The sequence below is a fragment of the Hoplias malabaricus genome, chromosome 2 (genome assembly GCF_029633855.1).
Source record: "Hoplias malabaricus isolate fHopMal1 chromosome 2, fHopMal1.hap1, whole genome shotgun sequence".
Lineage (NCBI taxonomy): Eukaryota > Metazoa > Chordata > Actinopteri > Characiformes > Erythrinidae > Hoplias > Hoplias malabaricus.
Window position 1 is genome coordinate 70,022,042 of NC_089801.1, and position 72,089 is coordinate 70,094,130.

General features: G+C 40.4%; 1 protein-coding gene across 1 annotated transcript; it reads right to left on the reverse strand.

Annotated features, from left to right (window-relative positions):
• Positions 1-10,684: 10,684 nt before the first annotated feature.
• prkx (protein kinase X-linked) lies at positions 10,685-50,409 on the reverse strand. Its single transcript, XM_066661319.1, has 8 exons — positions 49,691-50,409; positions 31,269-31,437; positions 29,732-29,995; positions 21,362-21,481; positions 16,195-16,290; positions 13,906-13,963; positions 12,693-12,770; positions 10,685-11,761 (listed from the first exon to the last, which is right to left on the reverse strand). Exons 1-8 carry the CDS (start codon positions 49,866-49,868, stop codon positions 11,636-11,638), a joined length of 1,089 nt encoding a protein of 362 aa, XP_066517416.1. The 5' UTR covers positions 49,869-50,409; the 3' UTR covers positions 10,685-11,635.
• Positions 50,410-72,089: the final 21,680 nt, after the last annotated feature.

The following is a 72,089-nucleotide window of genomic DNA, read 5'->3' on the forward strand; positions in this document are numbered from 1 at the left end:
TGGTTCAACAAATCAGACTTGTGTCCTTCAGGGAAGTGTTGATTGGCGATTCTCCACAGCCACTCGTGTTAGGTTAAGCCTTAACCTGATCGGGTTATCATCAGGGGAACGAGGGATTAAGGGAGGAGTCGAGGTAAAGAGAAAAAGCATGAAGTCAAAAAACATAGGAAGAATGAATGGAGACTGCTACACTTTAAAGACAACAGCTTTGCTTTTTCAGTGTTGATCCACCCTTAAAAATAAAAAATGCTATTTAAAAACATCGATTGAACGTCTCTATATATAAAAAAAATCAAATGTGGTTCTACCATGTCATTGCTCTCAAGACACCTATCTTTTTTCCACTGTGTACAATTAGTCTCCGCTGGAAATGTATGTCTCTGAATTAAGAAACCTCACTACATTTTGATCCTCAGCGAGCAGCTGCTGAAAAAGCTGACACGAGGGGACGTCATTTTCCATAGCGTATGACATTATGCCTAAAGCAGGTCCAAATCTGCTTTAAACAACTGCTGTTCTCTCTTATGAGGCAAGACACCAGGAGTTCCCCTCCAAAAGTAATTCAAGGTGGATTTCTTCTGGAAAAAAAAAGAATATATATATATTAATAAAGAAGCAGACTCTGCAGCTGCACTATTTTATGCTCTGGATTCAATAAATGCTCTATACAGCTGAGGACACGACTGGAGAAAGTAACTAGGCCAAAGCACTCCACCCTTTCATGCTTACTTCATAAAGAAGTGGATGACATTTTCCAAAAATGTCACACCAGTTCAGTGTATTCCATAATACCTTAAGAGCTCGAATGGGTTTGCAGTAATTTTGGTTCATTTCGCTGATGGGTGGAAGTGGTAGAGTAGCTTAAATCCACACTGTATTAGTGAACACTGACCTGGGGAAAAAAACATGTACAGCTCCCTGGGGAAGAGCAGTGGAAATATTTGAACATCCAGCGTCAGAACTAAACAGTGTTAGGTGCAGGGGTTCTCAAATATATATCTTAGACATTCACTTACCAACCTTTCAGGTGCTGAAGGTCCAGAGAGGTGCTAAACAGCTTTTGACAAATGCATGGTACCCACTCTATTTAGTAGGCGAATTTGGTAGCTGAACTGGGTAGTTTTTAGTGGTTCTAGGCGAGCTGAATACAGTAATCCCTTGCTACTTCGCGGGTTTTTTCAAGGCGGCTTATGGCCACTATATCGCGGATATTGAGGGAAAATCTAGGAAAACCGTGAAAGATGAATAGCCAAAATATTACATTAAATCCATTAAAATTTCATAAAATTCTTCTATATTTTTTGCTGTTATTAGCCCGTCGTCAGCAGAGTGCACACATCTTTATGATTTGGTTCCAAATCCTTTTCCTCTTCTTTTAATTCATTTATTATTCTATACGTTATTAATTTGAATAATGTAGTAGACCCTGTGCATCCTCTTGGTAGCAGATGGCCTGCATTATACTGCACATGTATTATTCATGTCCACATCGGAGTGAAATGTACTTACGCTAAATCACAGCTTAGGAATGACTCTATTAAAGAAACTGGTAGGATATCACATGTAGTTCCAGCTGAAAAACATTATAGAATGACTGTTTAATGCGAATGGTGGGTTGTTAACAGTAACAGGGAGGGTTTTAAAAGTCCAAATACTCGTTAAATACATAAAAAAAATATACTTCCTCTACTTCGCGGAAATTCGTTTTTCGCGGGTGGTCTTGGAACGCATCCCCAGCGAAAAACGAGGGATCACTGTACAGACAAACCATGACCTTTCAGGGCGCTGATTGGCCAGAGAGTCTATTCAGTCATGAGGAAATGCAGACGTCCAGCACAAACTAGGCCTTTGTAAAATCTGCAAATACAGCAGAGGTCACATTAGTCTTGATCAGACTCTATAAATTACGCGTGGTCTTTTAAAGAGGTACAAACACTCCTTGAGAAATCTGCACTGGCCTCAGTCCCAAAAAAACAGAAACAACATGCAAATAAACAAATGAATAAACAGTGCTTAAATGTCACTGCCATCGTTGTTGTGGTTTTAAAAGCCTGTTGTACCTATTAGAGACTGGTTTTGCAAGATTAGGGGTTATATTTCGGGGTGATGGTGGTGGGGGTGTTTCAGGGGGTGCTGTGACTGTGAAAAACTAACTAGGGACCTGGGACTACTCTCCACATTATTTAACCCATCCCTGGCAATAAAACCACACACATACATATCAAGTTGGAGCAGCAGCCAGCACATGAAGTAACTGGTGGCTAGGTGTCTTGCTGAAGGGCGCTTTAACAGACCGGAGTATAAATAGATCCTGTCACCTCAGAAATAAGCTTGAGCAGAATTAAAAGCAGTGCGCCCAAATGTTTAATTTCAGAAGGAGTGTGTTCCTCTGTGCTACAGTAACAGATTCCGTTCTTCTGTGGGGGCTTTACACTTCTGCAGCCAATTTTAAACTAAGAGCCTCCTCGGAGCTGACTGATTAGACCTGAAAACAAAGCAGCAAGGGATGTCTCTTTGGACTCAAATGAGTTCTGCTCCTTTTATGTGCAGTAACAGTAATGGGTTCTGTGGAGTGGAGTCATTTGCTTCTTCTCTGAGTGCAGGCGTGGTGGAGAGTGTGAGATCACAGGCCTCTTTGAAGACCTCACACCTTAAGCCTTTAAGTGCTTCGGAAAGAGCAGCAAACCTGCCATTTATATGGTGTAGACTAATAGAGCTGCTGTTTTTTCCCCTCATCAGCGATGTGTTTGTTGACCTCTGGAACCGTGACCCTCTTTGTAGTGGCTTCCAGAAGGCAAGGGGTTAATGGAAACGTGTGTGTTTGTGTGTGGACTTGTCTTAGGGCATTTAATTGCATTTGACTCGTGTCCCAATGACAAGGAAGGCAGCCATTAGAGGATTCGATCAAGAAAAAAAAACAAGCAGGAAGATGCCCTACTTCAAAATAAGGCTTACGTTTCTAAAGGGAGAAGGAGATCATATCTGCTTTGAAGATTAAAAGCTGTTCTTCATTCATCTGCAAATACACTTTTTCATAAGTTGATTTCCAAACAGCAGGAAACTGCAGCAGATACCGCTGACGTTGTAACATCTGTCAAAACGTCTCCGTCTCTTACATAAATGTCACCAGGATTCAATAAAACAGAGGCCAGATTCAAAATATACAGCTTCCCACAAGCTAGCCCTTGTAAAGTGATCAGAGATGCTCTCGTCTTCTGGGTCTAGACCTGCTTTGGGTTCCTAATCCAATCCAAGCTTCATTTTCAGCATAAGGAATGTAAAGACGTATTTAATATCAGCTTTTTCTTTATTTAGTCTTAACACAAAGCAGCCAATGTTCTCCAGAGTTCTCCGAACAACTAAAATTTATATTTTCCACATTTCCAGTCCCTAATGTCATAAAATGTTAGGACAATGTGCAAAGAAAAACAAGACAAAAGCAAAGTGAAACTAGGCAAGCCGAATTTAGCCGGACCCCCGTTATCACAGAGGTGTTTCTGGCGTTTCAAAAACAGGAAAACTCAAAATACATAGCCTTGTCAGTGGAAGGTCTGGAGAAGCTTTGGTGCTTCATATCAATGTCTTTGTTTATAATAATAACAAATAATATCAAACTATACAAATAGTTTATCTCAGTTGCTGACTGTGTGTGTACGATCATGGAAAGAAACCCTGTTATTTTCTGTTTATGAAAAGCTACAAAACTGAAGCAGTGTGTTGAGATGAACTTAAAGCAACTCATTTACCAGAAAACAATAAAATAACATTTTAATATTTAAGTTTTTGAACATTTCTAAAACCAAGTAATCTACGGTTGATAAGGAACAAGGCATCACTGGAACTAGAAATTTACTACTGACTTACATTTCTATAAGTGTCCGACTGATACAACGGTGCTGTAACTAATCCACAGCCTCGTTTATTTTGAGTAACACCTCGCTCTGGTGTTCTGGCTTCAATAATTATTGATTATAATAAAAGATTTAGTTTGTTTTTGTGTGAAGTTAAACAAAATGCTGTGCAGATGTAATTTACTCGTCAGAAAGTCAGTAGCGGTGAGATGCGTCCGTGTATTTGTGTCGTTATAAGGACAGACAAGATGACTTTCTGTTTGTTAAATGTAGAGTAGAAAACAAAAGGCTGTGTCACAGAAACATTCTCCAAACATAAAGAAGAGACTGTGATAAATATTACCTCAACAACGTTCAACACATTTCTGTTCGAGGCTCCAGTAAAACACTGAGCTGCTCACCGCGGTGGAAGGTGGACCTACAGCGCTGAAGCAGCCCGAGTGTGTCCCAGTTCAGCTCTCAACTCTCTGAACACTTGAACAAGCATTTGTGTAGGTCCCCAAAAGAGCACTTGTCCAGGGAAAAGAGGACCTCTGGTCACCGCCGAAAAAAAAAAAAACATATGTAAAATGTTGAAACTGAGAAATGCTATCGTCCCAAAAACGTTGGGGCACAGGCATTTTACCACTTGCATTGCCTCTTTTCATAACAACACACTGTAAGCATTTGGGAACAGAGGTAACCAGTGGCTGTAGTTTTGAAAGTTAAATGTTTTCCCATTCTTCATAACTTCTCCACTGTTTTCTGGAAATGGGGTTTGTAGCACTTTCTGCTTCTTTTCCTCATGATCCAAGTCATGCCAAAGATAATCAGTGATGTTGAGCTCTGGGTTAACTTCCTTCTTTCCTCAGTAAAAGCTTATTGATAGCACCACATCCTTTCAGACCCATGGCACTGAGTTGTGTTCTAACATTGTTTAAAGCAGAAGGATGGATGGACAGTTTTTTTTTTTTTTACATAGTTTACCTGATGGTGGTATAGAGGTAGTTCTGGGGGTCTACTAGGTCTCGCATTACTTTTTGGGAGTCCCCTCAGAGTCTCAAACAAAACTCTTGCAATACCCGTGCATTTAGGGCTTATGTATTAGCCCTGACCTGCTGAATGAGGCTGTCAGTCCTCTACTTCTATTATCACAATGAAAGCTAGTCTAGAACCTCCTGCCCTACTAGGTATAACTTACATCTCTTTAATTATATCTTCACATCATCTTCTAAACTCATTTGCAGGACTGCATTCACCCACCTCTAGAAAAGGTCTGAGATAACCATAGACCTTCATGTGATGATGCAGGAAAAGGTCAGAGGGACCATCATTCAGCAAACCTGGGTTAAAACATAAGCACTAAAGTTAACACTGGTAAAGGAGGGGCTTTGTTTGAGAGATGATTTGCAGCAGCTAAAACACCTACCTAAGCGTTCATACGTCACAGTGCCCTGGTTTATAACATTGTGTCGGAACATTGGACCAGGATCACACACACGGCCAAGCTCCAGCACCAACCTGCTCTTATGTCATGTAATAAGAAGTTCCATGCAACTTTGTGTACACAATATTTATGCTTTCCGGTCATGTGAGGGAAACAGCTTAAGACTGGGGCTTTAAAAATAGTCTGACAGAGCTACCTCACAGCTATTTATGATCATAGGGGAAACATTAGCTTCCAATTAGACCCTCACAGCTGTGTGTTTTTCTAACTGGCCTGAAGGCCATTACATTGTTTGAACAGTATCCTTTAAGCCCTGTGTGAGAGCAGGGACATGGAAAGGTTATGTTTGGAGACATGCAGGGGGTAATTCAAATTCTCAGAGTGCATGAAAAAGCACATTTAGGACTCCAAGCCTTGTGCCACACCAGTAGACAGGCTCATTGGTCCACAACTGCAGGAGGCCTGGGAGAATATACGCACTGCTAATTTGTTATTCACTCTTTAAAATCAAGGGGCCAAGGACTCTGGAGCTAAGCCATAGATCAGCAGTTCTCAAACAGTGTTGTGACCAACTACAATCAGAGGTGGTCCCCGTTTAGTCATTTAGCAGTTTATTAAATCTACCCCAGCCATAGCCAAGAAGTGGGGAAACAGGTAGCTGTGGATAAATTCTAATACCTTTTCATTTTTCTTTAAAGATGGCATTAAAGAAAACATTCATTCATTATCTGTAAGCGTTTATCCTGTTCAGGGTCACGGTGGGTCCGGAGCCTACCTGGAATTGTTGGGCGCATGGCAGGAACACACAGTCCTTCACACACTCACACCTATGGACACTTTTGAGTTGCCAATCCACCTACAAATGTGTTTTTGGACCATGGGAGGACACCAGCGCACCCGGACGAAACCCACGCAGACACAGGGAGAACACACCACACTCCTCACAGACAGTCACCCGGAGGAAACCCACGCAGACACAGGGAGAACACACCACACTCCTCACAGACAGTCACCCGGAGAAAACCCACACAGACACAGGGAGAACACACCACACTCCTCACAGACAGTCACCCGGAGGAAACCCACGCAGACACAGAGAACACACCACACTCCTCACAGACAGTCACCCGGAGGAAACCCACGCAGACACGGGGAACACACCACACTCCTCACCGACAGTCACCCGGAGGAAACCCACGCAGACACAGGGAGAACACACCACACTCCTCACAGACAGTCACCCGGAGGAAACCCACGCAGACACAGAGAACACACCACACTCCTCACAGACAGTCACCTGGAGGAAACCCACGCAGACACAGGGAGAACACACCAAACTCCTCACAGACAGTCACCCGGAGGAAACTCACGCAGACACAGGGAGAACACACCACACTCCTCACAGACAGTCACCCGGAGGAAACTCACGCAGACACAGGGAGAACACACCACACTCCTCACAGACAGTCACCCGGAGAAAACCCACACAGACACAGGGAGAACACACCACACTCCTCACAGACAGTCACCCGGAGGAAACCCACGCAGACACAGGGAGAACACACCACACTCCTCACAGACAGTCACCCGGAGGAAACCCACGCAGACACAGGGAGAACACACCACACTCCTCACAGACAGTCACCCGGAGAAAACCCACACAGACACAGGGAGAACACACCACACTCCTCACAGACAGTCACCCGGAGGAAACCCACGCAGACACAGAGAACACACCACACTCCTCACAGACAGTCACCCGGAGGAAACCCACGCAGACACAGGGGGAACACACCACACTCCTCACCGACAGTCACCCGGAGGAAACCCACGCAGACACAGGGAGAACACACCACACTCCTCACAGACAGTCACCCGGAGGAAACCCACGCAGACACAGAGAACACACCACACTCCTCACAGACAGTCACCTGGAGGAAACCCACGCAGACACAGGGAGAACACACCAAACTCCTCACAGACAGTCACCCGGAGGAAACTCACGCAGAACACACCACACTCCTCACAGACAGTCACCCGGAGGAAACTCACGCAGACACAGGGAGAACACACCACACTCCTCACAGACAAACAACCTCCAGGTCCCTGGAGCTGTGTGACTTCAACACTACTATATATATATATATATATATATATATATATATATATATATAAGCAATTTTGAAAAATGTCTATTGGTCCATTCATGATGAAATTTTCACACAAAGTGAAGGACAACTGCTGTGTTCACCTAAGGCAGTAAACCGAACGGGGATATTTAGACAGGGGAAACAATGCTGTGGTGCCTGGGCCTTGTGGTATGTTGACCAAAACCAGTGACAGACATTTCATTAAGACTACTTTTAAATTATATATAATATATATATGGGCGGCACGGTGGCGCAGCAGGTAGGTGTCGCAGTCACACAGCTCCAGGGGCCTGGAGGTTGTGGGTTCGATTCCCACTCCGGGTGACTGTCTGTGAGGAGTGTGGTGTGTTCTCCCTGTGTCTGCGTGGGTTTCCTCCAGGTGCTCCGGTTTCCTTCCACAGTCCAAAAAATACACGTTGGTAGGTGGATTGGCGACTCAAAACTGTCCGTAGGTGTGAGTGTGTAAGTGAATGTGTGTGTTGCCCTGTGAAGGACTGGCGCCCCCTCCAGGGTGTATTCCTGCCTTGCGCCCAGTGATTCCAGGTAGGCTCTGGACCCACCACGACCCTGAATTGGATAAGGGTTACAGATAATGAATGAATGATATATATATATATATATATATATATATATATATATATATATATATATATATATATATATATATATATATATATATATATATATATACACAATAATGCATCAATCTGCATGTAGAAGCTAGACAGCTTTCAAGATGTTCTTTATACTATGGTTTTCAAGGGAACAGAGAGTAGAACAAAAACAAAAACAAACAGAAAATAATTAGAATTATTTGAACAAGTAGATTCAGTTCCAGCCAGTCTAGACAACCCCATAGATAAAAACTCAGAAACCTTATCTCTGAAAGTTGCCCTGATACTTCAGGAGCCTCTTAAACAACCCTGATTCAGTGCTTTGAGGGGTGTTGACTGGATGCCAGTATGCTGACAGAAATGCCCTCAGATACCTCAGATCATGTCAGCAAGGCGGATCTCATTCATGTAGAATCTTGTTGCCCCAATAGAAACTACCTCTTTACTGTAATATCTGGCACACGTGGATTATCTAACAGATCCATGGCGTTGAAAACAAGCCCACAGCTATTTCCACATGAAATTTTTTTTTTTTTTCCTGTGTTTTGATCTCTGGTAACAGCAGGTAATACTGCACTCACACCACTAGTTTCCAAAGAAGGCAGCTGAAGAAACATACTGAGAACAGAATCATTAAAATATTATCAATAAACGGATTATCAAAGAATTATCTGAATATTTATCAAAAAATGAATAGAAAATTTCCTATGTTTGACATTATTCAAGTTCATAGAACCTTCTCAGTTTTCACTGTAGCAAAAGGACAAAGTAAAATACACTTTTTTGAACAGGCAAAGTGTACATTTAAAAAACAAAAAACAAAATACAAAATACACACACAAAACACAGTGTCACACTTTAAAAACCTGACCCACACACATTGATAACTGCGGAAATGACACACATTGTTTGTAGCAGCCTTCACACTAGAAATTCCTACTTTGCCAGGTTGTGTTGCCTTGAGATATAAGTGTGACCAAGGCTGGATCTGCAGATATTCAACAGAAAATAACTGGTGTAGTTAGCAAGCTAGCTAACTCCCTAACCATGAACAGTACAACAGAGACGTAAACATAATTATACCAGATAATTATATACAAAAACACACATCGAGTTACACTCCCACTGCATGTCTTACAGTTTCTCTTTTGGGTTTAAAGCCAATGGTTGCTCTGCTGCTGTGTCCGAAAAATGTGCCCAATTCACTATTTTGGGATTCCACCATTTTGTAGCTCAATAGTGCACTCAAACAATCCCACAATGTGTAGAGTATGACGTGCACAGTACTGTGGATATTAGTGGATAGCGTATACCCATAACCCACTGCGAATTATAGTTTCCGAAATCTTTCACTACTCTCCTGAATTCAACTTTACTATAATAGTGCACTGCATAGTGAGTACTGTAGATAATAGTGAAAAGGGAGCCACTTTGGACAAAACATCAGAATATATCCTCGTATCTCAACGAATAAAAAAAAAAAAAACAGACCATTTCTCGATTGCTCAGTTCAGTGTGCGATATGTTTTTCCCCCACAATGTGAAAAATGTAAACATTGCGTTTTCACATCATGCTACAAAATGGAAAAAAAAAACAGCAATGGAGATAAAATTTAAGTCTGACAGCAACACTTGTAATAGTCAGTACTGTTGTATAATGGGTCTCACAAAACGTAGCACTACACACTAATGTGAACAATGAATGTCATTCAATAATGGTTAGTTATTCATAGTGTAATGTACTGGCTGTAAAATTTAATTGGCTAAATATTGTAATATTGGGCCTTTTAAGAAAAAAAAGCTGAAGTTTAAAAGTTCTTTGACACATCTACTTTAGAATTTACCTTTTAAGAAGCTGAGGTTGGTACGTTTCATTAGTATAAACTATGCCATGCAATAGGTCAATAGAGATCTCCATATTCGTATGGGAACTTAAGTTAAGACACTGACAGCACATAAATAACGAGAAAAAAATTGCATATCTTTGAGTTATTATAGCTATGAAAATCAACCAAAAAAACATTAATTTAACACGTAGTAGAAGCATCAGCAGACGTGATAGCCTGCCATTCATCCTTTTGAAGTATTTTGATTAATCTAATATATGTTAATCTTGTTTTTGTTTTTCAGAGTAACACTGACTGTAGAGTCCTCATTGTAACTTCAAAAAGAACAGTCTAAATCAGACACATCGTGTTTCTATTCCACTGTAAAACTCATTTAAAATTTCACTTTAACCAGCAAAATTAGCCAACACTATTTACACTAGCTATTATTTACATTTTTCCATTGTATGGGGAGATGAAGTATCAAACATTAATTAATTCATTGTCTTTAACTGCTTATCCAGTTCAGGTTTGCGGTGGGTCCGGAGCTTGCCCGGAATCACTGGGCACAAGGCGGGAACACTCCCAGGAGGGCGCGCCAGTCCTTCACAGGGTAAGTATCAAACAGTTTTTTATTTTATTCCTGAATTAACTAGTTTAGGCTTCATAGAGTGGGTCCACCATACGGGGGCTGCCATGTTAAAAACTTAGAATCAGAATCTCCAATCCAGTAGGTGTCAGTATAATTGCAGTTTCATAATGCGAAGAAGAACTGAAGAAAATGACTGATTGCTCCTTTAAGAAGACAATTTACACATCCTAATATAAGGCCACCTTAGGCGAGTGCTGAAAGTTAGTTGACGTGCATGCACTGGAGGCTGAGCAGAAAGTATTTACAGAAGGAGATGACGAGGATTTCATGACTGCATGTTTAGAAAGCCTAAGGGTGCAGTAAACCTCAAAGTAAACAAGGCATGAGTTTAAGATTCCATGCTAAAACATGTTTAGGTCAAATATTTCTTCAAGCACCATGTAAAACTCTTTTATGGACCAGTAGTTTAGAAGCAGACACAAGTTTGGTACATTTGGTACAGGTACTTCTACCAAGCATTCTCTGTCATGTGGTTCCCTGACCATAGTCATACAGAGCCTTTAATGAACAATTGCAGACGTGTACTGAAGGTAACATTTAAAATGTAATGCTTTGGGACATTTGGAAATGTTCTTTTTGAGACACTGAAGGCATCTATGACTACATGACTCATCATCAACACACACACATCATACTCCATGTCTCAGCATTCCATAAAACTTAGACATCCTGCTACCGGCTTGAAGTGTGCTCTTAGCTTTGTAACAACACAAAAAAACCTTGTGGGCACCAAAGAACAGAAATCCACTTTTTTGTTTTGAGGTAATCAAAGATGTTCTCTTTATCCAGCAGAAGGAATCATTAAAACAACCGTGTTATTGCAGATATGCATGTTACTAAACAACAAAAGTCATTTTTGGTGCAGGATTCATTTCATTGCATAAGAGAAGTAGGCCCCGAGAAACAGAAGTAAAGGGAATGGAGTGTTCTTCTCTTTGCATTTGATCTTCATCATGATGCTTTTCCTGTCAAACATGATGCCAAACCTTTCTTCACAACATCTCTGTCCAAATGTGAGATAAGGGCAGGCTCAGACTGACCTCCATTGAGGAACGAATAGATGCCCTTCTCCAACGGCCAACACTTACTTACATTTTCCCATTTAAAAAAAACCTTTCAGAAGTTCTTGAAAATCTCCAGGTCTTTTGGAGGAACTGGAGCGTCTTTCTTCCATTCGTCTTCAGGGTAAGCGTCAAAGTTTGAAGTGTCACCTTCGTGAGATACTTTAGGAACTATGGGTGGCTTTGAGAAGAAAAAGAAATAAAAAACTGAGCAAAACATTACAACATTAAAGAGAGACAATATTGTTGAAGTCTTTACATATGGTTTCTATAATTATGGTTCCACACAGACTACCACAGAGCTCTGGAAGTGACAGTATCAGGGCCAATGTCCTGGGACTATAAAGATAAAAGGAAAAGCAACTGCAAATATAGCCAATAAATAACTTGATAATGTCTGTTAGTTTGTTGAGTTCAATATAGTTTTATACGAGATATATTTTCCCCCTTAGGGCTATAAATTAATATAAGTGATTTGCTGATGATGAACCCCCTTCAGATGGTAGGTGCATTTTATTTTTAGTTGCTAGTGAATGCAAACAGAAGCTAGATAGCTGGAATTAGTATTAGGAAGCCAATATTGTACTGTGTTAAACTCATAACTGTTCAAATCATCAGCAGTGCAGTTAGAACTGAGAGAATTCTATGAGTACCTAAGGATAGCTTTGGTGTATTGATGAGTGCATTGATAGTTTAATGACTAAGCTGACAGCCAAGATTTGTCAACACTGCGGGATCATCATAACTGTACAATGAATGATGAATAATAGTGTGAGAACAATGCTAAATGAAAACAATTCATATTTGTGAATTCTGTCAATCCTGTGAGACTGAGGGATACAATACACTGCATTAAAACATTACTCACCATTAAAATACGCCCCCTTTAATGGCTACAGTATACTGTTTACACTAAAGTTTTTTGGAGTCTTTGAGATAATACACATATGCTTGTTTGGACATTTTAAATTAGTTTAGACCTCTGATTAATTTATTAGTTTTTAAACTAATCCATGACAGCCTTAATATGTTTCTATGAATACGTAAAGTTGTATCTTGAGGTAAAGTCAAAAAGTTTAAGAGTTGTAAAGTCAAAATTGGGCCATCTTTACCTTTAGTCTTCTACTCGGAACTGCCTCCCAATCTATAGACCTGAACCACCTGTGCTTTTTGACATCGTCTGCTCCATTCTACAAGAATTAAGAAGGAAAAACAAACAAAAAAAAATACTGATTTTAACAACCAAGACGACTGACTTGACTGGAATTAAAATGTGGAATATGGAATCAATAAAAGAACATACCTAGCCACTTTTCACGCTAAATCGCGCTTTCTATCCACACGGGATCATACCCAATGAAAAAGTGATATTAATCGAGAGCACATGGAATTAAGCAAGATTTCAGAACGCGGAGTGAAATTGTGAACAATGAGAGTAAATTTCTTCAGCATGCTCTTTCATCTCAACGGTGTCACCCTAAGCCAAATAGTGAGAAAGGACATGCAGGCAGACGGCCATGGCAGAAAAGGAAAACCTGCATGTCATTAAATCCAGAGGAACTTCCACGACACCTTCTTTGTTTCAGGTTATTTAAAAGAAAAGGAAGAAATAGGAAAAGGCTTTGGCAGCAACACACAAACTTTCCTCCACCATATTTTGATTTGCTCCATGGCTACAGTGCAGTTAGAGGGGAAAAATACAGAGCTGCATGAAAATCCACACTTGCTGTGAATCATCCACCAGTTTATCACCGTATCTACAACTAACTGGACAATTTGATGCCCAAGAATGGTTTGTGACATTACATAAACAGCAATCAGGCCTGCTGCTGCCATCCTGTAGAAGTCTTATTTGTGAAAAATCCACTATTAAGTTGACATATTGAAACAGCTATTCAACCATGGCTGGAACATTGAAAAACTGGCATGTGCTAGCATTGCTAACTACTATTCTACTTTCTGACCCGAGAGATAGAAGCCCAAACATCGGGAGAGACTTTTCAAATTATTTACTGCTCTTTCCATAGATGTGTCCACTCTGATAATTAAGAGGAGCTTTCCTTAGCAGCTGAACCAGGATAACATTTCTTTCCAGGCATTCCTGTTTGAAAGAATTCCAAGCTTTTAAGAGCTCAGGCTATAGTGATAATGACATGTTCCTTATTATAGCAGCAGATCAGCTTATTTTATTGATAATGCTAAATACATCTGCGTATTTAATATGGCAATATATCGCACACAATCAGATCTTATAAGGATCTTGAATGACCATTCTTGTGTGGGTTTAACTGAGTTCAAAACTTTATTGACTGTAAAATAACACACCTTCATGTTACCAAGTCTTCTTGCCCGGTCAACCACCAGAAATTTCTTAATGAGATCCCTTAATGGACAAAGACAGAGAAGAATGACATTTATCAATACATTTAAAAGTCATGGTAATGCTAACCTTTCAAGTACAATGCAGTGTATGAGGTTTTTAAATATAGTAATAAAAACCATTTCAAAATGTAATAATATATTTATGCATCCATTTTCCTTGGGTACCATTTGGGGGACTTAAATATAATGACTATTTAATACTCTATTAAACTATATTTTTTATAAAATGACTATATTAGTAGTAGTATTATTATTGAAGGACAAGAATATGCTCATATAATTTATGTACAAAAACCACATGGAATTTAAGTGAACCTCAGGGCACAAATAAAACAGACAAATGTATAATACTGTCCCTTAATGAATTTTTTAATACATATTAATGAATGAAGTACACATTTCCACCGACTGTTAGCACCATAGAGGGGCAGCACTTAGCTACTTATGTTCCTGATTTATTGCTGCCTTCACTATATTCAATTGCGGGTATTCCCATTCTTTGCTATAGATTGAATTCAAAGGGTAACCATGTGTAACTTAGTCTCTGTGCACCGCCAACTTGCCTATTAGCATGTTGACTGTGTTAATGCAGCCTCATATTTCCTTTGCTTATTATATTGTCAGGCTAATGTGTGCAGAGCCTCAGGGGCTCAAATTTGCAGTGACCTGAGCTTGCACTCTCCCTAGCCTCCACACATGGAACTGCTGAGTGGATGCAAACCAGTTCCTCTGACGTAGCTTGCTCATCTGTCTGATATTAACAGAAATAAATTATATTTTCTGTGACTTTGATTGACACAGCTGTTCAAAATACATAAACAAAAATATTCTTGTTTAATATCTGTTAATGTCCCTTGAAGAAAATGTTTTTGCTTCATTGCATCATGGCAGATCATCAGTCGTTTTGCACTTTAAACATAAGATAAACTCTTTTAGGCTTTGGGTAAGAATCAGTCGCAAAATTGCTTCAAATATCTCCGCCATGTGCTGGTGTTTCAGTGATGTCTCAAAGACCCCCTCTGGTCAAATCACAACCCATGAAATAATGCAGACCGGGATGGTGCTGTGCACTAGTAAGTTGTTGTAGATTCTGCAACAGCCGTGACGCTTTTCAGCATCAGACGACAGCTTTATGGCCTGACTCCATATCAAAACCTTAGGTCTTTTATTTTCTTGGCACTTCACTCATCACGCAGCTCACCTCCTCACCCGTATGAGCAAAATATTGTACATGACTGTCTTTTACAGCTCTCCATAAATCTCTAAATTCCAAAGCAGGTTTTTTTCAGAAAGAAGATCATAAGTATTACCCTGACAGGAAAATGGATCTCTTCCTGGCTTTATCTATTTTCCTTCCACGTGATAAATGTCTTAAAGAAGTTTAAAGCCAAAAGATAAAAACAATAATAATAATAAAATTGCACATCTTACTCAAACTAGATTGGATCAGTCAATACTTGTTTCGTGTTTGAAGGCTTCTTTCTACCCGCCTCCAAAATTACATAGTGCCGTTTCTGCAGTGCTGAGCTCAGACTACCAATGACAGAGGCTCAATTCTCCCTATTACAGGTCAAAATACTACTTAGGGTAAGGTAAAACATGCTCCGGTTGCTGGTCAGCTAGATTAGTAGCTCTAGTGCAAAACTAACAACGCAAAATTTGAATGTCAAATATGTCTCGACTGCTTAATAATATTTGGAATTATTTATGAAAATCTGATTTACTGGACTAAACTACTCTTTTAGGAATGTCAATAACTCCAAAGGATGTGTGCTACGAACTGATAGGTCTGATGTATGTTGTTGTCAGTAGATGGTTGGCCTGTGCTGTGCTCTATGTGGGTCAGAGGGATTGTGGTTGTTAGGAAAAGAGGGAGTAATCAACTGCATTCCTCCACTCCGCAGCTGTCTCTGGCCTGAGCTAATGGGTTCACATCAGCAAGGGCCAGTTTGTATTGTGTGTGGATGTTAACCTACTTATCCATGGACTGCAGAACAATTAGAAGTGTATGGGTAAGAAAAAAAAAGCAAGCCCCCAACAAGCATGCAATAGCACAGTGGTCAAAGGTAGCACTGTGTACTAACGTCTTTCAATAACTATCAATTACCAAAACTAAGAGAACTGGAGTGCAGATTGAGTAATAGACTTGTGTACTTTCTAAGCATACGCTTAGCTGAGAGCTTGTCATTAAGGTTAATTAATTTGTCATTGCCTGCTTTGGCTCAAGCTTACTTTGCGTAGAAATCCAGATGCCGTGGAAAATCCAGCTTTCCTGCCAGGATTTTCTGATAGATGCCAAACGGATTGTCGTCAAAAAATGGTGGGTACCTAGCAAAAAAAAAAAAAAGGAGGGGGGGGGGGGCACACACCATTATTAAAAGTAAAGCAATAACTTCTTAAAACTCAGTAAAATATATGTGAGCTAAGCAGTGTATTTAGAGGCAGGAACACAGAAGCACACAAAGTGGAAGAAAAGAGTCTTAACAAAAGTTATAAATAATAAATTAAATCCTTTATTTTTGGTGTATTTACTGGGATTGAAGGAGGATTAGTAATCATTACGTCAAAGACAAAAAGAGCAGGAAGGAAACACAATGAGGACTAATGTGGAGACACTGGTCTTATTGGCAGGGCCACTGATTTTAATACATTAGTGCAAAATGGTGAACATTTAACAGATGAGGTATCTCCAGTTGCTCAGTTACAGAATGCTTCGTCCAAATAATAAGAAACACTGGTGCCTGAATTCTGCTGGAGTGCTGTAGCCAAAAAAGCACTGCGCTCTCTCTCTCTCTCTGTGTGTGAGAAGTAGAAGTTACTCCCAGAAAAGCCATTTCTTTTTCTCACTAACGGACAAAACGAACAGAAACAGCAGAAGGAGGTGGATAGGAGCAAGAATGGGGTTTAATTTGTCTCTCAATGTTGAAAGTTTTCAGTAAAAAAGCTGAAGGGGGCAAATAATGGACTGTCACCTTGTTCGAAGTGTGTTCCTGATTTGCCACCAATGGCTCCAGGTTCTAAGTAGGTTCCGAAATCACAGTGACCCTCATTATAATGAAGTGGTTATATAAAACGAGTGGCTGAATGAATGAATGAATGAATACAATAATTAATTTATACACAAAATCCATTAGAAGCGAGAAGGTTGCTGTCTAACATTTGCGCAGTGCTGTACAGTCCAAATGTGGGTGTGTTTACCTACCTGGTTAAATAAAGGTAATGCTCAAATGAGTACACCACTGTTACACGAGTACACCTTCACACAGTTCATACACAATTCACGGTAAATCTCAACACAAGCTGGAACACCGTTTCAAGGCTAAATGTCTGACTGACAAGGTTTGAACTTCCCTTCTAAAGAGAAACTGGTGAGATCTTGGGTTTTGTCTGTTGCTGTGTTGAGTTTGTTCTGGATCAGCTTTCTCTCGTTTAATTTTGTACATAACCACTAAAATAGAAAAGGCAATACTGAACTCAGATCTGTGCCTTCTGGCATATGATAAAACAAGCAGTGCAGGGCTTTTGTGTTATGTCACGGGTTACAGAAATGGATTTAGCAGTCGCTCTATAATATGGAGAGAAAGAGAGAGAGAGAGAGAATAGCAGTCGCTCTATAAATTGGAGAGAGAGAGAACAAAGAAAAAGACAGAGGGAGACAGAGTGACAAAAAAGAAAAGTGGAAGAGACAGTTTATTAAAAAAAAAGAATGAAAACCCTGCCTCAGCCTCCTTTCTAACGTCACTTGCTCGTCTTTGTGGCAAGAGTCAACGTGGTGAAGGTTCACTCCCAAAAGCCCCTGTTATGAAAGTTGCCGGACAACTCTGACCCTTGATCTGTCCGTCTGTCCAACATTATGAGAACAAAGGGAAGATTTATCTTTACAGTGCTCATGGGTTCTACAAGTTCAGCGTGATATTAATATTTCACTAGATAAAAAAAATGCTTTGCAGTGAAATTAATCAATGACTTTTTAGCACCCCCCCCTCCCCTTTAATTCACTTATTAATAGTTTTAAAATGTGTTAATCAATACATATTTAATAGTAATGATATGGCTAAGTTACTTTTTCCTCTGCATTTCTGAGGTAGCTTCATTCTTGCCTGCCAGTGTTTACATACATTTTCTTTATTTTTGACAAGCCGTATGTCATACCCATTAGCAGCACTATCACACCAGCCTCTAGAAGCCAGATGTTGGATGGTCATAAAGAACCGAGTTAACTGAGCGCTGGTTGATGTTCAGGAGACTAGACTTGGACAGATGAGACTCAGATGCTCTGACTTCACCAAGCTGCACTCTGGAGCTAATCAGTGGAGTTTTCCATAGCAAGGCTTCGCTCTGGAGACTTCAATTTCCTTCAGAGTTCAAAGAGCTAGTAGTGCCCTTCTGCTCTTACAGTGTGGGATTACATTAGCTCTGCTTTCCTCTCACTCAGCATCACCTACACATGTATACGTACACACATACACTCTGCAAAACGAAGATTTGACCGTATATTCTACAAGTAATGATTTGGTTTGAACATAACCACTACTCCAGTAGCTCTTGCTGTAGTTCTATGTGAGACCTTTGACAAAGCAGGTATGCTACACTACAGTTCTAAGCTTCAGGACAGAAAGAGTCTATAGAGGGTCTGAGCAAGAAGGAAAAGGATAGTGTGTGTGTGTCTAAAGGCCTGGAAAAAAAGCAGAGGGCCAGGAGCGGGTCTCTCTTTCTCTGAGGACTGAACATTTCTAAAGTGGAGAAGAAAGGTGGTCACTTTTTCCACTACGCACTCCTTTTGAGAAACTGTACAGAACGCAGCAGAAAAAAAAGGCCAGGTAGTGGATATAATATGAGAATCTGAAGCCACTGCTACAGGGACATATTCTCTTGAACACGGCAGCTGATTTTCACTTAGTATGCAGGAAGTGTTAACTTTAATGTTGCTAACCACACACTAGAAGATTTTGAAAAAAAACCCTGAGGATTCTGCAGTGTCACTATACGCATGAGCTAAGGCTAAAGCTCTCATTAATATTAAACACGGCTGATCCTGACCGTTCTGCACCAGCTGATCAAGATGATGGAACTGCAGCACTACCCCTGCAAAATTCATCATTTTATTCCGACAATGAAAACTTGCCTACGAAAGTGAAAAGTATTAAACTTTTATGGGTAAAATATAATCGCTGCGTAACGTTACTAATAATAGTGCTGTGTCATGTCATGTGCAATATTTGAGACATGTGCTGGGGTGGGTACACCATCTCAGCAAACAATATACAATGGAACCTCTACCTACGAACTTGATCCGTTCCGTGACCCGGTTTGTAAGTGGAAAAGTTTGTTTCTTGAGTCAATTTTCCGCATTTAAAATAATGGAAAAGCAATTAATGTGTTCCAGCCCCCACCCCGAAAGTCACCCTTTTTGCACTGATATATGTTTACAACACTCTCAAATTAGTAAAAAAATACATGTAGCGTTACTAAAAATAAACAAAGAAATACAGTGGTAACAGTAATAAAAAAGAAATAGTAAAGTTTTAAGTGGTTACACATCGCTACCTTGGAGACGTGACGACTGGCTGGAGGAGTAACACAGGCACTGGCTGTATGACGGGAGGTGGGGGGTGGGTGGAATAACGGAGAGTAGGCGGGTGAATGTGGGGAGACGAAGCGTAGTTACGGCTTAACTTTCAATGAATTTCAATGTCTGCTATTTACACTAATGCTAAATTGCTAAAGCTACAATGTGCTAATCTTAAAAGCTCACTCAAGTCTGGGCGCGCTGGGACCCTCGCCTATTGGGCTCAGTGGCCATTTCCAGCCGCCGGCTCGGCGGTGGCTCGGGTTCGTTTCTAGAGTCATGGTTCGTTGGTGGAGGCAAAAAATATTCAAATGCCCGGTTCGTATCTTGGAAAGTTCATTAGTAGAGGTTCCACTGTACTAGGAAACACATTATACGTCAGTAAATAACATTTCCTCAAGCAATTTCACACAATAATAAAGTACGAGACGTCGCTCACCACAATTACACTTAAACTGACAAAATGACACAAAAGTGTCTTGATTCATAAAGACATCTGCCACTCGTCAGACATATTTCTCAGGTTTTGTTACAACAAGAGATGATTTATTGGGAAAGTGTTTAGGGGAAATTAGCTTAACTGCAAAATCAATAGAATATACCATAGAGTTGCATACCGTTTCACTCACACAATAAGAAATGTGCCCATAGGCATCACCTTGCAATGGCCTACTAAGTAATTATAGTGCAATGCTAGGCACATATAATCGATCTGAAAAACCTTGAATGGCAGTTATCTTCAGCTTACAGTAATTGGCTGTTTTTCAAGGCTTCTATATTTGGAAGCAAGGCATGGCTCTGTTTTCTGAAACAAAACAAAATAAACTACCTATTTTGATGTCAAGAAAATTGTTTTCTTTTTGTGTAACAGTTTAAAGGGCAGGTAATTTATCTTCATACCAGCAGCCTCAAGCTTCTGAAAACAGAGAAAAGAGTAGCACTGCTGAGCTGGACAGCTGAATAATCAGAAATGAAAGGATGGTGTTGTGGAAGTTTGTGTTGTGGAGATGGCCTCGCTCTCTGGGGGTTGTGGATATATCTTTGGGTCAAAGTTTAGGAAAACATCAAGGACTATGGCAACAACAACAAAACAATAATCACTTCCATTTCAGGTAGATCCACTGAGCATAAATGGCACAGTATACCCATGTATTGGGAAGGCCTTGCAATAGAATCTAATTCTGGCATTTGGCAACAGAAGTGCTCTGTGGATGGCCTGGGTCAGACTGGGAGCCAGTTCAGAAAGTTCTGGTGTTTTTCCTGAAACAAACACACAAACTCTCACTGATGTACACAAGCACAAGAGCACACCCATGTGGAGCAGTCTCTAATACATGAGCAAGTACGTGGGAAATAATGCCCCTAGTGGTGCAAATCCTAACCGTGAGTGAGTGAGAGAGATTTGGCACTAGCCTGACGTGAAACCTCCATATTAAAGCTGGACTTATCATTAACTCTGAATGTCCAGTCAGCACCATTGTAAAGAAATCTGATTCACAGAGTCTGTATGGCTGAAGTTTTCAGACATTTGGAAAAAACACAAAAATACAGACATTAATAAACAATTCACTGTGAAGCCCTGTTACAGAACACACCAGGCTACTGATTTGCAGTCTGACAAACTGTAGCTCAGTGATGCCCTCTAGTGATCAAACCCTGCAAGCCCATCTCCATTATATGAAGGACAGTACATTTAGCATTTTTTACCAATACGTTAAAATAAATAAATAGAAACTCATATCATTGAAATGTGTTCCTGCAGTGGATGTGTAATATATCCTCACATATAAAAATAAGAAAATCATGGACGCTCAGTATTTAATAACCTACCCAGCAAGCATCTCGAAGATGAGGACCCCCAGAGCCCACCAGTCCACTGCACGGCCATGACCTTTACTCTGAATGACCTCTGGAGCCAAGTACTCAGGCGTTCCACAAAGGGTCCACGTCCTGGGGAGGGAGAGAGAAAATAGGAATAAAGTGATTATTTCAGAGATTTTAAAAGCTGAGTGGTGATTTGACAGGCTGTTGACAGATTGCCATGGACAACAGAGAGGTGAACTACGAAGCAGGATTAGCCAGATAACTTGGGCTTAATTTAGCTGGCTAATTAAGAAACCCTATTTTGTAGCTTTCCCTAAAGGAATGACTGCCCATGATCAGTTACAGTGTAATACAAAAGCAACAGATGGATATTACGATTAAAAAATGCTTTCCTATTTCTTAAAGGTAGTTAAAAGCTATTGGGAAAATGCACAGACACATTTATCACGTCCACATTTCAACTGAGCTGAAGTCTACAGAGACTTTCCTGCTGCTGATTTGCCACAATTAGACTACTTGGATCTTTTCTGAAGTTTAATTACTGTTAACATCTGCATGAGCGCTCTCGCAAAGCACAGGCACATGATCGTGTCGGGATGAGTGACAGTGCAGGAGACTGTAATTCCACTAAAGCCCAGAACCAGGTGGCAGCCCCTGAACCCACCTAACCGTCACTCTGCTAGAGATCCGAGTTAATATCGGCTGGAGTGGTGACAGCAAGAAATTGACAATATTCTCAGGACTATGTTGCCACAGCTGCACTTGTATGGATTGGGTAGAATGCTGTAGGGCTTCCTAGGAGCTTTGTAAATGCAGTTTTGATCCTGATTTGATCTTCTAAATGCTTCTTCAAAATCAGAATTAATTTTCCGGGGTAAGTCAATGAGTGGTGATGAATGTTAGTTCCATGTCCAACACTAATTTGACCGATTATCAAACTATCATGCATCAGACTAAAGCCATTACTGGAGTTCAAGGCGTCTAATAAAGACTTATTTAATATTGGAATGTATTAATATTCTAAAGGCCAAACATTTGAAAACAGGGTGAACTCATTAGGTGTGCTATAGAGTTTCTGAGAAGACATGGTCTAATAATCTTGTGTGTGTGTGTGTGTTCACATTAAACTTCATATATAAATTGCATAAGTTGACGAAGTTTTAAAACAACAATAAAAAGCCTGTAGTCACCGAATTTAGATGCTAATAGCAGCATATTCACTTTCATTTATCAGCATAAAGTTTTCTGGCAGAACATTCATTCATTCATTGGGCACAAGGCGGGAATACACCCTGGAGGGAGCGCCAGTCCTTCACAGGGCAACACAGACACACACACATTCACACCTACGAACACTTTTGAGTCGCCAATCCACCTACCAACATGTTTTTGGACCATCCATCCATCCATCCATTATCTGTAACCGCTTATCCAATTTAGGGTCGCGGTGGGTCCAGAGCCTACCTGGAATCATTGGGCGCAAGGCGGGAATACACCCTGGAGGGGGCGCCAGTCCTTCACAGGGCAACACAGACACACACACATTCACACCTACGGACACTTTTGAGTCGCCAATCCACCTGCAACGTGTGTTTTTGGACCGTGGGAGGAAACCGGAGCACCCGGAGAAAACCCACGCAGACACAGGGAGAACATACCACGCTCCTCACAGACAGTCACCTGGAGGAAACCCACGCAGACACAGGGAGAACACACCACACTCCACACAGACAGTCACCCGGAGGAAACCCACGCAGACACAGGGAGAACACACCACACTCCTCACAGACAGTCACCCGGAGGAAACCCACACAGACACAGGGAGAACACACCACACTCCTCACAGACAGTCACCCGGAGGAAACCCACGCAGACACAGGGAGAACACACCACACTCCTCACAGGTCCCTGGAGCTGTGTGACTGCGACACTACCTGCTGCACCACCATGCCGCCCTCTGGCAGAACAATTCCTGTACAAGGCGGAGTAGAAAATAACACTATTTAAGATTTGTGGTGGCGTTTTCCTACCCTTCTCAAAAGGTTACATATTGCTGTTTCTGTAGTGCTGAGCCCAGAGTAGCAAACAACAAAGGACACAGCAAAAGAAGCATTGTATTTCCAGCCTGCCTCCAGTCCCCTTATGTTACAGGTGTAGTGCTTTGCAAAGTCAAGTGTGTCTCGTTACATGTGGAGCACGGCAAGGTAAAGAGATATTCTTCTGTAAGATTGAGAGTCTGAAGGCAGATCGATCAGCGTGTCTGGCGAGCCGTGGGGTGCTCAGATGACAGGCCTTACCCTATAGGCAAACTTACCGGGATGCATTGTCTGTGCGCACATTTCAGCCCTGAGTAAAGAGAAACACATCCTGAGAAACACAATATACAATCGAATTTCTCCTTTAAAAGCCAGATCCCTCTGCCCACAGACTATACATAGTGCACTCCTGGTCTCAACCTACGTTTTCATCCTATTGACTGCTCAAAAGACATCGCCTATTAAGTTACAGAAACAGGTAGCTACAGCATCACACATGCCACAATGTCACTTCTGTCTTTCTTACAGTAAATAAGCTTTCATTATTTGTAAGCTACATTAGGCTTGTAGTTCAATTATATTTTTGAGAACGTAAAATGATATAAAGTACTATAACTAAAGCTATAACTTTGAATTGGGCTCTGAACGGGGAGACGAGCTGGCAGTAGACCATGAGCCTTGTTTTTGCTGTGCTTTGTTTTCACAGCTGTGGGAACGTCTAGACACGGATAGCAGAGATGCTAGGCTTCGCTACAAGGAGCTCTCACGTTGTTGCCGTGGTGACAGTAATTTGCCAAGCGAAGAGATGGTCTGCTGGGAAAGTCTCTCTCTCTCTCTCTCTCTCTCTCTCTCTCTCTCTCTCTCTCTCTCTCTCTCTCTCTCTCTCATATCAATCTGCTACCTTGAATTCGGCTCATTGTAACTGGCTGGAATAGAGAGTCATGTTCTGGTGATGAACCCAGAATAAATTACAGACTGTTAGCTTTGGTGTTCCTGCAATAAACTGTAATCAAATCAGCCCTTATCAAGATGGGTGCATGAATGTTTATTTTTGTTCAGCAGGCATCTGTGAAAGCTGCTATTATTGTGACCCAAATGTAGAACGCTGTGCTCTGGCTAAAACGAGACACTTTAAAAACACTAGAGTACAAAGAACTTGAGCATAAAAGAGAGGAACATGAGGACAACACAGAACAGCTTGACTTCAGAACTTTTTTAAATAATTGCCAGTTTCCCCCCATTTGCTAGGAATCAAAATGTACCAAGATGAGAAAATGAAGGCAACGTGTTTCCTCAGAGCCAGCCATAGCATCTTCAAGGATCGCTGCTACAAAACAATTGGACAGGTCAACACGCTTGGAGGAGAACACTGCTGTGCTGAGTCATAGAGAGGGGTGAAGGCCAACCTACCCACCTAAAGTGAGTGAAGTCGATTGAGCTCTTTAACTCCCAGGCAATTTTCTGAACATAATTACAGTAAATAGTTACAAGAATTTGTTGATCTGAACCAGCTTTGTTGAAAAATGGAAGTATTTCGGAACCACAGCAACTCAGCTACGAACTGGCAAATCATGTAAAGCTGCAAAGGAGGGTCAACTTTATGTTCATGTCTGTGAATTTAGAATGGGATGAGAGCTCCTGTAGGTGTAAGGTGTAGATGTACTAATATTTTTGTTCATATAGACTTTTCAGAAATTATTGTTTACTGACCATGTCAATAAGTATGTAAATATAATTATGACTATGTCCTGCACATGTCTTTGTTTGAAGCTCTTTTGACTTGTCCTTTTTCATGCAAATGAAACTTCTGAAAAATGAATAGCTTGACTGTTTTGACTGGAAACGACATAGCTGCTTTACTTCAAGGTTAACACTGAATCAAATAAAGAAGTAATTTTTCCAGAAGAGTGAAGGTCAACCTACCCACCTAAAGTGAGTGAAGTCGATTGAGCTCTTTAACTCCCGGGCAATTTTCTGAAAATAAGGCTTCCAGGATGTAACAATATCTACACAATATTTAAAAATTCATAACTGTAATGAAGACAACTGACTGTGTTACTCAGTCGGTTTGTTGCAATGTTTGATAACACCACTAATTTACACTAGGATATATTACCTTATAATATTTTTTAAATAAAAAATAGCATTTCTTTCTGAGTGAAACCTATATTTGAAGTATAATAATCAAGTATTTCAAGGTTTCAAATATTTTTGAGGTTAATAGATAAAGACAACCTACGTAAATAAGAAAATGAAGTGTCTAAAGGATATAAGTGAAAAAAATAGGGTTTTTAAAAACTTAATGAGCTAATAAATGTAGTTTTGAACTACAGATATATGCTGATGCTTAGCTTCCATATGCAAATAGGGACTACAATATAGGTCCCATATTAGGGATTGTGTTTATTACATCAAGCTCTTATTCCAGAAAAACAAGTCAGATTTGGTTTTCAGTGAAGTGGGCCCTTGAAGATTTCCAGCTCGTTGAGAAATCCTGCTTTGTGCAAAAACCCCCCTGAACTTCTAATCTGACAGGCTTTATTACCACCATCCACACTTCCTCTCCTCGACACAAAAACAATACTTTATCTCATTCCGAATCCCAACCGCAAGCGTTCAGTAATTACAGAGCGCCGTCAGCACTGACTGGTTCGGATCACCTTTCTCCGTGATGAAGGTGTGGAGGAAGGTGAAGGAAACACTTATTTATGCAGCCAGTCATCAGTGAAGTGCTTAGGATTGGCCCAGCTGACACACAACAATTGCTTCCAGCCATGAAGCCTTTCCTCCATGGCTAGAAAGACGAAGAGAAACCTGCAATCCATCACCCGCCATCCCAGAATAATGAGCCCTCATCTTCAGAAGCCAGGCAGTAGCACTGCACTTGAAAAATAACAATTCTCTCAGCTCGGACAGTGATGGACGTTGCCTTTTAACCCTCCCAGAAAAAGAGTTTTGAAGCATATTGTTTCAAGTTTTTTCTTAATTTCTGTATCACTATATGGCCAAAGGTTTTTGGACACTTTCTCATTTAACAATACTTCTGAAGTGAAGCTTAATAATAAGTAGTTGGCCTCCTTTTTGCTGCAGTTACATTTTCTACCCTACTGTGAAATATTTGATGAAATGCAGACAAGATAATGTTGGGTTCTAATGCTAAACAATTATTTCTGGATCACCAACAAAAATGTATCTCTTCCCAAAGATACTGGAAGGTGCTCCATCACTGCAGAGAATTTTTTTCCAATTATGACAAAAAATATAAGATTCTAACATTCATTGTAACTGCTTATCCAGTTCAGGGTCGCGGTGGGTCCAGAGCCTACCTGGAATCATTGGGCGCAAGGTGGGAATACACCCTGGAGGGGGCGCCAGTCCTTTACAGTGCAACTCACACACACCTATGGACACCTTTTGAGTTGCAAATCCACCTAAAAATGTGTGTTTTTGGAATGTGGGCGGAACTGGAGCACCCGGAGGAAACCCACGCAAACACAGGGAGAACACACCACACTCCTCACAGACAGTCACCCGGAGGAAACCCATGCAGACACAGGGAGAACACACCACACTCCTCACAGACAGTCACCCGGAGGAAACCCATGCAGACACAGGGAGAACACACCACACTCCTCACAGACAGTCACCCGGAGGAAACCCACGCAGACACAGGGAGAACACACCACACTCCTCACAGACAGTCACCCGGAAGAAACCCATGCAGACACAGTGAGAACACACCACACTCCTCACAGACAGTCACCTGGAGCCGTGTGACTGTGACACTACCTGCTGCACCACCGTGCCGCCCACAGATTCTAACATTAAATTACAAAACAATACTACTTTCTTCTATTCTGATTTACCATATTTTCAATGGCTGTAGAGAAAATTGGCAATGCCAATAGAGAAACAGTTAGATTACTGTATCAGAGACTATGTTTACCTGGATAAGCATTAAAGCATAAGTTCTATATGTAGTAAAATAATCAAACAAATAAAAGCAGAGATAGTTACACATTTCCCATCACCCGAACATTCTCCTATGCTGAAGTACAAAAACAAAAGCTTGGAAAATTGTAGCTTATCTTTTTGTAAATCGTGCAGAAATTATTCCAAAATCATGAATTCTAAACTTGTAATTGATGCCATATTAGTGTCTTCAAGCTGAATCTTTTTTAAATACTGATTTCAATATGATACATTGTTGTGTGCATTGTCTTGTTTTGCAGTAAGTAAAATCATACATTATTTTTTATGCCCATATGTACAGAATGCAAATAAAATGCAAATCTTATTCATTACATCACCAGCTGTGTGATTAATTAACTAACTATGCAATTAGATATAAATAATAATGCAGTGAACACTGAAAGTAAAGCAAAGTGAAAATAATTATAAACTTCTAAGGGCTAAATTGAAACATAAGACATCAGATAAGACCTAATTAATTAATTTCTAAATTGCAAACGTATTACACGACTTTACTGACGAGTGGTGCTTGAAAAGATGCCTTCATAAGGATTTCATCAAATGACAAACACACATTTACATTCATAAAGCCTTATTCCAGCAGGGGTCATTTGTCCATTCTTATCTTTGTCAATACACCTCAGTATTTATTCTAACATCTAACTCTAGTTGGAATAAGCCTTGGAAAGCCGACATGAAGGGCTTCCCTAGGAGCTGTAGAACCTTACAAACGCTGCCTCTTCTTGTTAGATTTGTAAGGGTTAACCTTAATCTGAAACCAGTCTAACCCTTCTGAACCCTGTCCATCACCTTCACAGATGACAAAGCAAAACAGGTCCCAAACCAGAACTAGCAGGACCACTGCAGTAACCGGGCTTAGCCAGTTGGTGGCAGTGTGGATCCACTGAGATTCTATACACACTGCCCTCTCTCTAGTAAAAAGTGCCAGAACTGCATGGCTGGCAGGGGCAGTTGTCTTCCCACATTGCTTTCCGAGGCATTTTCCCTCTTTTTTTCCATTGCTTTCCACTTATATAAGTGGGTCAGTTGAACATCAGAGAGCTTCCCACTCCAAGTCTATTCCTCTGCCCCACCCGAGAGAGAGAGAGAGAGAGAGAGAGAAATGTAATCGTAGCCCATTATGTTTACATGTCACAAGGGTCAGGTTGTGCTCTGCCTGCTCTCCGAAACGCTGCACTACTCTTCGCGCTGCAGACAGATAACACACGCACATATATATTTCCTCCCTCATTCTTTTCCCCCCAACTTGAGTAATACTAACAGGGGCCACTACTGGTTTTCAATTTCACCAAGGTTACTCTGAAAATTGCTCCAAAACCTTGTTCATTGGGAATAAATAACGCAGCGCTAGCTGATTCACTGCGGGCAAGAGAGATGACAGTTATTTGCACAGAAAGCCTCACTGAAAGAGTCAGTCCAGAAAACACAAACCTCATTACTCATGCCTCTGTATGCAGATGAATACCTAGCAACGTTATTCATCGTCCGCTAATAAAGACACCTACAGATACAACACGCTGACTGTTTGGCCCTGGGCACTTTCTTCAATTTGTTTTTGATAATTCATTGTTGAAGCCTGACTGAAATTCCTCACCATTACAGGAATGCGGTGCTTTGGCTCTAATGCTTGAAACAAAGCTGTCCACTATCTCCAAAACATAACACATGCATAAGATTACAAAAACAGGCTTATCGGCAATGTTTCAATTCAAGGACAGGCAGACAAAAGTAACGTCCTCATGCACTCAAAAGAAAGCCCTGCTGGTCATATCTCTTAAACACAAAGGAGAAAATGTATTCTGAACTAAAAGGGATTGTTAATAGATCAAATCTCAAAGGTCTTTATTCTGTTATAAAATTCAGATTTAATCATATAATATAATTATATAAATGGTGTAGTATTCATTTACATTTTCATTCAGTTTACATTTCCTACAGACATACTCAACCACATTATGACTTTCCTGTTGTAAAAAAAGAATATCAGTGAAACTAAACATTCGTTTAGTGCATATTCGCATTAACGCACACACTGAAATAGAACAACCTCAGTCTGCGGAAGTCAGAAAACATTATGGGATCTTAGGAAACAGGCAGTTGCTCAGTGATCTTTCCCAGTATTCCTACTGATCCATATTTTTTATCCCAAAATATATATCAATTATCATAGCCACATAACCCATATCTAATTTGAATATGAAAATATCAGTTGCATGTGTTAATAATTACATGCTAAACAAAGATGTTGTGAACAAGCTTCGACGCATTGCTGTGGAGTAAATATGTTACCGATTTTGAATATTGTAGCAAAACAGCCACAATGCTGTAGCTCTGAGGGTTAACCCACCTGTCAGAGAGCTTCTTGGCAAAGCCGAAGTCTGTGAGGCGGATGTGTCCTTCGCTGTCCAGCAGAATGTTCTCGGGTTTCAGGTCTCTGTAGACAATCTCTTTGGAGTGCAGGTATTCAATAGCACACACTATCTCAGTAGAGTAGAAGAGGCCGGTGCTGTTGCTGAAACGTCCACGGCTGCGCAGGTAACTGAACAGTTCGCCACCGGGCACATAGTCCATTAGCATGTACAGAAAACGCTCATCGTGATGTGTCCAAAACCTGCACATAGTATCCACCACAAAGTAAATAAGAGCAGTGCATATACACAGGCGAATTACAGTAAATAGTAACAAGAATTTGTTGATCTGAACCAGCTTTGTTCGCGATTTTGCAAATAAACAGGCTGACAAACACTTTATAGACAAAAGTATTGATATAGTTTGTCATTTATGGCAAACTCGGTCAGTGAGTGGTATTATTGAAAAGTGGAAGTATTTCGGAACCACAGCAACTCAGCTACGAACTGGCAAATCATGTAAAGCTGCAAAGGAGGGTCAACTTTTTATTCATGTCTGTGAATTTAGAATGGGACAAGAGCTCCTATAGGTGTAAGGTGTAGATGTACTAATACTTTTGTTCATATAGACTTTTCAGAAAGTATGTAAATATAATTACGACTATGTCCTGCACATGTCTTTGTTTTAACCTCTTTTGACTTTGTCATTTTTCATGTAAATGAAACTTCTGAGAAATGAATAGCTTGACTGTTTTGACTGGAAACGACATAGCTCCTTTACTTCAAGGTTAACACTGAATCAAGTAAATAATTAATTTTTCCAGACTAATGCATCTTTAATAAATGTGACCAATCTACACTGTATCCTTATTTGTTCAGATTTGTTCTGCATAATATTTACAATGAATTTCCAACAGCAATTTGAACTTTTGGCAGTTTTTTTTAGAATATTTATTTACCTTTTTAATTAGTATTATTCACTTTGTCATAAAATGTTCATTGAACATAGAGACAAAAAGTCATGACTAAACTGACTACGCAAAAAGCAACTTGAGCCTCAATAAGATTAATATCAGGGTTAGCTTCTGTTGTACGTAAACCCCGAATCAGCTACTGCTATCCGGAAAGAAGTCATGAAAGTAAACGACTTTCAAAGTGATTTCAAGGAGTGGACTGGTTGATAACTGGCTGCAAGCCTAGTTATTAACGTGTCAGCTTGAAGCTGGAGCAATTATCAATATTGAATCAAAGCTATTTGGCTAGTGGGTGTTCTTTTCCGCTCCTTTTCTGCACCGACTGGCCAATTTACGTAATGATGGTGCAAGGGGTTGATCCATAACTCAAATACAGGTGATGAAGTGTCATTACCTGCAGGCAGTCAGTGGCTAAGCTTGTAAAGTGCTTGTAATATAGTTAAGATTACAGGCAAAACCTGCACAGGACAAAAATAATATCTGACGTGGTATATTTCCTGCAGTTTTCTCTGTCTACACACAGTTGCTGGACGGTTGCCATTTCAGGAAGTAAGACACTCACAGTTTAATGAGGAAGGGATGGTTCACCTCCGTTAGAACCTCCTTCTCATTATGGACGTGCTGTTCCTGTTTTAATCGGATCACATCAGGGATCTTCATTGCTTTCAGGGCAAAGAAACCCCTTGTGGTCTTGTCCTTCACCAGAAAAACCCTGCCAAATGTCCCTGTACCTGTTAACAGAGGCAGAAGGACAAACATAAACGGTGCGATATTTTAATTATCCTTAATAACAATTTGCAGACATCTTCTCCATTAATTAGACTCACAATTAATGCACGCAAGTCCATGCTGGACACAGTCAATTTTGTTCAGCATTTGTGTTTTCTATCCCTACAGTATCATGCTGCCTTTACTTTGGATACACAGTGATAGCATCTGAGCAAACAGAATTGAGACTGTTAAGGGTTTAATACTAATTTTTTATTTGATCAGAGTAACATTAAAAGACGACTTGAGGTGTAAGGGCATATCTTTTCATGTGTTTGCATGTTCAGTAAGAATATTTGAATATGAAAACGAGTCCTTGTTAGATCATGTTCCATACATACTAAAATAAATGTGAAAAGGGCTTTGACAGAAATAAAAGAGGTGGTAAAATAAAAGGTAGAATTAGCCACATTTTACTTCAGTGTAACAGGGTTAAGAATAAGTACCTTATCACATGGCGGATCATTAAGAGTCTGGTAATATCCTTGCTGGGCAGAAAATTTCACCATCTGCATGCTCTTATTCCATGCGTAAAATCAACAGCTTTTCACTAAAAGAACTTGTTTTATAACCAACAAAAAAAAAGAACCAGCTTTTCATTACTGTATCTTAAGTTCTACAGAGACTCAGACTTAAGACCCACTATGTTTATCCATCCATCCATTATCTGTAACCGCTTATCCAATTTAGGGTCGCGGGGGGTCCAGAGCCTACCTGGAATCATTGGCGGGAATACACCCTGGAGGGGGCACCAGTCCTTCACAGGGCAACACAGACACACACACATTCCCCACTATGTTTATGTTAAAAATAAATAAATAAATAAATAAATAAATAAATAAATAAATAAATAACCAAATGGACTACCATTTAGGTAAATCTCAACTCCAAAGATGGAATAAATGATTCTGACACAAGCAACAGCTTAAACCACACTCAGATACAGTAATGGAGGCACTCAACAGGCTCTTTGTAGCCAAAATGGCTTCCTATTTGTCAGACAGCTCACTACAGGGAGGCAAAAGCCATTAGCCCTTGAACTAAAAGTGCACCATATGTCAAAGGGGGATGCACTGCGGAGTAGCTTTTTTCTTTGGTTTCAATTTTCAGCCTGATCACCGTGAGAAAAGTGTTTAAGCAGATAAAGAATATAGCGATCCTTTCTGATTGCCTCCCTCGGTATTTCTTCACGGAGCAAAATATATTAAACATATATATTCTCTCTTTAGCCTGTAAGTGTTCAACTTCTTAAAGTTCATGGCAAATACATGGACAGTTTTCTGTAAAAAGTTTAAATCGCCACCCAATCAATCCCTGGAAATGGCTCAGTGCTCCCTCCCTCTCCACTCATAATGCACCACAATGTGTGCATCTGTTAGCTAACCTTACAGATCTGGGCAGTTAAATGTTCTCCTCCAAGACAGATGAGCTGTCCGGTGGTGTTGAGTTAGCAGCAGTTTGAAAAGTGGAGGTGGCTGGGCTTCTCATGTCTCAGAGGAAACATAAGCTTAAGCTTTAAACCGTAAAAATGCAAAATGCAAAACTGTAAACTCTGCCAATGATAAACTAACCTTTCTATCTTTTTTTCACTCCTTTGTTTTGAAGTATAAACAAAGCTAACAGTGGTAGATGACATCAAAACTGGGCCAGCTGGCGTTGATTATATCCCTCTGTCTGGAATTACGCTAATGGTGCTAGATCAAATAAGTTCTAATGCTACTTACAGCACTCTAATAGCTATCATTCTCCTTTAAACTCATATTTTAGCCATATCAGTTACTTTCTGGCTATTATACCTTTGTACATTCAACAGTGAATATGAGAGTGCGCCAGAAACAGAGAAATGAGCCTGAAAGAATGAGAGCACAAGAGCTCTGGGAAAGAGTGTGAGGGAGGTGTCAGAGAAAGAGAGAAAGAGAAAGAGAGAGAGAGAGAGGAAAGTGATGGGGAGAGAACAAGAGAAAGAGATGGTGGGAGAGGATAAGCAAGGAAGTGATAGAGATAGAGGAGCTGTGAGAAATAAAGAATGAGAAAGAGAGCAAGAGAGAGAATGAGCACCACTCTGATCAGTGTATGAAGCCTGGAACAAAGCTGCGAGCATTCCCTGCTGAGAGGAACATGGGACCCTGCTGAGTAATAGATCTAACAACACACTCACCTTCAATGGCTTATCAGCAGAGAGCAGGGCACCTTCAGCCTCCTACCAAATTACACATTCATCTAGGGTTGCCAGATTTCAGCTATGGCCAAACTGGACAAGCCATGGGCAAAATCAAAGGACTGGGGCAGTGGGAGCATAAGTAAAGTTGTTGTCATTGGGGTTTGTGGTGGGGGTGGGGGGATAAATAATTAATAAAAAAAAAATAGAATGATCATTTGTTTGTTGAGTATCTTATGGTTACGTGGTTAAACAATGGACAATATGAATACTTTGTTTTAATTAAGTAACCTGCAATTCAACAATCCTGAGTCAGTGAAAATATGTGAGAGAGATTGGGAGTGTTGGAGAGAAACAAGTGCGTGAGAGAGAAAATGTGACTACGGCAGCACGTTATGTGGAGTGTAACCTTACAACAGTACCATTGAGGCAATGGGGAGCTCAAAAGTGAACACCTGGCAACAGATAATATTCTAGAGCTCTACGGAACTGCACACTTTAACTAATAAACAGGAGCCTACCGGTGTTAACAAGTACTAATAAACGATTAAATAACGCTTTGCATGTTTTTTTCACTTTAAAATTGCATGTTTAGTTTCACTTCACCTGGGACCAAATGAACACTGGACAATCTTCATCAACACTGGCTTACCATGCTGAGCAGTACTGAAGTAGGTATTATTACTAAACAACTGCTACTTCATTGGTGCGAAATAAAGGAAGGATGAAGGAATCTTATGCATAGAAATAGTGAGCGTCCTGGAACGTCTGTCACAAAGATTTAAACACACAAGTGGATAAGTCCACTACCATTAACTTCCAGAAACATTGTGGGATTATCTATTTACAACACCTTCTTACACTTCAAGAAGGTACATTAGTTAACATATTAAAAAAGGACAGGAAAACCAAACTTTCAACAACCCCCATACCACCTCCATATTTCACAATTTATCAAAGTGGATTCCCACATGGAATACCTTGGAAAGAATTCCACAGCCTGCATATTTTATGCTTACAGTATTAACATATAAAGAAACTGTCTAAACTTTGTGTAAAGTGTTATTCATTCATTCATTGTCTGTAACTGCTTATCTAGTTCAGGGTTGCGGTGGGTCCAGAGCCTTCGCTAGAGTCATTGGACGCAAGTCGGGAACACACGTTGGAGGGGGCGCCAGTCCTTCACAGGGTGACACACTCTCACATCTACGGACACTTTTTGAGTCGCCAATCCACCTACCAACCTGTGTTTTTAGACCATGGGAGGAAACTGGAGCACCTGGAGGTAACCCACGCAGACACAGGGAGAACACACCACACTCCTCACAGACAGTCACCCGGAGGAAACCCACACAGACACAGGGAGAACACACCACACTCCTCACACACAGTCACCCGGAGGAAACCCACACAGACACAGGGAGAACACACCACACTCCTCACAGACAGTCACCCGGAGTGAGACTTGAACCTTCAACCTCCAGGAGGGGAGCTGTGTGAGTGCGACACTACCTGCTGTGCTACCGTGCCACCCTTGTGTAAAGAAGAAAATGAGAATGGAGCAAGTGAACACAATAAAAACATACTAAAATCCAGAGCTTCCACTAAACTGAGGTGTGGCTCATTCTCATTTAAAGGAAAAGGCCCCATCCTGAACCGGGGCAGTTCACACAGGGGAGAACACTACTGTGGTGTCTAATCCTTGTGGTACTTTGTCACAGACTTTTCATTAAGACCCCAGAACTGTATTCCATTTTAGAAAAGAGGGTTTAACCTGAACTTACTAAGAAAGTTCCAAAAGAAACTATACTGTCATATTAGCTTTGTTAGAAACTGTAGGAGCATTGAGCATTACATTAAAAATAAATAAATAAATAAATAAATAAATAAATAAATAAAGGGTTTCAGTACATGCATTATTCAGCAAAATGTGAGGTAACCTAAGGAATGTCTGTTTTATGTTGCAGCCCGTACCTGATCTTTCTTATTGCTCAACATGAAACTATGAGTCTCAGAGTCATTGCCATGGCTGCGACGTGGAATGCACACATTCGAGTACATCTCAATGGCTTTGTACCATTTTACAGCCAACTGTAAAAGAGCTTAGCTGTCAGTCAAAAAGAGGTTTCATCATTAAAGAGAGTTTGGCAAACGTTAAAATGTACAGCCCTTTCTTCTTTAACCCAAATCCAGTCAAAAGGCTCTATTTGTTTAGTTTAAAACTGGAGCTGCAAGACTAACACAGCTAAGAAGCAAGCTTACTGACCACAAAGCAGCACTGAGCTAACTACAGGCCTAAAACACTGTACACCATCCACAAGAGAACAAAAAGTACACCACTCAAACAAGCAGTAGTTGCAGATACTTTTGAAGCTTGAATATTCGTCATCCTTTTTCCAGTTTATTTAGATTACAGCATGTCATAGGCATAAGTTTTAAAAGATAAACAAACAAATGCAGTTTCACTTAAAATAGAAATCTAAAATTCATTTAATTTTTTTTTTAAATCTTTCTAGACAGCTTTAGAAGATGACAGTGACAACGTAAATGTGAACTAACTGAAATAATGGACGGTTGATTAAAATTTTATTGTATTTATATTTCTATTAAAGCGTGAGAAATTTTAGACTTAACTATGAAAATGACTTGGTGATTATTTTGTTTTGTAAATCATAAATTACTCCGAATAACTAGTTCGTTACGTCATTTGTATTGTCGATAATATATATTTTTTCTCATGTTTTGATAACGAATTTCCCAAACATACATGTACAGTTACTAGACAATTTCAGTCTAGTTTGCAACACTTCAGCGTAATTTACCTGAGCTTAGGGCTGTGCGAAATGACGATATATATCCCGCGACGACAGAAAAACGTCTATTGTTTATTATTACGCTCTATCGTTTGTAAATGGATACCAGTGGAGAGAAAGCCCGTCGGAGATGCAGTCGCTGTAACGGTCCTTTCTTTAGCGTTCGTGAGGAGGTTTTAGCGGCACATTCAGTGTGTGACTCATGTCACTTCCCATTAACTACATAGTGTACTAACATTACATGTTAGGCATGACTTTGGGTTTAAACCGAGCACAAAATGTTTAAAAATAAGTCATGCAGCCGTGGCTCAATATTGATAGTGTGTAATGCACCGTTTGGCTGGTTCATTGAAACCACCAAGTCACCTCCCTATTTACAGTCCACTACAAAGTGAATATGTGGAAACACCCTGGGTTTGATGAAGACTCTTTTGGGCAGAAGTAAGTTTATTCAGTAGATTAGTGGTGTGGTTAGTTTACTTGGCAGGTCAGTGATTATTATAGTGAGGTGTTAATGAGCTGAGGCTGATCCAGTTTGGGCGGAGAGTCCAGTGCTGTGGAGTTCGTTACTGTGACGTAGCAACGAGCTGCTTGTTGAGGAACTATAATTTAGGGGAAGGATTTACCAATTTTATAAACATTTCACGGCACCTTCACAGCTCTGTTTATTTATTTCATATTTAATTTATTATCTTTTAATTACATTTTAATTTACCACAAATCTAACCATTTCAAACATTCAGAAGAAACAACAAATAAATGTGTATACAACCATAATTTACCAAGATTCTAACATTGTATAAAAAATATTTGTGGTGGCGCAGCAGGTAGTGTCGCATTCACACAGCTCCATGGACCTGGAGGTTGTGGGTTCTAGTCCCGCTCCAGGTGACTGTCTCTGAGGAGTGTGGTGTGTTCTCCCTGTGTCTGCGCGGGTTTCCTCTGGGTGACTGTCTGTGAGGAGTGTGGTGTGTTCTCCCTGTGTCTGCGTGGGTTTCCTGGTTTCCTCCCACAGTCCAAAAACACACGTTGGTAGGTGGATTGGTGACTCAAAAAGTGTCAGTAGGTGTGAATGTGTGACAGACACACACACACACACACACACACACACACACACACACACCCCTACGGACACTTCCGAGTCGCCAATCCACCTACCAACGTGTGTTTTTGGACTGTGGGAGGAAACCTGAGCACCCGGAGGAAACCCACGCGAACACAGGGAGAACACACCAACTCCTCACAGACAGTCACCCAGAGGAAACCCACACGGACACGGGGAGAACACACCAACTCCTCACAGACAGTCACCCTGAGTGGGAATCGAACCCACAACCTTCAGGCCCCTGGAGCTGTGTGACTGCGACACTACCTGCAGTTGAAAATTCTACGTACATAATATATGTTACTATGTTATGTTTAAGTAACAATTTTTAAAGTTTCTAAATACAAGAAGAAATAAATGTGAAAAAAGATATTTAATTGCTTGACTTTATTAATTCAACATATAGAGTTTCTTTATAACAAGGCTCCGATACCAACATCCAATACCTTGTGCCTAGCGCACGTTGCTGTGCTATTGAGAAGACAATTCAAAATGTCTGCCATCTAGAATTATTTCACTGTGATGGCAACCCAAGCAAAGCGGACTGCAGGGAGAAAACAAGAGCAGTGAGTATCCTCGAACAAGGTGGGTTTTTCTTTACTCAAAGTGCATTTACCTCCGGGAAATGTTTTCTTGTTTGTGAGAGCACTGTTCGTTGCCCGACTTGGTTTTCCCTCAAACGAAATTTGAATTGGATCTGATGCCATAGATCAGGCTGCTGCTCTTAAATTAGCACGGCCAATACATAAACACTCAAATGCAGAACTTCCTAGCTCTTCCTAGTCATCCCAAAGATGCACAACACTGTACATATCAAGATCTTGTTGTATCTAATAGTACTAATTTATAGGTAGATATATACTTTATTGATCTCAGGGTATTTTTGGTATACTGTGGGAAAATGCTAAAGAGGGACAGTTCCAGAAAAGCTATAAATAAAACAATAACGTTTTTAATTCAAACAAAACTGTTTTAAGTAATAACTACACTATTACACAATGCTTCTGACTGCTTAATTCTAAGTAAGTGTCTGTTTTGGAAAGTATAAAAATACACATACTTGTATTCATACTCATTTGGGAGGGGAGCTGAATAATTATTTTAAGGTGAGGATGGGAGGATAGAAGAATTCTAAAGTATGAGCTCGTAATTATGCTCCCGATGACACATAGCTAACTCATGCTTCCTGCAGTGGAGGACATGTAGTCACTTGGCAGCAAGAGTGTGATATCTGGGCTGAGGCTAGTGTTTTTCTTTAGGTGTGGCTATGGACACCACATGGAATTCATGAAGTGCTGTTTGTCAGTAAGAAATCAATGTGCTACACACTTCTACTTGCTCACTCTAGGACAGGAACAAAGGTTCAATCAAGCGAAGTGTTTCTCTTTCTGTCTCTGTGAGCTGCAGAGTAATTCAGCAGCAGATACAAGAAAAGTCATTGAGCCACGCCATTGTGAAGAAGTGCAGAAAGTGATGACGCAGATTTAAAGTTTGGAAATTAACTCAGAAAGTGCTGTACTTTTAGTGGTGAGCTTGCCAGCTTGACACTTTCTGGCAAAGACTGTGTCCAGTCAGCTATTCTGTTTCAACCGCAAACAAAATCATCTTGGGATACAAACTGACAGCTGAATTCTTTAACAAAATTAGCCCCCTGGTTCTTCCACCCAACAACAGAGGCAGAACTGGGAGAGATAACGAGTATTCTAATCCAAATCTTTGACTGCACTGAACGGATTGCTTTATTAAGGCTGGGATATTAACTCCTGATGATTGCAGAGGAGTTAGCCAACATACCTTAATGTAAATGTCAGCACTAGGGGGCAGCACAAAGTCTTGTCTCTGTTATACAGAATGAATCTGTACCATGTTTGGCCAAGTACAGGTTGGGTTTCTTGACCATGGCTACCTGACAGCCAATCAGTGTTAACTTGCCACACAGCTACTCAGAGCCACACAATGCGTAGCTGAGATTTAGATTCTAAATGAGGAGCAGAAGAATTCCCAAAAAATGATAGTATATTAAATGGCTATATAATTTAAAAAGACAAAACGCAATGGGACCATCCATTTAGGCTTGGTCCACACTACATAATGTTAAAGTAGTGATTAATTTTGAAAATTCAAGACACCCAAATAATAAAAAAATAAACTTCACAGATGATTCTGTGCTTGATCATTGTAGGTCCTCAAAGTCCCCACACTACACTCTGCCCTGAACCCCACACACACTTTCAGACTGCTCAAGCCTGACCAGCTCTGGTCCTAAAAACTTCGCAGGAGTTTCACACAAACTGCTACATCACGAGAGCAGGCAGGAGTTTCTCGCAAACTAGATGTGAACCGTAGCTTGGATCTCTTTGGTTTACAATACTTCAGACATAATGTTAACCTCACATTTCAGACCCGAGAGTCAGCGTCCGCTCCACACTACAGGACGCAGAGTTGTAATTATTGAATATTTATGATCCTCGATCTGAGTGCTCTGACTGTGGAAGAAATCAGAAAAATAAAGATGGGATTATGGACTACTCACACTACAGAATAATTTGGGAAGGCAATTGCTTAGGATTACCCTTTTGAGATTGTTGAAAGAAGCAAATTGTCCTCAAAATCAGCCCATCGTGTGGGTCAGGCATTAGGAGCTGCACAAGAGCATAAAGTCATCATGAATAACACTAAGTGTGGGCTTCAGAGTTATAAACCCCTCTGCATTGCACTGTAAAGAATTGAATTTCCATTGGAGAAGTGTTTGGGATCTGAAACTAATTATTCAACAATTCGTACCTGACCTCCCTATATTCTCATGGCTAAATGCCATCAAAACATCATTAAAATATCCCACCATCTAGCCTGATGTGCATTAGAAATCAACACAGTATAAGAACGTAAACAATGTGTCATCAGCTGATTATTCTGGCTGTGACTGGGAAGCAATGGCAAAAACCACAGCCATGAAACGCAACCTCCAACTGGTGAGACGTACGGAAAGGAATGGTTTAGTATCAGACCAAGAATTCTGGAAAATAACATTGTTTCTTTAAAGAGGAAAAAAAAAATCCTTTAGCGAAAGCAACTCTTCAAGCCTCGGCTTTGCAAGTAAATGACTTGCAACTAAAGCAGAAACAGCAGAACATCAGGAGATTATGAACAGGCATGAGCTAGTGATTTCATTTAGGGCATGTGACACGGGTTTTCCTCTAACTAAATGGGTCATTCTGCCTGTGGGTGAAAGGTGGCCTTTTAATGTTGATGTAGAATCAGTTTGACTTTAGCCAAAACGGCTTTATTTAAAAGCTTCTAACCATTTTTGGAGGTTAGGGACAATAGTGTAAAGAGAGACAATAGCCTCTTAAGGGAAATGTTTTGCCATGTTTGAAGACATGGATCCATATCATCCAGTTATTTTCCGCCCAACCCTCTTAAAAATTGCCACAATGGATTCTCAGAGTGACTTCTAAAATATCTACTTTTAGTGGAAAGCTGAGAATAAGAACTTTAAAAAGGGTTTCGAAGTTCTTTAAACTTTTAAAATCTTCAATTTCTTTTCAAAAAGGGTTCAGTAAACTCTAAACTCTTTCTAGTGCTCTTCTCTTACCCCTGTAGAATCCCTTTGTTTCATGACTGTGCCTAAAACCTGACATCAACCATTTATGTGAGAGACTCAACCGGTTTTACATCATGGACAGTTTTGCAAAACGCCACCCATTATAAATTGAAACGGACTGCAACACACTGTGACAACACAAAAACATGACTTCAAGCAGCTCGCCTTCAAAAAAAGAAGAGAAAGCTTTGCCTGTGCTACTGTAACAGCTCAGTTCCCTTTTTTTTTGTTTTGGTAGACAGACGTCAATTCCATGTGGAAAAGGGTAAACATGAACATGGTCTTGTCCTAAACAAGTACTCTCAGAAAGACAGGCTTCAAATTTAAGCAAACCTGGTTGAACTGCTGAACACTAATCCTGGTCGGCCTGGTGAAGTTCCAAGAAAGAGTGGTCACTCTTAAAACAGAACACACCCAACAGAACCACAGTGACCACCCAAACCTTCTGCCACACTTCCAATAAACTCATGTTAGGATCCTTCAGAATCATTCTCATTGTGAAAAGCAGAGACATGACTTCAGCTGTTTAAGTCTAGACGCATAGTACAAACAATGTTCCTCTCACACCAAAGGAAACTAAGAGGTCCAGACAGTTTGTGTGTTAAATATTAATATTGTTAAATTATTTAAAAGAAAAAAGACATCTCACAATAATGAATCTACGGTTTTCCTTTAAAATAAGCTATATATTTTTAAACAATTACAATTTATAAAATATATTATTAAATTAATTGAATTCTAGCTGTGAATAAAAGCGTACAGACAGATTATCTGTCAGCTTTTTGCAAATAAATTGTCGTTTCTCTACTCAAACACACCGTTCCAACTTAAAAGACGCAGAGCTTCTGAACGTTAAAAAACCAAAGAGAACCGCAGTTCCCCAGAATCATAAACGTTCCCTTTAAAACTTCAACAGCGATCTACCACACGTTCAACGGATCCATTCCCAAAAACGTGAGTGCAACCAATGTTCTTAGTGCCACACTTCCTTTTAGCACCTAGCAAAACTGGAGGAACAACCAGCTAAGCAATGACACATATCTCATGACTTCTACAGATGGTTAGTGCAGTTTTCCTATACTCTAAATAAGAAAGCACAAACGGTATTTCTCCACTTTCCTGACTCAGCCTACATTTTCCCATAATTCACGCCCAAGCCCAAACACGAGGGAGCCATACATGCCGCTGATTCACGAGAATAGGCTATTTCCTCATCATTTTAATGTCAATTCGGTAATAAGAGCACTCAGACGAGGGGTTTTACTGATTCGTCACAGGCTGTAAATCCCTCACATCTGACCAAAGGCTCAGCAAATTGGATTTTTCATGCTGGTCCTAATGCTATATGCTTTCCATTCTGCCACAGATAAAAGTAGAGGTCGTCTTCTTAAGTGGTTACATTTAAAAATAAATAAATAAAGAAATGTTTTTCCAACAAAACATAATCCCCTCATGCATTCATTAACTCGTGGACTAATGTGAGGTTTAGTTTGTAGGCCTCTCCATTAAGTACGGTAGGATTTGTGCTATATATGAGGATGAACTAAAGCTATTAAATACTAAAATCTAAATGACCAAAATATGATCATTTATGTGGCTGGTCAAGTTTGGTTACTAACAGTTGGAATAAGAAGGTTTTTATGTTTCAAGTCACTTTCCTGTCGCTTGCCTAAAGTGCTGTAAGTCTTTGAAAACAAAAATCATATCCGAATTACTGTTTTAGAGGCAGACATGCCATTTTTGGGCTATAATTGGCATGATAATGGACTTCAAATTCCAAGAAGGTAGCAGGCTGCTGTTCAACATCACTGTCAATTCATCAACAAGGCATACAACAAGCATTTTAAAAATGTAGCCTAATAGATTCACTGAAAAAACAAAAGACAGACTGAATATAATTGAATGAAAAAATAAATAAAACCTAGAGCAACTGAGGTTTCACATATACGTATTAAAACTGTATGTTTACCCTTGGTCAGTTTCCTATAACATAACACTGACTAAGCCAACACCTTCCAACTGGAAAATGAAACCAACGTGCCAGGACTCGTAGTAGTGAAATTATGCGAGAACGCTGACATCTATCCTAACATGAACCATTTCTTCCCTCAGGCCATGGAGGAGGAACTGTCCTTTCAAATTCCCAGAGTAAGCCACAGACAACAATACTGCTAGCACTACTAACCTCACACACACACACACACACACACAGAATGACACATCTAAATATAGGCTCCCGTGTTTGCCACCATGTTTTTTTGCTGTAGTCTTAGCCACTGTATTTTGAATTGTGGTAAGCTCAGATTCTGTCAAATACTGCCAGAAGTGTTATCGACTAAACCTGGACCGCAGTCAAAGTCCGAAAGATTTGCTTTGAAAAAGTGCAAATTTCAAATGACAAAAGCTACCATTCCAACATTATCCAAATTTAACGTGAGGAAATCTGACCTAGGACTTTAGAATTACACTCACTACATTCAGCAATCAAAGTTGTGTTTATATATATATATATATATATATATTAATTATTAATTAAAAAAAACATCTTAGTTTAAATTTAAAGTGCAATCATAGTGTTGAAAAAAACAACACAAAACCACACACACAATTACATATTATCCTCAAATTGTTCAGGCTTACAGCCATTAATCCACTCTGTAGTTTCCAAGAAACAGTATTTTTTCTGGTAAACATGTTGGTTGGTTCAGAGCTTAAGGGTTGTGCTAAAACGGAAGTAGCAACAAAGAAAGCACGTAGATAACAGACCAGCTCATGTGAGCCAAAACAGTGCTCTCTCTATATATATGTATGAAAAGGCAGCAGGATTTTCAAAGAACACATGAAGAAGAAGAATGGACTGACACTGATTACACAAAACTGAACATTCAGTGAAGCAGTGAAATAATCCAGACATTGGACAAAACTGTTTAGATTAAACAGTGAGATCTTTTATCAGACTAAGAGAGTCTTCTAAAGTTTTCTACAGTGATGAGTTAACGTAGCAGAACAAGAACCCCCAGAATCTGCAAATACACTGCTACTCCCATAAGAGTCCTTGGTGAAATTCGTAAAGCTTTAATTTATCATTCTAAATGGCTCTGGATAAAATGTCATTAGATATTGTAAAAGAAAATAGTTTTACAGTGTTTATGTCTTAGGGCGGCACGGTGGTGCAGCAGGTAGTGTTGCAGTCGCACAGCTCCAGGGGCCTGGAGGTTGTGGGTTCGATTCCCGCTACTGGTGACTGTCTGTGAGGAGTGTGGTGTGTTCTCCCTGTGTCCGCGTGGGTTTCCTCTGGGTGCTCCAGTTTCCTCCCACAGTCCAAAAACACACGTTGGTAGGTGGATTGGCGACTCAAAAGTGTCCGTAGGTGTAGGTGTGAGTGTGTTGCCCTGTGGGGGACTGGCGCCCCCTCCAGGGTGTGTTCCCGCCTTGCGCCCAATGATTCCGGGTGGGCTCCGGACCCACCGCGACCCTGAATTGGATAGGCGGTTGCGGATAATGAATGAAAGATTGAATGTTTATGCCTTATTTAGTTATGCCCATGACTGTATAAAATCAATAAATAACAATTTTTCAGATGGATTCAGCCTTTCATATATGATACTGTGAATGTCTTTAGAATGTAAACAAAGTAAATGATCAGTTACAGTATTGTTACAAGCCACAACAACGTGCTAACATTACTGATCTGCCCAGTAATTTCCTGGACTTGTTGCTTTGTTCTTTTCAAAGACAGATTTTGTTGGTCAAGACGCTTATTTGCTCAGCCATAAGGACTTTCAGGAGTTTAATGGAACCGAAAACAAGGAACAAGGTTGATGTTCTCAGGGTGAATACATAATTAACTAATTAGTTCATTAATTATACATAGGTTATCAGAGACCAGCTTTCAGTCGAACAATCCTAGCTGAAGAAGCACCGTGTCTCTGCTTCCTGTCATACGAGCCAGGAATTTCTGAGCGTACATGCATACACGCACCCACTCAAAATAACCTTTCCTAACACTTCCAACAGTGAAAGAGGAGGTGCTTGATAAAACTAATTAAAAGGTGTTGGAGCTGCAATTACAGTGTGGAAGTCTCCAAGGGGAAAAAAATGTCATATTCAACACAAGCCCACTATAGACATTCCCAAGTTAGCAACATGGGAACTGAACAATGCCAACAGATCACTTCACACTTCTAGTTAAAACAATGGAAATGTTTTTTTTTTCTCATGAAAATATACAAAGTGCCACAACTTTTGGACAGGCCATATTTAATATTTTACTGTATTAAGTTCAGCAAATAAACAGTAATATGGTAAATAGCTTGGAGATGTCTGTGCTGTGTGCTTTTACATACTTTGGCTTAGAAAACTGAACTGAACTTTTTAATTGAACTGTAATTTGATATTGTTCCAAATAATTTGGGCCATGCCTATAGTTTGTCTACCCTTCTAGTCCAGTCACTGTCTACTTTTTCATTACGTTCCTCCCTGCACACTGAAATATCAGTTTTAGTGGTTTTATAGAAAAATATTTTGTGTTATTTTGCACAGTTCTGTAATAAATATTCACAAACATTCACCTCTCTTTCTGGGGAAGAGAATGTAATGCATCTTTAGGGAGCAGAACTGCACTTTAAATCCACAGTTGTACCTTCAGTGACAAAACTGAACCTCTACCATGCCTTTCTTCTGACAGTATAGAGAGGAGATGAGAGGGACTGATAAATCCAGGTGAGGATGGGGATGATTAAGAGAACAGAAATGACCACAGTGTTTGATTCAACATGGACATTGGGGTAATACCACTACCCTTTTCAAGCAACTGTCCCAGGAACTTTAAAGACCTCAGAAAGTCATGACCTCTGTTTGACAGCTCTTCTGAAGGACACGTTCAGTACAATGTCCCTGCCACTACACTTGAACAATGGGATCCACGTAGACATTATGGACAGGGTCACCTTTTGGTAGCACCCACATCACTCCCAGCAGCCACACAAGATTTCCTTGGAAGTCTCCATTCCAAGTACTAACCAGACCCAAAGCTACTTAGCTTCAGTGGTCCCAGTGATATGGCTGAAGTAAAATTCACTCCATCACAAAAGCATGACAAGCTTCAAAGGGTATACCATTAAAAAAATATATTTATCATTTAATAATCATTATGTTCATTTAAATAGAATAAACTAAAACAGTGCATGTGTTTTCATATTTGCACTGTGATAAGAATTATGTAAAAATATCCATAGTTTTTAGGATAGTTTATGGTTAAAATGTACAGCTCTGGGGGAAAAAAAGAGACCACTTCAAAATGATCAGTTTCTCTAGTTTTACAGTTGATGGGTGTGTGTTTGACCAGGCTGTGCATTTTTGTTTTATTCTATCAACTACTGACAACATTTATTCCAAATCAATATATTGTATTTTTGAGCATCTGTTTTTTTTTTTTTTTTAGAAAATTACCAGTGCTCCAAATAAAACAGAAAGAGAAAATTCAGACCACAAATAATGCAAATAAAACAACCTCATTCATTTATAAACAACACAGTACTAATACAGTAATCCCTCCCTACTTCGCGGTGCATCTTTCGTAGATTCGCTACTTTGCGGGTTTTTTCAAGGGGGCTTATGGCCGCTATATCGTGGATATTGAGGAAAATTTAGGAAAACCGTGAAAGATGAATAGACTAGGTGCCTAGTCTCGCATCGCCCGCGAAAAACAAGGGATAACTTTTTCAATTTAGGATGAAAAGAGGAAATCCAGAAATCAATATTTGGTGGAATAATCCTGATTCCACTTTGCATGCTTTCCACCACTCTTTCACATTGCTGTTGTGTAACTTTACGCCACTCCTGGCACATAAATTCCAGGAGCTCTGCTTTGTTTGATGGCTTGTGACCATCCATTATGATCACATTCCAGAGGTTTTCAACAGGGTTCAGTTGTGGAGATTGGGCTGGCCATGATAGGGTTTTGATGGTGTTCCCACATCCACACTTTGATTGACCTGGCCTTGTAACATGGAGCATTGTCCAATTGAAAAAGCCAATCTTCAGAGTTGGGGAACATTGTCAGAGTAGAAAGAAGTTTTCCAGCACCGTTTTGTAAGTGGCTTGACCCTTTGCCTGTCACAAAGACAAATCTGCTTATCATCACCGATCATAACTGATCTTGCACCAAATTTCACAGGGGGTGCAAGACACTCTCCAGGTCTCCATCTAACTACTACACAACCAGGTGTTGGACAAAGCTGAAAACTGCACTCATCAGAGAAGATGACCTTACTCCAGTTCTTTACAATACAATCTTCATGGTCTTTCTGGCTTTTCTTTGCCTCTGGTTGATAATGGCTTTTTTCTAGCTTTAGACGACTGCAACCCTGCCTCCAGAAGCCTGTTTTGAACCATCCTCACTGTGCAGTTCACCTCAGCCGCCACTTGCCATTCTTTTTGTGTCACTTGACGTCATCTTATGATTGCTAAGTGACATTCGAATGAGGTGGCAGTCATCACGGTCAGTTTTCGACCTCTGCCAGACTGTAGCTTTTTGTCACATGTGTTTGCTGCTTGACCTTGTCCTTATGACCTGCAATTTTTGAAATTTTCAAGATGGAAGCAACCTGACGCTCACTGTACCCCTCTGCCAGTAAAGCTACAATTGAACCCTTTTTTTCTCATTAAGAGCCTTTCACTTCAATGCTTTTGGCATCATCTGTTGTTGTATTTTGACTATATTTATTTTTGGGTAGTCCTAGCACTGCTTTTCCCATCCACCTAGTTCTATAACAAGTGAATAGTGATGACAGCAGCAGTGTTTTTTTATGCTGTTGCTCATTAGAATAGGATTTTGTTCAGGTGATCACCTAATCAGCATCTCAAAGTAGAATGAGGTGTGTCTGTAAAGACATTCAACAAACACTTGAATGGAATGGCTGCTGTATATGAGTTAAACAATTTTAATTAAAACAAAAATAAAAACAGGTTCTGAGGATGTTCCCTCACCATTTGCTAGCTCTCCCTTTTATATACGAAGCCACAGTGTCTGTATATATTTCAGAGGATTTTAGACAATGAAGAGACCACCAAACTTTGAATAGAATGAACCGAGAGAAAGATTTTGCTCCATTTCTGCTCCATAACTGCATAAGTAATATTGACTTATTTTTGCTGTAGATGGTATTGACTCTAAATTCAAGAGAGCGTTAACTGCATGAAAGTAATCACAGACCTAAAAGACTACAAAACTAAACAGCTCAAGTAACAAATGAGTTTCTGAGGTAATTTAAACAGTGAATAAATGTTTACAGGCAAGTTAACCTCCAGCCACGTACAAACAACAGTCGTTTTTCACCTCAAACACAACGTTCCACCTTAAACACAGAGCTTCTCAATGCAAACAAACCAGAGAACAGCGTTTTCCCAACAACTGAAGATGCCACCTATAATGACAGTGAAAACATGAATTTAAAACTGGTTGAGAAAATAATTAAATATCTTAAAATAACTATTTAAAAAGCCACTTCAGTGAAATATAATAGAGCTAGTCTAAGGCAGGGGCACAGGTGCACATGATAGTCCCCTGGGACGTTTTGGGCCTTCACTTCCAGCTTGGAAAGCTCAAGTATCAACGCTTGTAACATGGTGTGTATACACAGCTTCTCCTAACATTATCTGCCTATGGCAGTATGTAAAACAGCAAAGCATTATGCCGTTTAATAGCGTTTTATAAATGTGCAGAGGTCTGTGGATGTGATATAGTGATATAGACACACATTTTAAAATCTATGCTAAGAGATATAAACAGTCAGAGAAGTTCTTTTTTAAATAAGGGAGTTGCAAGTTGTGGATGATATACTGCTTTAAAAATGATGATTGCAGGTTGTATGCTGAGCCAGAGGTAGAATGATTTAAAATACTGAGCTATTCTAAGGTTTTGAGTTTTGTCACACAGATATATGCAGTTACTAAAGCAGCTTTAGGGGGAGTCTTGCTGAAGTAAGGTTATTCCTGGCCCAGCTTAGCACAGGGAAACTTGATTCTACAGATTTCTTGAGATTAGGCATATGAAGCCAAATGGGCCTAATTTCTGATACAGTAGCTTTCCTCAGACTTTTACCACCAAATTACCAGGTCGTTTTTCCTTGATTTAGTTGAGGTACATGTAGGACGTAGTGAGCCTGTCAAGAGCAATGAATTTCTGAAAGTGCGGCAGTTCCTAACTTAAAAAAACAAAAAAAAAAAAACATGTTATGTGTTGATATATTTACAGATGACAAGTGGAAAGAAAAGCAAGGGTCCAGAATGATTTCCCAGTAGACGTATGAACAATTTTGATTGAATAGGATGAGAACCATACCCAATCTATGCCCAAAATGGGTCAATATTTAACAGTTTTTAAGTTGGAGAATTGAACAATTCTGGTCAGCTGGTTGAAATCTGATGGAATATCCTACAAAAACCATCTTCACAGTATTTGGGGAACTCTGTAAAATCAGATTATGATGTTTGTTGCTGGTGTGGTAAAGTAAAACCTATACAACCAACTTACCAACAGTGGCTACCGTGTCAAAGTCATCAAGAGAGTAAGTCCTATTGTTAGCCACTGATAAGGGCGTTGCTCCTCCAGCTGATAATGTTGGACTGCTTGCTTCAGTCCTGCTAACGTTAGTTTCCCGATAAGGACTGCCTTCATTGTTCAGTCCAGCCTTAGCTTTGGTTGTTGCCATCTTACAACTGTGCTACACCGCCGGCACCATATAGCGTCCCCTTTGAACGGAAGTGCCTTCTTTCTTCACAGAAACCGTTACCGCTTCAACGGACGTTGGGCTGTCTCGCGCAAATTTAAACGAACATTTAACCGTTACCGCTTCAACGGACGTTGGGCTGTCTCGCGCAAATTTAAACGAGCATTTCTTTTGTTGACGCGGACTTGAAAGTAGCCTTCTCTCCTGAATAACAGCATGATAACGAGCTACGGACTAACAAGTCTGTCTTTTATCCTTAGTGAACCCCGAGTAATCCATGTCAGTAGAAACATCAACGTATCTCTACTTGAAAAAAAAAGAGAAGCGACCGGGCGCGAAGCAGAGTCAACAAAGGAGCAGGGAGCTTTGTAAATGAGCCAAAAAAAACTTCCAAACCGCTGCTTTCCCTCCCGTTATTCCGGGTAACTCCGCGTCTGTCGTAGTTTGGGAGCTATTTGCGATATTTAAATTATTTACTTCCCCCTTCCATGCCCCAAAAACCGAAACCCGAACCCGGTTTCGACTTCCGTCCCTCCTTCAAAACAGCTCACTCAGCCGAGGAGCGGAGCGGCGCTTGAAAAGTGATTGACAGGGGAATCAGCCAATGACACGCAGAGCATGTGGCAAACCAACCAATCGTATGAAAGAGGCGGCGGGGCTTAGTACGTGTTTGTAGTGTTTTCCCACTGAAGCCTCCGCACATGTAGACATGACGTAGCACTCAGGCCACACCCTGAGAAATGTAGGCAGATGAAAGAATCGCTGAATCCCAATCCATTCCGTGTAGTGGACTACAAACGGCTCTGACTACATACACCGTTCTTTAAAAACATACAAATAGTACGCTACATGTGCAGGAGAAACATTTGATGATCCAATCACAGACTGTACTCTACGCCTTCGACACACACAGTGCCCTACATGATTATAAAAGCCACTTTTTTTTTTTGCACTCAATTAGGGAGTAGGGAGCCATTTGAGACAGAGCCAACGCAAATTAAAGGCTGTAGCCTGGAATTCATAACATAGAGTAATGGGAGAATTAAAAAGCACGTTTTTTTATGATAAGGCTGTTATGGCAGGGTTTAAAATAAGACTGAAGAACCACTACTTTTTTCCATTAAAAGTTTTATATTTTTGAAGGTGCCCCCAACTACACTAAGTGTTTACACACTACATATGTTTTGCTCTCCTTTTCTTTTAATACTACTCAGACAACAGGACATATTTTTGCTCATATTTAATTAATACAAAATAAATTTCCACAATAACACAGACCAACCTAAATTCAAGGTATAAACCCTCGGCAGATTTTGGCTTCTTTAGAACAGTTTCAAAGCGAGTCTGATTTTGATTTTGACTGGAAATGGAACGATGGTTTGTTCAAGAATTCAGAATCACAAATAAACATAGATATAATCCAAATCAAAACTTTATTCATCATGAATTAATCATACATACAGGAGTAAAGGGAACATAACAAAACCTCTGCAGTGAAGATTATTGAAGATATCGTGTTTTTTATAAATTCTAATTATGGTAGTTTTAGTTTGGCCTGGTCTCAGATTGATGTTTACTTTATCGCTGTATCCTCTTATGAATTCCCACTTAAGATTTGCCAATAATCATTAATGTTTTTCCTTTCCCTTAATTGTCCATTTATATGGATACACCTTAATAAAATGAGAATGGTTGGTGATATTAACTTCCTGTTAGTGGCACATTAGTATATGGGAGGGGGGAAACTTTTCAAGATGGGTGGTGACCATGGCGGCCATTTTGGATCCAGCTTTTGTTTTTGTTAATGGGAAGAGGGTCATGTGACACAGCACCTGAAACTACGGATACTGGAAGCCTGTGCTAGCATTTCTCCTGCGGTGTTGCTATCAGTGTGTGAAGAGTGGGAGAAGAAGGTTGCATTGACAATCCAACACAATGGGCAGCACTTTGAACACATTTTATAAGTGCTCAGAAACTTGTAAATAACTCATGAAAGAATAAAGTCACATTAAAACCAAGCACATCATTGTTTTTCTTGTGAAATTCCCAACAAGTTTGATGTGTCACATGACCCTCTTCCCATTAACAAAAACAAAAGCTGGATCCAAAATGGCCGACTTCAAAATGGCCGCCATGGCCACCACCCATCTTGAAAAGTTCCCCCCCTCCCATATACTAATGTGCCAATAACAGGAAGTTAATATCACCAACCATTCCCATTTTATTAAGGTGTATCCATGTAAATGGCCCACCCTGTATGTGTGTATATATATATATATATAATACAAGGGATTTGACTGACAGCTGTATATATAATAATAATAATAATAATCAAATGTAGGCTAGTGTTAAGATTTACAAAATTTTGCAATGCTTACTGAAGGTGTTTTGTCCTGTAGTGTGTAGTGGGAATGTAGGGCTGATGGTGAAGAGAGGCCACAGAAGAAATTCTTTCTACAGATTGTCACACATTGTCCTGAAATGCCCAATTAGAGCAGTTGTTCACTTCTCAGGCAACCCTTTGGATAAGCTAGAATGCTCAGGGCCAGAGACAGAAACACACACACACACACACACACACAAACACACGCTCTTCCACTCAATGACTTACTGACCCACTGGCAAACAATAGCCCTTAATTCACTGTGTACCCCATAAACTTGTTCACATACACATTTTATATATACATATATATCATACTGTGGATCACAAGTGACATTCCATCCTGTCCCTAAAGATCCTAGGTAGTGCTCTATTGCTCCAGAGAATGCAGTTCCTCTACTTTCTACCCTTTTAGCTTACACTTGGCATTCGATTATGACCTTAGTCAATCTTAGTTCTACTGGCAATGCTTTTCTCTGGATAATGTTTTCCTGTGCACTAGGTGCACCTTAAAGCACTGAAAATTACATATTAAAAGGGGGGTCTAGAAAATTTTAGACATGGAATAGTGCTAGCTGCCAATTTGCTTTAGACCTCCCACCTATCTGTTCCATTTGAGCCCTCATCATGTAAAGTAAAGCTCCCGGGAGCTGGTTTGATCAGCAGTGGTGAGGAGAAAGCAAATGGGGCACTGGTAGTGCTCATAGCTACATTAAATCTTTCAGATGCTGTCAGACTGAATGCATATCACACACATTGACAGCCACTGATGGCCTTGAAATTCTGTGGAGTTGGATACAAAATGAACCAGCAGTTCAACATAGAGACATGAATAGGCTTCACATGGGTTACAGTGTAGCAGTTTGCTTGATGCAGCACAGCAGCTGAGTTCATATAGCCTATTTATAACAATGTCCTGCTGCAGAGTAAGACTAAACCAAGAGTTCATATATAAACTTAATACCATTTGTTCATTATCAGACTATCAGCCAAGATGAGACAAACTGTGTAATGTCTGCTGGCTTCATTTTGCACTGAAGCTATGAAGCTAATTTAATATCCCTGATGGAGAAAACAGCAATGACCAGCCATGCAGTAAACCCAGTATATCCTTACTGTGCTTGATCCTTCTGGCTGACCAGCTACTGACCAGAATAAACCATCATAATTCAGCTGAGATATGCATGGAATTTATAGTGGTCAAAGTGAAGACCACCTAATGTTCCTGCCACTCATTGGCATCAAACCTGTAACCTTCCAGACCCAAGCTCATTTCTCCAACCATTAACACGGTACAAACCTCTGAGCCAACACAAACCTTTCTGAAACGGTAGTTTGATGATGCTACCCAGTGCCAGCATCTGGTGGATGACATAGTAGATCTGGGCAGTTTACATTCCACTGTAAGGATGTATCTGTATAAAAGACGGTAGTCGGCTTTATAAGTCTTTGAGGAAGCACATGCTTGCCTTCACTGTCCCAAGGTTGGAGGTATTCTGTGAGAATGGGGAGTCCAAGGTAGGGAAGGTAAAGAAAATATTGCGGAGAAAACTGGCTTTAAACAGTAGTTAGTTCAGGGAACTGTGCTCCAGGACCAGAGCTGCTATCTACTGAACTAAACAATCAGATTTAGGATCAACAGCTTGCAAAATACTGAGCTGATTTTTGTAAAGACTGTTTCACCATGCTGTCTTAATGCAGTTTTGCTAAGTGGATTAGCACCAAGTGTTATAGATTTACAGTGGCCTAATGAGCTTATGTACCATTTGTGAAAGTATAAAATTAAATACAAGTTTGTCTGTTTATCTTCCCTCTTCTCCTAAACTGCTCTGAGTTTATAAGGCCTGGAAAATACCAAAGATGACGACATCCCAGGCGGGAGCCGTAGAGCCCTGGGTAGTCCTGTAATGCAGTAGAATAGCAGTGACTGAGGATTGCAAACAACTTTGGAGTCCTACTAGGTGAACGTTGGAGGCCAAGCAACACCAGAGCATTCTGGCCACCCCAGGTGAGCATCTGGAGCAGTGATGGAGCAACATCTGGAAGTTTTGGGAGGAGCTGGAGTGATGTTTGTGATCCAAAACTAATCATCCAACATCAGCACCTGCCCTTACTAACTCTCATGTGGCGAGATGCAATCAAATCCTCACAGCAAATGTTCCAGTAAAGCTGTTACAACTGTCCAAGGAGGAAAAGCCTCTACAGAATATTGACGATTGGCTGGATGAGAAGGTGAGAAAATAGTTTATTCCTATTGAGAAGAAATAAGAGGTGGATGGAATTTGATATTTTCAAAACGGTTCATACTTTGCTGATATCATAAATCGTAAAATATGTTTTATTCTCACTGCCTGGTCCTAAAATCCCTCTGTGACTACAGTTCTATAGAGTCATGAGCTCCAGACGTACGTGTGCAAAAAGCCCTTCAGAGTAAGCTCAGTGGTTTGGTATGGGGTCTTTTCATGGCGTGGTATGTATTGACACAGTAGCCAGCTGCTGATGTACTCGAAATTCTACAGGGACCCTCAAAAGCCACAGCACTGCAGAGATTCAGCGCACCACACTCACTTCATCATCTCACTATCAAACCCTGCATCAGCCGATTTTGTGCCGTTACAGAAAGGGAAAGTGTCTGGCTTTCTGGGACCTTAGCGCTAGCGCTCTAAAAGAGGAGCAACACAGCAACGTCAAACCTAGGGGAAAAAGACAAAAGCCCTCCAGCCAACTCTGCATTAACCTTCAACTCCCAAAAACAAAGCCTAGGCGTATGCTTTAAGAGCATAGAGTTAAAGCCTAGTCCAGGGGGTGTTGAAATAGGGAATTCAAAAATATAATTTACATATAATACCAATAATTACAATAACACCAGTGGCATCCAAACATTAGTAGTACACGAATGAACCAGTTTTAAGAAACACATAATCAGAGCTCCTAAGTGGTGACTTGGGTCTAAATATTGGCCCAACCATCAGGAGAAGACAAGTGAGGTCTTGCTCAATGTGGATGGGTAAGAAGGCCCTCACTTCCCATTCCGTCCCTCGATGCTAGCTAATGTTGACGTTTGTTAGCCTGCATAACACAACTGAGCAGTTGGTGGTCTCCTCCAAGCTTGTAGAACTGTCCAGGGATCCTCATCCCAGGTCTATGTCTGTGTGGAGTTGTGTATTCTATCACATACGTAACCTAGCCACTGGGGCTGCACTTGTGTGCTCTTGATGGATGTTGGAGGCCTGGGTAACACTGTGTATGGAAGGGCATCCAGTGCAAAATTGGTATCAAGACTGATGTCCAGACTGAAGTGGTGAGTGGTCCACTATGGAGACCCCTTGTGAAAAGGAAACAAAACCAACATTACTTCAGGGTCATCATTGTTATTAGGTTTGGGGGAGAATAAATTTAGAAAATTCAGAGAATATAGTCAGAATTATTATTAATATTAATAATTATCATTACTGTCACAGCTCTTGAAGGTTAGAGACTGGCTACTCAAAAGTGTCCATACGCATACCTCTGCAAAAATGATTATTGCTGCATCATTATTTATTTATTTATTTATTTATTTATTTTTAACAGGAAATGAGACATTTTAAAGGATACTCCTGTGATTTTCTATACTATTTTTCTCTCTGCATTTATTCATCCCAATCCTTGTTCCGTCTCTCCACAGAGCTCTTTGACAGCAGTGAAGACGGTTGATGAGGCGTCAGCGGGATTTCCTCTCCTTGATGTGTGCAGCGTCTCCACGGCAGCCTCGCAGGATGCTCTGCTCTTTAAGTCCGTATAGAAGCTCAGAAGCTCATTGGTGGAGGGGGTGGGGGGAGTCTTTCCTGGTTTGATGCAGTGTGTTCAGCTGAAAGGGAATGTTTTAGAGTGTCAGCGTTTAGCTGCTGAGACCACGGCTCCAGCTCCCATCTGTTTAAGTTACTGAGCTGCTGGTGATGGAGCCACTCGCCTGTGTAATCCATCATTTACAACAAGTGTGTGTGTGTGTGTGTGTGTGTGTGTGGGGAGCAGAGTGGGTGGAGGGGACCTGCTTGTCCCAGAGCTGACCGTTCCAGCAGCTCTCACCATCTGTTTGATGGCTGGTGTCGCCCTCTAGCTGCTGTCATAGTTACTGCACTGATGTACATTCAGGTTGTGTGCAAAAGTTTGCTTGTTATCTTCCAAGTACACACCAGAAACACAGTCATTCCAGGGGTCTGGCCATTGTAGCGCATTCCCGTTAGCTGAGTTTTACTTATCTATTGTGGAAAAATGGATATAAAATATATACAATTTGCTCAAACAACAGTCACAAAATGAAATGAAATCCAGACAGTAAAACTCAATAGTGCCTTAACTGCAGAGGATTTACACTTCTTTTCATCATCTGAACTGACCAGGGGTAGCCAAACATTGGTACACAGCTCTGACCCTCGTTGTGTACTTAACCCCACTAAACACTCAAAAGCCCATTACTGTTAAGGGCATTAATAGAGTACTACACCATAAAAAGTCAGGACACCTTTTAACCCATGATCCAGCAGTGCTCTTTTATGGAGATTATACAGTTGGTCACCTATGGCCACAAGCTCACAAACGTTCGACCAAACAGACCCTGTGCAGAGAGCTTTTGATTGCTCTGCCAATTAAAGACCAAAAACAGAAGTATTTACAGAGATCTGAAGAAAGATGAAAAGAATTAGGTAATTAGAAATAAAGAAAGATCTACCCAACAGTGGCCCAAGGAAATTCTCTGTTGTGTCATTGATCACCATTCTTTCACTCCTCTCTTTCACAAAGCTGCTGCAGAAGCACATCAGCAGAAATTAACAGCAGGTGGAAATACAAATAGGATAATTTTACCACATGACAATCACTCATTCACAGACCGTCTCTCTGGAACACACACACACACACACACACGTAGATGTCGTTCATGCTGCTATCATCCAATTATCAGCCAGGAGTGGTACTGAAGCACCCTGGATTGTTGCAGCTCTGCCAACACTGACAGAACAAAAGGAAGGAGCTGTTGAGTCTTGCTCGATGCTGATTAGGAGTCCGTGCCCAGGAGGAGTAAAATGCAGATGGCGTGCTGCATGTTTTATAAGATGTTCCCCTCCCTGCATCGATGCGGGGAATACCAAGAGAGCAGTCAGGACGACAGAGTGAGAGACAGAGATAGGGTTGCAAAGGGGAGGAAAATGTCCAATAAACGTCCTGTAAATTACCGGTAACCTTCCATGGGAGCTTTAGCTCGGGAACTTTGGAAATATTCCAAAATGTAAACTTTCCATGGAAAGTTTGGGAACTTTATTGGAATAAATAGAAAATATTGGATAATTTAAAATAACTATATCATACACTTTCATCATTTTAACTTTTTTTTCCCCAGACAACAAGAATATATCGGTCCACTGGCATAAAAAGGCTGGCACACCACTGACTGTAGACCACTGCTGGTCCACCACTGGACCACTCAGATTACTACCCTGTACAGGATATAACTCATTTATAATCTCCTCAAACAGATTTTACATTCACAGAGACTTTTATTCTGGAAAACACACTGATACAAATATTACCAACAACTATGAAAGATATAATAATGAGTATAAGCCTGATATAAAATGATTAAACGCTGAAAATGTTGACACTGTGCTGGATTACAATTATTTACTAATCTTATTTATAAAGAATAACAAAAAGAACCTAATGAAGGAACAAAATGTAAATTGGACTGTGAATGGAAAAGTGCTAAAATGTGGCATTTTGTCTAAAATACTGTTTAATCACCAGTGGTCCACCCAGAAAATGCTGGTGGACCTCCAACTTTGCCCTCAGTGGAGCAACAGTGGTCCGCCATCTTCTTGCTATCAGGGTTCTGTCAACAGCAGAAGGCATAACAATACAATTAACAAACACCTGTGATGTCATAGATGATGTCGCATTCTTCTGTTCAATAAAACGACAATGTAAAATCATTACAGCTAATGGTCTTCAAAATGTTAAATAAATAATTAACAAGTATTAAATCTTGGTTACAGAAACCTTCTGAGACAAAATATATACGTAGTTAACCTATGCTAGCCTTGGTAAGCTAATCACTTGCTAGCCTGTTAGCCTTGTGTTGGCCTTGTTAAACTAGTCTCTTAAATTAAATTGCTCATTAGGCTTTTCTAATTTACCAGATAGCAAACAGCTGTGAGATTACACATTGATTTAATAGTTGCTTAAACATTTCAATGCTATTAGTGTCAATGAAAATATGAACCTTGTCAAAACTTACCTGACTTCAGGGAGTCCTTTGGTCCAAATGTGTGCTTTCAGTGAGTATCAGGTTTCTAATCAGGACATGTGCTGTATATGTAATGGAGGAGAGAGTAGTTCAGGGGGTGTGGTCTCAATAGCCCTTCAGTGTGTGAGGTGCCATGTGACTAGGAATGAGGAGCAGCTTTTCTATTCAACTGTTTTTGTATCATATCAAGAGTATGTGTCAGTATATATATATATATATATATGTATCATATCAAGAGTATGTGTCAGTATATATATATATATATATATATATATATATATATATATATATATATTTTTTTTACTAACAATATGTAAGTTTCTCATCTTTAGCTTGTAATATTTCCATTGTATTCCCGTTAATTCCCACAAATACATGTTAATTCCCATGGTAAATTTCCCAACTTTGAAAATCCCTGGATTTTCCAACCCTAGACAGACAGCATCACCCTGAGATTATCTTGAACGACAATGAATCAGAGTGCATTTGAGAGTAGCAGACGTAAATGGCTAATTAGGGAAGAGTATTCAGGTCTTGCTCAGAAACAAGCACCTCAGACTTGTACAAGCATTCATTTATTTTCGTATTCTGGGACACAGTAGGTCCAGAGTCTACCTGGAAGCACTGGGCAGGAATACACTCTGAACAAGGTGCCAGTCAGTCACAGGCCTTCACACACTCATTCAGTCAGACCTATATGGACAATTTTAAATAACCAACCCATCTCCCAATGTGTTTTTGGACTGTGGGTAGTAACCAGAGCAACCAGAGTAAACCCATGCAGACACAGGGAGAACACTTACTCCTTTCACACAGTGACCTGAGGTTAGAAATGACAGCAGAACACATGGACCCTGGAGCCGTGTGACACTGACACTAGCTGCCCTCAAAATGTTCCCTATTTCCTTCTTCCTTGTTTCTCACTTACTCAGGCATTTTATTGAGTGCATGTCATAGTCAGAGCATGGCTGAAATATGCAAGAACAACAGGACTTTCTCCTGTTTCTCCTCCTCTGACAGTCTCACAGGCTGAGATACTCAATTTATGCTGTGCTAAAGGCACCACTGTACACACACACAGGCAGACACGCCCCAATGCACCGTTAAGCCTGCTCTTGCCTCACTCGCCCTCGCGCACAAAACACACACCAGCTCACCCACACAGTCAGGGGAGTGATGGACACTAATGGCGAAATGGAACATCAAGCCAAGAGTCTGTCTGCCTAAAGACAGACCGTCAAACAGAGGAAAACATATTTTGACTTCTGCTGCCGGGAACGATAGTGAAATACGGAATTCTCTCTGGCATAATCATTTAGACTCTTTTGAGACGCCCCGCTCCAAGAGAACAGTGGTTATAGGATAGAATACTCTGATAAATGAATATAAACTGAACACAACTCAGTATAACCCCTAAGCGTTCCAGCAGCAGCATGGTTTGCTCTACAAACTTTTATGGTACTGTGCAAGGCCTGGAGACCACAATTCATTTAAGTTCTAGTCAAAACAGTCATTAATAAGGGGTCTAAATTGAGGTTCTATAACCAGGAGAGTGTTGGTTTCAGCCAATTAAAGGTGGGAGTGATATGACGGACATGGGAGTCAGTGCTCTCCTCCAGAATGAGGGGCTGTCCAGTGATGGGGCATAATATGTTGTGTGGTATGGTATGTTCTGAGCCCTTAAAGGATCATTCTGTAAAACCATTCCCACCAAAGCCATAGGTTCATTTACAGAAACTGACAACAAGTGTGTAAAATGGCTGCTCACACGGGTTGCCAGGTTGAGAAAAACGAAGCTACACAAACAAGCAAAAGATGAATGTAAGTATGCATCAGTTTCCTCGCACGGGCCAAAAAAACGCACATTTGTAGGTGGATTGACTGTTCAAAAGTGCCCCTAAGTGGCAACGAACGAATGACTTAATATTTGACTTACCATTTCCACCCTAAAAACCTTCACTAGACAAAGCGGATGCTATCTTCCTTATTGATTTTTCCCTTCAACTTTAAATGTCACTTTAGGAGACAGATATTTGCTTCTTATTCACAATGTTGATATTCAAACATTTCCTTCCACCTTAAATAGGTCAGGTTACTATACCAATATTGGCATTGTTCACCTGCTACTTACTTCAATATTCTGTTCCACCTTAAATAGGTGACTACGTAAGGCTGAAGACTGCTTTTGAAACAACTCTTATTCCTCACTTATGTGTTTAATGTACACATACATGTCTGTACTTACATAGAGATTCAGAAATGACTTGCTCTTACCTGTTCAGGAGAAAATTAATCAACTCTATTTCACTCTTGTAGCCCCGGTGGACTCTAAGCTGCCTTCATCTTACAAACACATGCTAGTATTTCATTCATGTACTCATTGTCTGTAAAATCTTATCCAGTTCAAGGTAGTGGTGTGTCAGGAGCCCACCCACAATAACTGGGAGCAGGTCAGGGACACACGAAACTGACCATCACACACACCTGGCAACCCGTGGTGTGGAAATGGTACAAGGATTTGGAAGTGGGCAGATCCACAGGCTGAGATATATTCTAAAATAAGTACATACTGGCTGCTGTCAGACTCGCCAGTGCTTCAACTTAATTTCTCTGATGTCACAGCCTGGTCATTTCATTATTTAATACAGTAAATATATTACACATTGTACCCTTAAAAGTGGTTGTATACTATCAGTCTCTTGTTGCAACTAAGATATTTTTTTTTGTTGTTTATTTATTTATTTTTGTATATAGGTCCTTTAAAACTAAAGGTGTTTTGTGGGTACACAGATAAACTGTTTGAAATCCAAGACTTGGATTGCTGTACACAAACCATGAAATGTTGTACCGCCTTAAACGGGACAGTAGCCTTAAATATAAGTCCACACACGCTCCAGCATTCGTACACAAGGCTCTTAGAGAGTGACAACGGCGCCAGGCTCAAGGGAACGACTCTGCTCCTCAGAGCATGGCATTGTGGGCCATCATTCCAGACTGCCCACGCAGATAAGCCCCACAGCCTGCTGGGAAATGCGGTCCTGCCTGCTTTATCAATCTCAAACAGGGGGCCTTTCTGCTCTGTAACACTCTGGACCTGGTGGATAAGCAGCAGTCTGTGGGAGACATGACCGGGGAACATTCCCTCAAGTCTGGAGCGCTTCACTGAAGACGGAGACGGGAGGACAGAGCCGTGCGAGTACCAAGAGAGAACCATCTCAATATACTGTTCGACATGGGACCTGACCTTAAGACACAGTCTGGACATCTGGAAAATCTTATTCTTTTATCAAAGCTGTCCAGACTGGTTAAATATAAACAACTGACTTGTGGATATCATACTGATAAAAGATTTATGAAAGTAACTCAACCTTAAAAGCACAGCTTATGCTATCTTAGTTCCATTAAAGCTGCACTGTAACAGTTTGAAAACTTTGTAAACATTGTTGCACCAATCAGCTGCTAAAAGCAGGTGATTGTTTTTTTTTGTGATGTCACAATGTGTCTGCAGACTGCTCTTGTTTATCTGCACATGCAGATAAACATCCTATAAGATCATAGCTCATTTACATATACAACATTTTAAACCTTCAGACTCAGGGTTCAAAGATTTCCAATGTTTTACCTGACAAGCTCATTGTGTTTCAAAAATATACATTTTGAATTTGATGCCTGCAGCTCTCTTTAAAAAAAACATAGTTGGGACAGAGGCAGATTTACCTCATAATACACTGCTTAATCATTTAGGAACTGAGGATACAAAATGCTGCAGTGCTGCAAACAGAATACTTGCTCATATATGCCTGGTGTAAGGTTTTAGTTGCTCAACAGTGGTCGCCTTTGTCTTATTTACCTCTTTATAATGTGTCCTAAAAGACAGACCTAGTCTGTGAAGCCTCACTCTTGTTACAGATGCAGAATGACACACTATAGTGTCTTGCTGAAATAACCATGGACTTCCCAGTAAAAGACATCTCTCTAAAATCCCAATATGAGTCTCACTGATGCACCCCCACACCATGAGAAATGTTCTTTGACTGTTAAGTTTGTCAGGTCCCTTTCCATAAAACTTTCCAGTCTTGTAAATACAAGTTATTACCGGAGAACTATTAGGATTACAGCGAGATCCGTCTTGTTGTAACATGACACGTTAAAAATAATAGCCAGGTCACCAATACGTGTTCAATCATCTGAAACACAAGATGCTTGTTTTGGTTCCTTATCCAACACTAAAATAAAGACAAACATCCCCTTTAACCGTCAGACCTAAGAGAGACCATTACACTCCCTGGATGTCCTTTCAACACTGAAGAGCCAGCTACTTCCACAGCTACAACTGAGACAACTCCACTACTGTCCTAGAAGCGTCCTGTAAGAGTCAGACGAAAAAAAAACCCCTCCCAAACATTATCTCTCCCTTCATTCGTTTAGTGGTAATTACCCTAATTAAGCTGCAGCCATCAGGCAGCACACACACACACACACACACACACACAGCCTATATATCCGTGTCCTCGGGAGAAGGGAGTGCTGAGGATGGATAGATTAGGAGGAGAAAAGAGAAAAGGAGAGATGAGTGTGGTCTTTGTTGAAAGCAGGGGGATGATGTTGTGAGTGCTGATTCATCATCAAGGTCACGGTAAGGACGTCTGAGTAAATCCCACACACGCTGTTTTCCGCGGGGTTTACTGAAGACCGATCTGATCAGCAGAACATGTGTGTGTGTGTGTGTGTATGATACAACACCCTCAACCCCTTCCTGCATTGCACTGCAGGTTTATTATTCAGGTAAAGATCTTGAGGGCAAAAGTTTGGGCAGCCCTAGTCAAACAGCATGTTTTATTGATTGTCTTCTAGGTCAAAATAAGTACACATCCACTAAAGAGAACACGTCTCTGCACATTTAAACATGCTCCCTGTTTATCTGCCGAGTTTCACACGCTGCTGCGTTTCCTTTCCAACCCTCTACAGCAGTGGTTCCCAAACGTTTTACACCAAGTACCACCTATGCAACCTATGAATGACTTGCTTGAATATTTGTCATTTGCATCACAAAATTATTCTAAAATATTTGCAAAAAAACCTAAAGCACATACAAGTAATTAGACTTAAACTGTACGTTTTAAACAAAATTATACATTTATGAGAACACAGCTACAATTTCGGGGAAATAAGCATTTTGATTGAAATAAAAACATGAAGAGATATTAATTTAATATACGCTTTAATAAACTCTAGTTGAGAACAGTGCGGCGCTTGAAGCAGGTGCTCACAGCGGCTCTCAGCACTTGTATTAGCAGGTGAAGAAGGCGCGACGCTGTTAAACAGTGTTTTAGGACTCTAATGATGCGAAGACTGGTCACAACGTTTTCCTTCAGTTAAGTGTTCTCTCTATTTATGCCTCTAGAGTAAGTCCTTCTGGACTATTTCGCTGGGTTGGTCTCGGTTTGTTTTTCTCGTTTCCACTTTGCCCTTTTCTACAATAAAATCCAAATTACTCACGTCTGTCTCTAGCCTTTGCTTATATTTAGTAAGGAGCTGAGACTGGGATTTCTTTACATGGATTTTGTAGAACACTGGGAGATTGCCTTCCTTGGGAGAAGCGGGGGAATGCTGCTCAGCCCTTTCCTACAGAAAACTGAACTACCGTTTATTTGTAAACCATGTTGTGTTGAGTTATTAGTTAATTCTTTAGTTAAGTAATAATATTTGAGGCCATCTGGCGTACCACCAGTTGCTGCTTCACGTACCACAGTTTGAGAGCCACTGCTCATGGAATGATAATGGTGAGAAATAGTGGGAAACCTTAAAAAAAAAAGTGTCCTTCTGGGATTGTCCCATCTGTCATTGCACCCCGGATATAAAGTGTTTATCTAACCACTTTCTATAATAACTGGTGATGTAGATTAGACAGAGAAACTTAAGACGTCTGCTTCCATTTTCCCAACTGTGACGGATTCCGACTGGTGGTTTTCTAGAAAACTGTGCACTTCTCAATGGATCCCTCTCAGTTGCTCTGTTCCCATCCTAACCCCTTCACAATGCAGACTTGTGGAGGGAGATATTGGTTGACTTCCCCTTCAAACACGTTAATTCATGTCATTGGTCATGATTCATCATACTCTATACGGCCTAAAGTTTGTGGAGACCTGCTCATCCAATGGTATGAAAAATCAGATGTATATGTATGCATAAAAACTCTTCTAAAAAGGTATCCCAGTTGGTTGCTAAGCTGTTGCTTTGCTTCGGTTAAGGTATCCCAGGTTGCTGATAGGTTGTATCTAGGCTAATGCTGTTGTAGCCTAGGTGGTTGCTAACGTATTGCTTGACTGTTGCTATCACAAATGGTTGGTAAGAAGTTGCTAGGCTGTTGCTATGGTGTGCCAGCTTTAAGGTGTTGCTATTCTATAGGCAAAGGTATCCCAGGCAATTGCAAAGTTATTGGTAGGCTGTTGCTATGGTATTCCAGCTGGCTGCTAAGATATTACCAGGCCACTGCTATGGCATGCAAGGTGGTTGCTAAGGTGTCTCTAGGCTGTTGCTATGGTAAACCAGGTGAATGCTCATGTGTTGCTCTGTGGGAACTACTGTGTTTAACAATGATCCTAGGTGGTTGCTATGGTAAATGAGATGTGTTTTATCAATGTGTCCCCAAATTTTTGACCACAGTGTGGTTCTTGATGGCTGAAACAGGAAATAGTCCTCTGGAGGAGACAGGTCACCACACAGTTCACAGACATTGAGGCGAAGCTGGAGAAAAAATCAACATCAGCCAAAACATTAAAAACCACTGACTGTGATCGGATCTAATGGGAACACTCACCTTAGCCTTGGTTTTAGAGCCAGGATAAAGAACAGGGATGAAGAACAGAGTGAAGAAGCGTCTGGTCAGCACAATAATGTCTAAACTGACTGTTGCTGAGGAGGAAATTCTGAACTAAACATGGCCTCCCCTATGTGAGGGGCCCTCTCTACACTGTAAAAAATGTCTGTGAATTTTACGATGGAAAACTGTAAAACCATGACAGTAAAAGACTGTAAACTCTAAAAAGGTTGAAAACAGCTTCTTTAACAGTGAAATACCGTAAATATTTTATCAGCCAAAAAATAAAATTTTTTACATCTCTTTACTGTAAAATATACATTATTTCACTGTTAAACATAAACCATTAGGGACAGTACAAGTGTCCAAGGACTGGGAGGAGCTGAGACTCATTAGGGAGCTCCCAGCATGCTTTGCTTCTCCATATTTTCTGTGATTTTTAGAGTTTCTTTGTTTTTTTTCAGTCTTTGAGACTTTTTAATTTTGGGTTGCATTGGGGTGATCACTGTGTGTGTGTTTGTGTTTCTGTGCATATTATGTCGAGACGTGTGTTGGTCAGGAAAGTTCACCATCAGCCTGTATTCCGCGTGTGGCACCCAGATACCGAACATTTCTTTAGTCCTTTCAGCAGTATCTCCTTTTAAGGGCTGAATACAGGATGCAGTTTGGCTATATCTAAATACGGCTATATCTCAGTCTCCTTTCTCTAATTTGTCACACAATTTACATGTTAATTTTATGGCAAAACAATGTTTCTTTGTTATTTTTATGTAAATACCATGTCTTTTTTACATTGTATATCTGTTTTTTTAACGGAAATGCACTGTAAACAAAACAATCCTTAAATGTAAAATTTATGATTGCCAAAAATGTTACCGTATATTTTACGTTGAAATTCTGGCAACCACAGCTGCCACTATTTTACTGTAAATTTTACGGATTTTTTTTTTTACAGTGTAGGGAACATAAACTGATTCATTCAGGCACTACAGAGCAATTTGCTTCTCTATCTCATATTGTACATTATTGAAAATGTTATAAAATAAATAATATAATGTCTTTTAAAATACTGTTGCTGCTAAAAATGACTTATTGCACCTTTAAAAGGGGTGCACTTTAGCTGCTGATGTATTACAACCCATACAAGGAAAGTGCATTGAAAGTCACCTCTCCACAAAAGACAAAAAAGTCCACTTCAGAACACAGCCTGGTCCCCTCACTCTCCGAGGAAGAGCGTAAGGAGATTTGTGTCTCCTAAAGCCAATTACAGAGCGGTTTCCTGTACCCGTGGGGGGTGTGATAACAGAGGGGAGGGAGGAAATTAATTCATCAGATCCCACCTTCACACTTCCTCTTTGTGTGTGACACCGTGCTAATGATTTAATGAAGCTCGGGCCCGGCGTCGTGTCCTACACCAGGCTCAGGCTCCAAGGAGATCTTATCTGCTCACGAGCTGATCTCAGATCAGTCTCCTCTATCAGCTTTCCAAACTCCAGCCACATTATCAGCTGAACGGTAGATCAGGTCTCAGAGCTTAGGTGTGTATAGGAAGCCTAATCTCTGTCTGCCTTTACTCTACGGTTAATCGACACTGAGATTTGCACACGTCCATGTCTTCATGGGTGTCTAGAGCATCCCATGTCATGGTTTCCTAGGGGGATTATTATTCAAGGTGTTTATGTACAAACAAACACTCACTCAATCTCTAAGAACATCATGCTTCACTCTTGCTCAGATTAGGAGGAGGTGGAGGAAGAAAAAAAAAAAATAATAAAATGTAGATGAAACAAAGCTAGATAATGGAAAAAGAAAGTTAGATCAAAAGGAAGGAGAAGAAAGAGAAAGTAAAGCTGGTGAACGTGTCCACCTGTCCATTTTTATAAGACACTAAGCATCTGAGAGAATGTGGAGCAGTGAAGCATCTGCTACGGAAAAAAAAATAGACAAATAAGATTCATATTTACTGCTGTTGTCAGAAGAGTGGAAGGATGAAATGTGAAATTCTGGAGCCTCGCTGTGTCGAGGAGATGTTGGATCATGAGACAGTCAACAGAAAGTGTAACTAACCTCTGAGTCTGAACTGTGGGACAGGGACAGGGACAGAGACACCCGAACGTGTTACAGAATCTCGACCTACAGCCTCACAGCTCCTCTCCAGTTTATTTCAGGAGTCACTTCAGTCATCCCCGTGGACACACCCGTAATTCTGACCCCTACATTTACACAGTGTGCTGTAGCAAATTACACAGGCCACAAGACATTGATCCGACACATGAGCTCAATACATGAGTGGAGTGAACAGCGGTGGAGACGGATCTGGTGGTGAATTCCATTAACCGGATTGATTTATGGAACTGCTCCACAGGTTAAAATACGGACAAGGGCAGAGTTAAAAAGGTTACAAGTGCTGTTAAGGTCACCGAGGGGTTGCTGGTTGATGTAACGAGTGGACACGATAAATGCGCAATATGGATCAGCCACAGGTTTAAAACCACTGACAGGTGATTATGTAGTTACAGTGGCAGCTGTCCAAGCATGGGATTATAGCAGGCAGCAAGTTAGAATCATGTTGATGTTGGAATTAGGAAACTGAGGCAGGATCTGAGGGCCACACTATGATGTCATAATGCTGTAGTCAGAAATGAAAGGTCATGTTGGGGTCATTCCTGGGGTGCAGTGGTTAGTACCTAGCAAAAGTGGTCCAAAGAGTGCTGCTGAATACTACACTTTTTAACATTAATTTCGGGTAAGAGTTGTTTTTGGCGGAACAAGAGAGACCTATAATATGCAATAAATGTAAAATCTGATCATTATTTTGCAGGTTTGGTGTGAATAAAAGCGCCACACTCTGTGATATTACCCAAGGTATGTGTCTGTGGATATAAATAAAACTCAAGACACAAGAATGGCACTGCACAAGATATCTTTAGGTCAACGGCTGTATCCTATGAGGCGCTGTAATGAGCACCAGGCTGCAGGGTGTAGAGGTATTTGAGACTGATGCAGAAGGCTTTAAACAGAGGCACTGGAGACTAGCATGAGGCAGAAAAACAACCCATTGTCTCTTTATATTCAGTCCTCATAGCAGTGATCAATAAAAATTACAAAATCGAACTCTGGGAAGGAGATCATTTCTCCAGCCTTGTGCTGTATCAAACAAGTGTGTTGTACTTCAACCTCAAAAGAGCAGAATAAAGTCTTTCAGGGAGGTGGTATCTCTCTGTGAAAATGACCTTAGCTACTCTCCAGGTAATGATCCTGTGGTTTGCCAAAGGCCACCACCTTGTGTGTAGGGGGGTTCTCCGGGTTCCGTTCAGTCATTGTGTTCAGACCACTGCCACTGATTCTGCCTCTGGGGAAGCTGATTTTATTGATATATGGTTTGCTCCTTTTTCCATATCTAGAAAAATCACAGTACCCTGGATAAGGACTGGGTAGGCCTTAGCCGTCAGCAAGGAGTGGGCGAGTGATGAGGTCTCTCTCTCTCTCTCTCTGTTTCCAGCCTCTCCAACATCCAGAGTTCCCTTTGCTGTCACCATTAGACAATAACAGCTTGATAAACGTCTGGCTGGCTGGCCTGGCGCCATCAGTGTGATGGGGTAAGTAAGAAGAACCAACTTTTTTTTTCTCCACTGATATGATGCAGAAATTAAAGTGTCAAAGACTTACTTGGATTGGGTTGAAATACCAAGACTTTTCTTTGTTTTCCCACCATTTTAATCATAAATACACTTCCCAACATCTATCTTCCTCCATCTGTGGAACCAGCCCAGTCTCACTTGTGATTAAAGCAATTAACTTGGATTTTGAAACAGCTGCTAAACTTGCTCCAAGCTTAAACTTTAATCATTTACTTAATGTGTACCAGTCAGAACAGCCATTAAGCAGAAGTTATTCATTTTTCTTAAATAAAAAAAGCAGAAAACATTCAACAGAAAATACAAAGAAGTTTGTGTGCATTTATTATTTTTAAAGTTACGTTTTCCATTTCTGACCCATAGTGTTGAGTCTTCTCACATTAATTTTGGGTTTCTAGAACCTACCAACCCACAAACTGTGAAACAAAACCAGCCAGGTCAGCTTATTGGGCTGCCCAACTCTGATTTTGCTCCGCCTATTACCTAATAAAGAGAGATACTAGAACTGTACTGCCACCTTATCTGAATATGTTCAATTGGTGACTTGATTTCATGCAAATTGAGTGCAAAGGCAGGGTTAAAACATACAATAAAAGCAGAAAAAATAAGAAATGAGCAAAAACCAGAACAGGGGTGTAAAAGAACTAAGCCAAAACAAGAGAAAAGTGGAAGAGAACTGAGCAAAAATGAAAGCAAAGACATAGAAGAGCCAAGCAAAAACGAGATTAAGACCCCAGGTCTGTGTTCAGTTTGTAAAAAAGTGAAATAACACGTCCCCTTTAACATTTAAATTCAGCTGAAACTAAAACATTTAAGTCCAAGGAGCCGCCAAATCTACTTGGACCAACTGCACTCTGGAGGACCTCTGGTCTTGAGGGCACACGACTGTGGTTCTAAACTGAGTGAGGACTGTAAAGCAGGGCTCACCTGGGCACTTGCTACTCCTACTGGAACACTGCTATTACCTCCTGCCTCAGGAGACTGACAGATTGAAGGATTGTGTCTGTACTTTTGTTCCTCACTTCAGGAACTGACCATGGCCACTTCCCCAGCGCTTACGCAGACACAGGGGCTCTTTCTGTCTTCCTCCTATTTTGGCCAACCACTTACACTACCTCAGACCTAGCTCTTTTTCTCTCTTCCTTTCAGCGCTATCTGAAAGAGAGCGTCGCCTCCTGTCATTAGAACTCCAATAACTTGAAGATCATCTGAAATTATGAGTTGATACATTTCACCACCAACTACAGACTGAAGAATACTTCACATATGTAATGGTATGTCCTGTTAATTACCATCACTATAAACTAATACTCAGCAGCAATGCAAGATGTCATCAGGTCATCACTATACAAAATAGAAATGAACCGCTGGTAATCCAGGAGTCCAACAGAGCACGTAACAGTAAGCTCCACTGTAGCATATGGATTCATTCGTCAAGCTTATGACTAAGGCTAAGGCCTTCAAGAGCTTGGTGGATCTTTCTCATGCAACATTAAAGACTAACAAGCTGTTAGAGAATACATTACATTTATTTAATTATTTATTACAATTATTTAATTAATAAATACATTAACAGTGAAAATGAGTGTCCCAGATAATTGTAGCACTAGCATTAGAAGATAACTTATAAAACACTAAACGAGCTTCTATCACTGGTAGCACTGCTTCCCTAAATCCACACAGGAAGTCGGCCCTGTACTTCAAGGAGAAAGGCTATTGAAATGACTACCGTAAACCATTGTGAGTGATGTTCATATTAGCTCTGCTGGGTAAACAATACCCCGCTTTTGACATTTTGAGCTTAGTGCTAGGACTGAGCTTATTTTTTAAAATAAGTAGTAAGGTCAGGTTTAGGTTTATTGTTAAGCCCAATTTATACTTCTGCGACGACCCAACGGCTTAGGCAACACTTCGACGCAAACGCTACGCCGTAGCCTGACGTGGACCTCCCCACGGAAACGGCAACGCTCATGATTGGTCAGAAGTCGGACGGACATTGCTATGCAGAACCGAAGAAGTACAGAATCATTAACTACATTCCTCCACAGACGCAGACAGCAGCCAGCTCATAGCGAGAGATTTCCTCAGACATGTGGGCGGCAGAGAGGAATAAAAATGTCATCCTGGCAAAAAAAATAACTTGAAGAGAAGCGATACTACACAGGAAAAGTGTGCCGGCTTTGTATTAGTTACTTTACTGGCACCTCGTGTAAACTATGTTCTGTCCCAAACAACGACCTACTCCTTAAATAGTACACTCTAAAGATTTATAAAACTAATTCTACTACACCACTACCTTGTGTACCACATAGTGTAGAGTAAGATGTTTGAGATTCAACCCTAGTGGTGTGGCGGTGTAATTGCAGAGGGATGCAGACACCAACGCAGAAATATAAACGCTCGCAACGGCGGTAGGGCGCTTCCGTATCCGGCGTAGGCTCTGCGTCGAGTCAACTCAGAAGTATAAACTGGCCTTTAGTGTTAGAATTAATGGTGATTTTTCACATTGAGCACACATCAAATGTGTATATCCACAAAGGGCAACTACACTTTATACAAAGACTTTTGAAAGTCTTTATATATATATACATATATATTTGGGTGCAGTAGGGCATTCGATTGGATATGTTTGTGCATATATACATATATATGCACAAACATATCCAATCGAATGCCCTACTGTATATATGCACCTATGTATATATGCACAAACATATCCAATCGAATGCCCTACTGCACCCAAAAATACTATATGTAAACTGAAAATAGTAAGAAGGAAAGATCAGTTCATCCCCAGTAAACAAGGAACATCCCTGGACGTTCAAAATAGGTCTAAAAGTAGTCTGTCCGTCAATGGACGTCCAAAATCCATCTTAATAAGTTAGTTAAGTGGTGACCAATCAATAACGTCAGTGGACGTCCAAAACGCGTTTTATACAAGTAATTTATTTCGAGATCAATTAATAACGTCAATGGACGTCCAAAATACGTCTAATAGTCGTCTTTTCAATGTCTGTGTTTGGACGTCTTTTCAACTTTCATTTTCAGCCTTAGGAGAACGTTGATTAGACGGCAGTCATTAC

Coding starts and splice junctions, on each gene's coding strand:
- prkx (XM_066661319.1), bottom strand. CDS start 49,868: ATGGCAACAACCAAAGCTAAGGCTGGACTGAACAATGAAGGCAGTCCT. Junction 31,438..49,690: donor TGACACGGTAGCCACTGTTG/GTAAGTTGGTTG, acceptor CTCTGTTAACAG/GTACAGGGACATTTGGCAGG. Junction 21,482..29,731: donor GCCAAGAAGCTCTCTGACAG/GTGGGTTAACCC, acceptor CTCCCTCCCCAG/GACGTGGACCCTTTGTGGAA.